The following is a 72,089-nucleotide window of genomic DNA, read 5'->3' as shown; positions in this document are numbered from 1 at the left end:
CAATCGTTCCATCAGCTCGATCATGTACAATACATGATCAGTGATAGAGGCACCATCCCGCATTTTGGCGTTGAAGATGGCACAACTAGTCTTGTGCCTCTCTACATCATCGGGTGTGCCAAAGGCATCCTCCAACACTTGAAGCATGTCCTTTGGCTGAGCCGTCTCGAATCTGCGACTGAACTCATCGCTCATGACAGCCAGCATGATACAGCGCACCATGGTCCGATCACTGAACCACTTCTGGTAAGTGTCTCTGACTGTTCCACGTGCATTGGCAGCTGGCTCCTCAGGTGCAGGATCCATTATCACATATAGGATCCATTCATGCTCCAGGACTATCTTCAACTTTCAGTACCAGCTACCGAAGTTGGGTCCCACCAACTTATCATTGTCTAACAATGATCGGAGCGATAGGGAAGTGGCCATATTTGCACAAAGAGAACCATAACCTAATTAGTAATTGATTCATTAAACCTAAAGATTTGGACTTTAATCAAAAGGTTTCTCCCACTATTTTATTCGAATTGGTAGCCTCTACCTCCAATTCGAGGAATTATCCTAATTCCTTAGGGGTACTAGAATCCACTTAGACTGCACACAAGCCCAACTTTGGTTGGCCAACCCATGTACATCTAAGGGTAGGTTCATAACCAATTGTTTCTCTAAATAATTTCTAGTAATTTTAATTTTGCCCCAGAAATCTAATCAGTAGGCTTTGGCCTCCACTGTAAGGATCCAGTTAGGTCCAACCATTAACATGATCATACTTGTGTATCTAACCAATGAATGATTAAGCCCAACTTTGGTTGGCTCACCTAACCACCATTAGAGAGACACTTCAAGTCGTCATATGATGAGTGATAATTCCATTAGTCAACAAGCACCAGGCCTTTGGGTCTGCAATGATTATTGAGTTAATGGACTCATTATCAAACACCTTAATGGGAGGCAATGACTCAGTTATCTCCATAACTTTGTCATTTTAAGAACCTAATAATTTTAGAAGATTTAAATAATATAGAGAATGAGGTCAGATGAACCAGCTTATCATGATCCTCCCACTGGCTTCACCAAGTCAGCTTAAAGGAGACCATTAAAAGGGCTGGTCTAGGAGCACCTGAATCAGTCACACTGATTTACTAGCTGACATGGGTCAGCTCGAATAGTCAAGTGATTCGATCAAAACATAATTTCACCAAGAGGCCAGGTAAGTTCGATCAGTGGGAGGGTCTGCCAAAGATTGCCTTAGACACCATCAGAAATGGTCAGGTAAGCGGGCTTCCAATTAAAAACCACCGGTCTGGTTTACCTTAGACACCAACTGGTTTAATTAATTTCGATTAGATCAACCTAACAATTCGTGCTAGACCGCTTAGCCAAGAATCAAGTCCATTTGGTTCTCGTTAAAGACATAGACTTGACCAACTACAACTATTATAATTGATCTAGAGAATCCTTGACCTAATCTAAGACAACAATTGATTAGATTTAGTCAATTTCTAATTAAGTCCATCTTTAATCTAACCATAGGTCTAACCCAATTAATGGACCTAATTCCACTAACCCATTAACCCAATGTGTTATGATTTGTGTCTTAGGTTCTTCAATTCACAATCCTAGAACCAAATCAAACAACATCTTAATTCTTAATTAAGTTTTGGGCTGAGGGTTGGGTTTGGCTTTTCAAAAAATAATTTTCATATTTATAAAATAATTTTACAATATGATTCTACCAACCATATTGCATGTTTGATTCATAATCAAGATACAAGTGAAATAAACATGAAACTACTTTAGATCTAATCTAAACAGGTTCATGTAATTGAAACAATTTCAACTTTAAAAATTTCTTTGCACAAAAATTATTAACAAAGAGATTTTACTTCAGATTTAAACATCTTTTAAATCTAATAAATCATAAATTTAATCTAGATCATATCTAACAAATTTATGATTAAAGATAGATCTACACAAACTAGGACAACCTTTGCACTGTAAGGGGTAAACCTTGCAGTAGGACAACCTTGCAGTTTGTGATTGATCTAAAATTTTAATTTCAGATTTAATAATCAGATTATAAATTAGATCTAATCTAAAAATAATCTAAGCATGTATAAATAATCATGTAATAAGAACCTAGGCTCTGATACCAATTGTAGGAACCAGATCTAGGGTTTCAGGGTTAGATCTTGAAACTTTTTCAAGATCATACAGCGGAAGACTAAAATAAATCAAAATTTATTTTCTAAATAGAGAATCCCTAGATCTAAGATCCTATTACATGATTATTACATAGATTAAATCAAAAATTAAAATATATAAATATAGCATGAACTACATGTTGATCATATCAACATGTTTTATACCACATCTAATGTATGTATTAAACAATAGATCAGATCTATTACCTTGCAAGTTAGACGCTCTAACCATCGTTGATCCGGGCTTAAGGATGATGTTGCAAGCCGCACACGCGTCCGGCCTCTAGGAGTCGTCCACACGAGCCCACGAATCTCGATCAGAAGTCTGCTTCAGGAAATCAGCACAGTATGCTAGTACTGCGCTGATCCTTCTTTGATGGTTGATCAGGTACCTCCTTCTTCTTGATTTGGACTCTTCCAAAGATGGAAAGTAGAAGGAGGAGTTTCAGATCTGAGACTCTCAGGAAACTCAAGATGGAGGAGGAAAGATATGAAAATAAAAACCCTAGAAGAAGACCCTCTTCTTCTTCACGTTTTTCTCTCTAGACACCCAAACTTGCATCTTTTATATCTCCATGACCCAAAGGTTTTCTCTCTGATTTTTGGATGACAAAAGGTCTCTCAAATATCTATCTCTCCTTAAAATTTACAAGAAACTCATCTTATATAAGAGATATGATAGAGTCCTTGTCTAGGTCAAAACCTAGTCAAGGCTTATCCAAACATGGCAAGTAAGGGCGCCCAACTCTTGAGCACCTCCTCATATTTTTGTGATGGATCACAGAAAAGGGTGCACAATGTAAACCCTAAAAGCCACAAAAATTAAAAAAAATTTGGATAAATTCGGTGCAAAATTGAAAGAGTTTTGGATTTCTAAAACTCTATCTCATAGAATTCGAAATCCAAACTTATTCCTTTTGATTTGATCCAAACACCTTCCATGTAAGAAAGAAGAGAGGAGACCTTTTTGAACGTGGGGAGATCTGGGAGAGGGCTTTTGTCACACAAAATAAGTGGAGATGGCGTTGAATAAGAGAGAGGGCGTGGAGAAGGTTATGTGGCGCAAGGTGGAATCCTAGTCCTACTAGGATTCTGTCTCATAACTTGTTTTAATTTGGTTTCCCAAACCAAATCAAATCAAAATTAGATCAACCCAATTAAAATAGGTCTTAACCTAATTAAGAACCTAATTTAATCAGATTAAATTAGATTTAAATCTGATTTAATTTTCTAATCAAATTAGAAATTAGATTGACCCAAGTCCTAGTTGAACTAGGACTAGTTTTTCCTTGCACTTGGCTTATCCAATAAACCAATTGGACTTGATCCAATCAAGCCCAAACCAAATCTAATTAAATCATATTTAATTAGACTTAATCTCAGCCCATTGCTTAATCAAATTAAGCCAATTAGCAATCAAATTGCTAATCGATCCTCCTGCAACACTTGCACTGGGTTAAATGTCAATCGTATTGATTATTTAACCCTATTATGATTCTTAATCGTTGATCAACCATCCGATCGGATCATGAACTCTAATGTGTGTGACCTCATAGGTCCGAACCTAAGCTGGTAGCATAGAAACAAATTTCTATACCAATCGAAGTGACCATCTAGCAATGGTACCCGACGTCCGGATAGGTCGAATGTGTAGAACAACATCCTTAGAACCCATGCGGATATAGTTTTCATATAATTCATCCCCTTGACCAAAATGATCATAGGACACCCCAGAGCTCAACTGTCAACTCTGATCAGGTTGTCCACATTGTATTTCAAAATATCAAATCCATCTGATGGATTACCCTGGCCAAGGTTTTGCTAAATTGAAATACAGCGACTCATTCTTCTCCAACTCTTGGAGTGGTCAATCCCATCTCGATCACACTCTGACTTCGCAAGTACTTGACTGTGCCCAGAAGCCTTCCGTCCCTGAATTAGAAATTCAGTTAGTCCGGTACCAAAGCACAGTGAGTTGCTTGCAAGTCACTGAGGTGATCTCAAGTCTAAGGGACACTTATACCTATATCCCATCAGAGACATTCTCGACAGCAGAATGCTCTGGAGTTGGTCACGTTCAATGACGATGTACCCTTACATCTCACCTGTATGCCATACCAGTGTCTCCACACTCCTTGGTTAAGAGGACAACCAACCCATATGGCCTACAGCGACCTATGCTTGATAGAAGCTGTCGTCCTTATTAACAGCCTATCATTTGGTCGTGAACAGTTTTAAGGACTAATCGATAAATCCTCTCTTTATCGAACTTAAATAGTCCTAAGGACTTCATCATAACAACGGAGTTCATTAGAAGATGAAAGCTTATGATGAAAATGCCAAATATATTTTATTTATTAACAAATCAATTACAATACTTGGTTGCTCAACCATCAACAGCTTGACGATTGGCTTTTTGGGACACATTTCCCAACAATATAATAATCATGTAATAGGATCTTAGATCTAGGAATTTTCTGATCTTAGAAAATAAATTTTGATTTATTTTAGTCTTCCGCTGTATGATCTTAAAAAAGTTTCAAGATCTAACCCTGAAACCCTAGATCTAGTTCCTACACTTTTTCAATGTGTAGCTTTTGTGACAAGTCTAGTATCCTTTTAGATCTATCCCTATAGACCATTATTTCAAGAATAAAGGATACCTCTCCTAGATCTTTCATGAAGAATTTTTTAGACAACCATCTTTTGACCATGGTCAACATAGGAATATCATTTCCAATGAGAAGAATATCATCCACGTACAATACGAGGAATATTATTGTACTCTCACTGATCCTTTTGTACATACAAAGTTTCTCTTCATTCTTGATGAAATCAAATGACTTGATCGCATTATCAAAATAAAGATTCCAACTTCGAGAAACTTGCTTTAATCCATATATGGATCTTTGCAGCTTGCAGACTATGTGATCACCATCACTAGATGTGAAACTCAAAGGCTGTTTCATATAGATACTTCCTTAAGATATCCATTCAGGAAAGTAGTTTTTACATCCATCTGTCAGATTTCATAATCATAATAAGTTGTAATAGCAAGCAGAGTATGAATGGATTTCAACATAGCTACGAATGAAAAGATTTCTTGATAGTCAATGCCCTCGTGCTGGTTATAATCTTTTGCCACAAGCTTAATTTTATAGGTCTCTATCTTACCATTGGCATCTATTTTTTTTTTGTAGATCCATTTACACCCAATAGATACTATACCCTCGAGTGGATCCACTAAGGTCTATATTTGGTTCGAATGCGAGTCAATTTCTGACTTCATTGCATCTAACTATTTTTTAAAATCGATGTCAGGCATTGCCTCATTAAAGGTATTAGGATCATCACCATGATTCATAACCTACCTCCCATAAGGATTATTTTCTTTATTTCTTCCATAAGCATACCTATGTACCTTTGAGGAGGTCGGGAGACCTTGTTAGATTCATGAGATGGTAGAAGAACATCAACTACTAGCTCATGAATAGCGGGTTCTTGAGGATCTATAGCTCTTTGCTCTTCAGAGACCTTCTCTTCGAGCTCAACTAACCTCCTACTACCACCATCCTAGATAAACTATTTTTTTAGAAATATGATGTTCCAACTCACAATCACATTGTGATCTTGTGAAAAGTAGTAGTATCTCATTGATTATTTTGGATATCCTATAAAATAAGCTATTATAGATAACCTAGACTCGACTTCTTACCGTTTCATATCTCATATGGTGTGGTAAGAACAGATTTTGATGGAACCCTATTCAACAGGTGAATTGCAATTAATAAAGCATGTCCTCAAAGATATAAGAATAAATCAGTGAAGCACATCATGGATCTGACCATATCTAATAGGGTCCTATTCTTCTTTTCAGATAACCCGTTGAGCTGAGGTGTTCTGCAAAGAGTCCATTGAGAGACTATACTGTTGTCCTTAAGATATCTTAAAAATTTCCAACTAAGATAATTACCTCCTTGATCAGATCGAAGAACCTTAATGAGCTTGCCTGTTTATTTTTCAAATTTATTTTTCAATTTTTTGAACTTTTCAAAGGCTTCAAAATTATATTTCATCAGATACACATATTCATACCTAGACAGATCATCGATAAAGATGATGAAGTAGCCGCAACCACCTCTGTCCTGCACATTAAATAGCCCACACATATCGGTGTGTACCAGAGCAAGTAACTCAATAGCCCTTTTCCCATATCCTACAAAAGGCAACTTGACTATTTTTTCTCGAAGTCAAGATTCACAAACTGGATACAACTCTGGATGAAGAAAGCCAAAGATTCCATCCTTTTTCAGTTTGTTTATCCTGTCCTCTTCAATATGGTGTAGTCTATGATGCCACAAGTACTTCTGGTTAATTTCATCTCTGGATCTCTTTTGACCTATGGCACTCACTATTTGCTCGTTCAAATTCACATTCGCATCAACATGCAAGTGATATAAACTGTCAATTAAAAGACCTCATGCAACTAATTTATTTCATAAATAAATGAAATAAAAATTTTTAGTGAAATTAAATTCAAAACCATCCTGTGCTAGCACAGACACAGAAATCAAATTATGACTAACTACAGGAATAAAATAACAATCTTTTAAATCTAATCTAAAACCCGATGGTAATCGAAAAAGATAAGTGCTAATAACTTCTGTAGTAATTTTTACTCCATTGCTGATCCAAAAGATCATGTCACCTTCCCTCAACCTCCTAATTTTTATTAGACCCTGCATTGAGGTACATATATGAGCACTCAAATCAGAGTCCAATACCCAACTATAAGTAGAAGAAATCGTAAAGTTAGATCCAATTATGAGCATACCTTCTAAAAGTTTATCACCCTTCTTAGTCTTTAGGCTCTGCAGGTAGAGTGGACAGTTCCTCCTCTAGTTGCCTCAGCATCATAGTGGAAACACTTTTCCTTTACTTCAGCCTTCTTTGGCTTGCTCTTTTTCATCTACTTAGCGGATTTGTTCTTCTTCCAGCTAGACTTTCTCTTGGAAGAAGTCCACTCCACAGCGAGAATAGTACCCTTTGAACTTTTCAAGGTTCCTTCCGTAGTGACTAATATGTTGACCAATTTGGGTATAGTGCAATCAAGTTTGTTCATATAAAAATTTATAATAAATTGACTATATGAATTTGTAAAGTATTGAATGATCAAATCCTTCTATAATTCCTTTTGCATATCAAGCTCGAGCTTCCCAAGCTCCTCAATGTCCTTGATTACTGTCATATGTGCTCATGAATTGACTGTCCTTCACACATCTTCAGATTGAAGAGTCTCTTGGATACTTTGAAGTGTACTGTACGGCTTTGCTCACCATACAACTTTTGTAGGTGAGTGATCATAGCCCTGACAGTGGGCATATGCTCATGCTGGCTCTGCAACTCATTTGACATGAATGCCAACATATAGCACTTGATCCGACTATCTTCATCCATCCACATTTTATAAGCAGTTCTTGGCTCGACAGTAGGATGGTTTGGTAATATTAGGGGTTTCTGGTCTAGTATATAACCTAGTTTTCAAAAGTTAGGATAATCTTGAGGTTTCTTAGCCAATCTTTATAGTTTTTTCTAGACAAATGATTGGATTTAAGGATGCGGGCTAGAGGGTTTAAGGCTGGCATTGTTTAACTGCAAGAGTAGAGATTCAAGTTAGACTTTTATACTTTAAAATTATATTTACTTCTAGGAACTTTAAGATGCAAACAATGACTCCTACTAATTTTTTGGATCCCTCCACTCTCCGAATGGAAAACAAAAATCCTAACGTGACAAATGGATTCCTAGTGGATGCTGTAGTCCCATCGATGCCATGTACATCACCTAACAGTTATTCGTAACATGCACACCGATGCGTGGATAACTTTTTGCTCAGATGCTTCTCTAAGCATATTGTAGCAACTTGATCTTTAAGTTACGTAGGCTCATCAAACAGTTATTGACCACACTCCTTAGTTAAGCCCGACCCGTTGTTTACAAGTAGGTGCAAAACCGTCATTGGGTCCCTCACTTAATAGTTATTGAGCCCAACCCCATCCTTCCCCGGGAGCAACTCTTTGCTAATAGAGTAGTTGCATGCTTTCGGTGCAACTAAACCACTGAACCAGCAGAGAACAATCAATACCAGTAAGACTGCACATCTACAATGGTGAAGATCTATGGGCTTAATATTTATAGGGAGGTTTAGGTTTAGGTCTCATGTAATCAATCATCATATGATTGATCTAATTGACATAGGCTAAACCAAACCACCAAGCAACCTCATTCAAAACTCAATCTTCCAAATTGATCAGATAAGTGGAGATTGGTGGGAGTCTCCTCGTTGCTTTTTTTAGACATCAATAAATTGACCAGTTAAGCAAACGAAACTAATTAAATAATCACCTTTCAATTACTTGCCTTAGACACCAATAAGTCAATTGGTCCAAATAGGTTAGCTCAAGCGAATCAAGCTCAAGCCATCGAGCCGAATTAGGTTTTTCAGTTAATTGATTCTACATATGGGATTTAATCAATTTGATCAATAATAATTATATAATCATATAAATTAATTGATCTATCCTTAATTAATACTTGACTCGATTTGATTAATTACTTAATCAAATTAAATCCATTGCGTTCAAATCAAAAATCTTAGATGCAATCTAAACATGACCTAATTTTTGATTTTTCATAACCAAAACACTTATGCACAAACACAAATTTTAGATTTCAAAACTAAATTTTAGATCGAAATTTTTTGTATAAAAGGTAAGTTTTAAATCATAAAACTAATTTTTAGATTTAACATACAAATATATATCTCATATACATATGTAAAATTCAAATCTAAACAAAATTTAAATCATAACATGATATCATATATCTTATTTATAAATCATAAATTATATTGAAAATAATTTTTTAACCTAAATATGTAATCATATATCTCATATATGAATCATGAATCAGGTCAAATTAAATTTTGAATTTATACGTGCATCTACATATTACATGATTATAAATTAGAAACCATTTTAGAATAAAATTCAGATCTATACATGCTTTCACATACTAACTATATATTCTAAAATTAAATATAAAATAAATTTTATATTCAAAATACTCATCTATACATCTCATATATCGAGAAAAAAATAGATTTTGAAATATTTTTCAAAATATATATGTCAATTTCATATACATGAAATTCATGGCTCTAATATCATTATTGGATTTTTCATGTCGAGGCATGCATGTATGTTTCAAATTTTTTTTTTCTAAATAATATAGTAGAATAAAAAATTAAAATATTTTTTAATCTATATCATGCATGCATAAAATATAAAGTACTAGAATCTACTTCATATGCTGAAATTGAACATATGCTGAAATTGAATATGTGATTGAATCACATACCTATTTCATAAATTTTTTCTTCAAATCTAGATTTGGAAGAGAATAGGTTCTCCCTTAGCCATATAAGCACCTGACCTCTATGGATATCTACTTAGGATCAGTCTGGAATAATCCTTTTTAGTATTGATTCTTTTTCTCTAAGAAAAATCAGCTTGCAAATTTGAATGAAGCTTGGATTGCGATCAACTCTTTGATCATTTACTTGATCTTCTTCTTCTCTTCTTCTCTTGCTTTTTGTTCCTTGACTATGAAGCAATCAAGAACTAGAAACCAGCAAACAAGAGGGATGCCCAAACACCTTTGGGCATGGAAGATGGATGCCCAAGGCTTGGGCATTGGATCTTCAAGGGAGAAGAGAAGGGAGAAGAAAGAGAGGGGGTGTGGGCTGCTCTATAGAGGCATGGGGCTACTGGTTCATTTTCTAGAGGCTTTAGAGAAGATCCTTTAAAATAGGCATAAGATTTGAATTCTATTCAAAATCAAACAACCACTTAATACAGCTCCTACTTATACTAAAAATTCTTATTCCTTTAGTTATTTGACTCTCTTTAAGAGATCCTTTAGGCACCAACTATTGGAGCCTTTACACCCATAAAACACACACCACATGGCACCCATGGGACACCCCATGCTGGTCCCACACATCCTCTAATAGGTGGGCATGTGCAGATTGATCAAATCAAGTGGCACACAATTAAAACTATTAAGGAAATTAATTAAGGACTTGAACCCTTAATTCATTTGATTCAAAATCCTAAGCACCCAACAAATAGAGCCCAATGAATATAATTCATTTAGGTTATTAGTAAAAAATCAAATTTAAATTAATCTTATCAAATAAAAAATTCAAACATAAAGAAGAAATTGAGTCCAATCATGTGCTAGCAAGATTACCTTGAACCCAATAGAATTTCTCTAAACCCAATTGAGACTTCATAAGCCCAATTGCTTATTCTAGGTCTAATTCTTTTGTTGTTTAACTCCATAAGTTCAATTCTATTTAGCAATGAGATATACAATGATCTCCATCATAATATCATTGAAATTTTTTTTAATGAGTCGGAATAATTTTACTCTAACTCATCAAGGATTGTCGATCTTGAGCAACCCTAATAAGCTTTCACTATCCATCAGTGACATCTAGTACGTGTGATTCAATTCTTCTATCATGAGTCTCAACTAGATGGCAGATCATTGATAAATTATCAAACCTCATCATCAGTCATATGATAGATTCAATCAGCTCAAATCCAATTGTGATCTTTATGAAAATTCTTTTTCATCAATCACATTGCTGTGGTCACAGACTCTCAAACTATGCCTCTCAAATTTTATAAGACTATTTTTCTTTATGAAGATTGATAGATTCTATTTTGATGCGCACCCTACTCCTACAGTGGATCAACTATCACCAACATCCACTACAAGGGCCCATTGAGACCATGTTTATGTGTTAGTCAAACTCCAGTAGTCTTACTGCGAGTGGTTATACCATCATAGATTAAAGGATCATTCACACAACTACAGCATCTAGACAATCACTGTCGATCGAGTAGAAATCTAAGTGATCTCTCGTATGGTCATACTCAGTACTAGTTGTTCTCTAACAACTACTACACTCATTGCTCAGTATCTCTATACTTTAGACTAAAGACTCATCTTTTCTAAAGGAAGCAATCTATGCACCGATCTATCTGGATCGATCACCATCCTATAATGATACTATGATCGGAAGCATTTAGAAATTATATACATATCTCTAATTCTCAATACTTTACGAATATGTATCGAAATGTTAATTCCATAGATGATTCAAGGACACATCACACTTGAATAAAAAATAAATTTATTTTTTTATTGATCAAATCAATGTATTAAGTACAAAATTATTTTTTAATTTTATTATAATGTATCAGTCATATTGGTTTTTAAGGCTTACATCTAACAATATGTCGATTTTCTACCTTCTCCTATGCACGCATGTCATAAAGGGATGCTTTTGGCATCCCTTTTGGAATTAGATTCATCCAAAACTTGCCATATGGCAAGTGCATTTGAATTTGATTCTAGATAACCAAATAAGAAGAGAGGAGGTGCCACCTTCTGCCCAAAGCAGAAGGACTCCTCTCGCATCCTTTCACATGATTTGCAGATTACCAAGCACGTGCCATGCAAAATTGAGCATCCCATGCCCATCCAGATAGTATTTTCACACTTTAAAAAGTCTGCCAAGGAAGTTTAAGAGCTGATCTTCATGCCTTAAGAGTCAAAGACCCAAAGTAGAAGGACTCCAGTCCTTTTGCATCCCAAAAAGTGGCAACGCATGTGCTCCCTTCATAAAACCGCACTAAGAGTCCCTCTACAACAAGGACTCTTGGTTTTTGGCATGGATAAAGGTTAAGGAAGCCCTCTTTGGGCTACCTCTAGGTGGCTCAACATAACCCAAATGCTCATCAAATTGGGTTAGCCAAATAGCAAGGATTGAGATTAAATCTGATCTCCCAAAGAGCTAGGATTAGCCACACGTGCTAGCATGCTTACCAGCTGCTCGATTGGATCCAAAATTTCAATCAACCATATCAAATAAATTTTTAATCAATTTTTTAATGTGTGTAACCCATTGGGTTCAACATCCAACCAGTAATAGATTTGGATGTAAGTTGATCTAACTTGATTAGACTCCTTCTAATTGATTAAGATTCAAATAATGCTAATCCGAGTTTAGCAATTAGAACCCTTTCTAATTGGAGATCGAATTAAATTTTTTAATTTGATCAAACTTATAAGTCAAGATTGATATCTAGCAACATATCATGACTATCCAGATAATATAAAATCTGATAAAAATATCAAATATATCCTTCAGTGGTAAGTTACTGTGCAATTCAATCCTTCGATCATCTCGCATCTCGAATATATTCATGAGCATGTAATCATGTCAAACTCAAACTCATATTTTTATTGATTCTCAATCAATCAATGATGACTCTAATGAAGTATTAGAAATTCTTTTTAATTTTTATACTGCTTTGGCCAAAGACTTTCTAAGTCATCTTGAGATGACAATGCACATGATGTCATCTCCATTTACTAGGAGTGATCGATTTTTTATTGATCAACTCACAACTTCCATACGCACTACACTATATCTAGAACATCTTGTACATGTCTTAATGCCATGCTTGAAAATGAGCTAAAATATAGGTTCATGTGCACAAGATTCTATGATGGTCTCAAGTTTAAGGATCATTTGCACAACTCCCACTTAGAGAACTACTTTTGACATGCAAATAAGGCTCCATAAGATATTCTCTATCGATGAGTTAATTCAGTGAACTCATTCTTTAATGAACACCCACATCTTTGTATTAGTATCTCACACAAGTGGCTTGCGAAATCAGCCACCCTCTCCATCAGGTACACATAGAATGTGTCAGTCTATCCGAATCATTGATCTCTGACTAAATATTTCTACAATCAAAAATATTTAGGATTAGGATTTTAGGTTTTATAGACATAAATTCTTCATGGCCCTAAAATCATTGTCAAAATCAATGGGGTTCATCATAATCTTATACACAATAAGATGCAGTTAGAATGATGATAGCCCATGACTTATGTTTGTTGGAGGACACTACAACATAGCTCCTTTAAGACGGGTGGCAAGCTAATTGTGATATTTGTAATTAAATTTGAATGAATTTGGATACTTGTCTTGTAAGAACACCAAGACTTAAATTGAAGAAATATGTGAGGATTATATGGGCATGAATTTAATCCCAGATTGACTATACACTGATTAGATCTTGGATACTTATATGGGACTAAAAAGCTCAAATGATACTTCTTGATGAGTTTTTTCGAGGGAGGTCTTAGCTTTTTGTAAGCACCATGACTCAACAATGCCTCATTTATAAATAATATCATTACATGAGTCGAAAATTTATAAAGAAAAGTCTCATTGCATTCACATGTGATTGACTTGTAAGGCACTCTTCTTTCATAGATAAATTTTTAGAAGTTTTTATGGATGACTTTTCGATGTTTGATACCACATCTGAAGACTATCTCCAGAATCTTTCGAAAGTACTCAAATATTATGGGAGACAAACCAAATATTGAGTTAGGAGAAAAGCTACTTTATGGTTTGGGAAGGAATTGTACTCAGACACATTATATCCGAGAAGGGAATCGAGGTAGACAAGGCCAAAGTTGAGATAATTTCAAAACTTCCACCTCCAACCTTGATTTGATAGGTACAATCTTTCTTAGGTCATACTGGATTTTATAGATACTTCATTAAAGACTAGCAAAATCTCAAGATCCTTGTGCAACTTGCTTGCCAAGGATAGTTCATTTCAATTTAATGAAGATTGTCTTGACGCATACTATACACTTCGAAATGCACTATCAATTGCACCAATAATTTGACCCCAAGATTGGTCCCTATCCTTTAAAATAATGTGTGACTCATCCGGTTTTGCTATAGAGGAAGTCTCGGAGCAAAGAATAAATAAGAAACCCCATGTAATCTATTACATAAGTAAGACTCTTTTTGATGCACAATTGAACTATACCACCACTGAGAAAGAGTTGCTTGCAGTTGTATTCACCCTAGACAAATTTCGATCATTCCTCTTAGGCTCAAAGGTCCTAGTCTATTCTAATCACGCAGCTTTAAGGCATCTACCATCCAAAAAGGATACCAAGCCTAGACTAATTAGATAGATCCTTCTCCTCCAAGAATTTGATCTAGAGATCCGAGATAAGAGGCGTTTAGAGAACATGGTAGCAGATCATATTTCTAGGATCCTGATTGAACATAAGAATGATACAATTAAGAATGGGTTCCCAATTGAACAACTCTTCACAATCTCTTTCAATAGTCCTCCTTGGTTTATTCACATCATTAATGATGAAAAACCGCAGGGGTTTCATGCATACATTTTAAAACTTTTTGCAGTGGAATAAATTCAGATTAAACATTTTAACCAATAATGTAAGCATATAATCTGATCATAAAATACCCTACATAAGGATCTATGGCATGTGTATATGTATGTAAAAATCTAAACTATAAAATCAGTATATCATGCATGAAAACTAGTTAACATAGTAGATCAAATCTACAATTATCAGGATTTTGAACCCTATACCTGAGCGCAGGTAGATGAACACCACAATTATAGATGAAGATCTGAAGGTCTTGTTGGTTGCTTATAGCCGCACAGGATGTCGGGCCTCTACAAATTGTTCACATGAATCTCTCGAATCGATCAGCCTTCTCAAGAATGCTAGTTTACGAAAAAGACTTTTGATGGCGGATCTGATCAGATCTCCTCCTTCAAACTTCTCGAACTCTTTCAAAGTTGAAGTCAAATCAAAGGAGGTTGTTAGATGATGGAGGAAAAATGGAGAAATAATTTCTTATAGATTTTCTACTCTCACAATCCCAATGCCTAGATCAAAATCACTCACTCAAGAGGAGATAGATCTCCTCTAAAGCACACGCCGAAGAGATGGCAACCCAGCCCTGACCTCACACCCCTAGACACCTGTTCGGCCCTCTAGTTTTTTGTTCTTTCTTATGGTGGAAAAGCAGATTTTTCATTGCACAAAACCATAACTCTTTTATGGTTGCCAAACAAGGGTGATTGGATGAGATAAGAGCCCATCTAGGTTTAAATTCAAACTTCTATTCAAATTCAAACTCTAACACCCCTTATCCCATCCAAAACCAAATCAAAGAGGGACCGAATAAGTGAGAATGGCATAGAAAAAACTTAGGAACACTTTCCTTTTGTCGCACAAATAAGATCCCTTCACAAGGGGCTGGCGGGTGGAATAGATAAGAATAGGATTAGGGTTTAGTTAGGATTTAAATTTAAATCCAATTTAAATTCAAACTAACTAATCTCCACCCGATCATAAGTGATTGACATTTTGGGGTGTTTGCTGGAGTGTTTATCATGAACAAATCAGGTTTGTGTGTGGAGAAAAGTCATGGAGAAAAAATATGGTGGTGCATGGGATTTGAAATTCAAACCTAGTTTGAATTTCAAGTTGGTTCTTCAATGTGATCCAAACCAAAACCCTTTTAGTTAGACCCAATTAAACCAAAGCAAACCTAATCTAATTAGATGTCTAATCAACTTGATTAAATTCTAATCTAATCAAGAATTAATCGAGCCCAAGTCCTGATCAGATCAGGACTCAATCCTCCTTAGCAATTAGGTCATCTCATAACTTAATTGGGTTTGACCTAATTGAATCCAATTCAATTAGACTTGATCCAGACTTTAATATTTAATCTAATTGAGCTAATCAGTGATCTAATTACTGACTAATCCTTCTAAATTTTACCAACACTTAGCGAATTATGTTATTGCAACTATTACATAAGGTTGATCATTAATCGCATTGATGATTTTATCCTCGAACGATTCTCAATCATCGATCTGCCAATTGATCAGAGAGAAACTTTTAGTATGTGTGACCTCATAAGTTTGAATTTAAGCTGATAGTATAGAAATAGATTTTTATACTAATCAAAATAACTATCTAGCAATAGTACCTGACGTTCGGATAGGCCGAATGTATACAAAGCAACACTCAGATCCTATTGGCATATGGTTACTGTATAATTCATCCTTTCGACCCTTGATGCTCAAGATGACTTCAAAGTTAATTGTCAACTCTTGATTAGTGCATCCTTATTATGTCTTAACCTAATTAATCTTGTGACTCCTCACAAGAACTATCCTAGACAAGATTTTGCTAAATTGAAACACATTGAGGCATACTCTCTAATGACTTGGAGCACTTAATCCCATCTTGACTCACACACTGACTTCATAAGTACTTAACCGTATCCAAAAAATTTCTATCATTAAATTAAAAATTTTGATAGTCCAATACCAAAGCACAATGAGTTGCTTTTAAGTTATCATGGTGATCTCAGGTTGAAAGGACACTCATATCCATTTTTCTTCGAAGTAACTCTTGATAGCAGAGTGCTCCAAAGTTGGTCATATTTCATGAGATGTACTCTTACATCTCACCTGCATGCCATACCAATGTCTCTACACTTCTTGATTAAGAGGACAGTCAATCTATATAGCACATAACGATCTACACTTGATATAGCTATCATCCTAGTATTAGCACATTTAAGAACTAAACAATAAATCCTCCTTTATCAATTAAAATATCCTAAGGACTTCATCACAACACAGGAGTTCAAGAAGAAGATGTACACAATATGATGAAAAAAAATAAATAATATTTATTAATTATAATTCTTATACAAATTACATACATGAGCACAACCGTCAACAGACTGACGATTAACTTTGGGACATAATTTTCAATAACTCTCACTTGAACCAAAGTCAATCGATACAGTATCGTATACTCATTTTTGATTTATGATCTTCGAACTCTTTGACATCGAGGTCTTTAGTAAATGGATCGGCCAGATTCTCCTTTCCATCGATCTTCTAAAGGTCAACATCATCTCGATCCACAATCTTCCAAACTAAGCGATAGCGGTGCAGAATATGCTTGGTGCGCTGAGGGGACTTCAATTATTTCACTTGAGTAATGGCTCCGGTGCTATCACAATACAATAAGATAGGGCCATCAAGAAAGGGTGCCACTTCGATCTCATCGATGAATTTCTGCAAATATACAGCTTTCTTCACAACATCGAATGCCATGATATATTTTGCCTCGCAAACAGAGTCAACTATAGTATGTCGCTTAAAAGTTTTCTAGTAAACTGCTCCATCATTTAGGATAAATATATATCTCGACATGCTCTTACTACCGACATGATTTGACTAAAAACTGTAGTTTGTAAACTATTGAAAATTATATCCTAAAATCAATCGTATGATGATTGAGTTCATCTTTGTATATGAGTCATTGATTAATGAATAAAAATTATTCTACCATCTTTTATCATAAAGTTACATCTTTCTTAAACTTTTATACTGTGATAAAGTTTTTAGAACTATGTTAGTGTACGATAAAGAGAAGATTTATCATATAGTTCTTAAACATATTTGCAACCAAATGATACATCATTACAGGATGACGATATTTATCGAGTGGAGGTTGTTGTGTGCCATATAGGTTAGTTATCCTCTTAACCAAGGAGTGTGATGATACTGGTATGGTATACAGATGAGATGTAGGAGTACATCATCACTGAACAAGTGACTCACCTGCCAAGCATTCTGCTGTCAAGAACTGCTAGCGAAGCACATGGGTATAAGTGTCCTTCAGACCTGAGATCACCATAGTGACTTGCAAGCAACTCACTGTACTTTGGTGTCGGACTATCTAGATTTTTAATACAATGACAGAAGACTATTGGGTACAGTCAAGTACTTACGAAGTCTGTGTGTGGATCAAGATGGGATGGACCCCCTTAGATTATTGGAGTTGATGTATCACTAGATTTTAATTTAGTAAAATCTTGATTAGGATAATCTATAAGATAGATTTGAAAGGTTGAAATATAATGTGGATGAAGAAATCTCAAATGACAGTTAAGCTGAAACCATCCTAGAGCATTTAGGGTCAAAAAAAAAATTATGTGGTAACCATGTGCATAGATTCTAAAATATTTCTTTACGATAATTCGATCTATCTGGACATGAAGAACCATTGCTAAATGGTATCTCGATTAATGTAAAAATTAGTTCCTGTACTACTGACTTAGTATTTGAACCTATGGAGTCACACACACAAGTCAGACACTATAGAAAAGTATTGGCCTATGTTTATGAGTCTAATTTAAAAGTACTTGACTTGATTGAATATATAAGCTAACTTGATTGAGAATTAAGTTATGGATCAAATGAAATTGAAGAGTTGACTCTGTCTCGCTAGCACTACACATGAGATTCAAGTTCAATCCCGATGATGAACAATTTTTTATCTATGATCCATGGAGCATATGAGAGATTAAATTTAAGTATTAATTAATTTTAGATTAGATCTAAATTAATTAGACTTATTTGAGTCTAAAATTTTAAGTTAAATTGAGTACAAAAGTTCTAAAGAGTTTGGGATTGACAGTCTTTCGAAATTATTTTGAACCAGCTTCGAATTAGATTCGAATCAAATCTATTTTGGATGAGATATTAAGAATCTCACTTATACTGAGATTTTCTTCTCTCTTGGACTGACTAGCACCTAGAATGGTGCTGGTTGTGGTTGTCCCATGTGGGTGTGGAAATAGGGGCAATGTGGATGCCATATGTGATGGCAATTATATCCCATGTAGGAGTCCTTCTTTCATGAGTATTGGACTGATTCAAAGTATGTTTAAGTTAGGAGTCCTATACTTATTGGATCATAGGATTTATTTATAAATAGAAAGGGTCTCTACCTATGGATGCATAGCAAAAAAAAAACACAAATTGAGAGAAGAGAGAAAGAGAGAGAGAGGTGTGAGAAGAGAGAAGCCCTTCCTTCTCCCTTGGCACCTCCCTTGTGGCCACCCCCTTTCTCCTAGGTATGGGACCCATCTTAAGGCATTTCCTTTACTAGTATGAGGCATCACACCAGCACCTCTCCTCTCTTGTTTGATTGGATTGTGAATGTGATTTGATCGGAGTTCATCCCGCTTTGCTACGTTGTCTAGTGTGTATGTAAAGTAGAGGGTCTGCACTTTCAGGCCTCCGCAAATGTTTATTTTAGATTTTTAGAGATTTGATCTCTAGTTCTACTGCTAATCAAGTAAAGATTTAATCTTTATTCATATAAATTAATAAAAAAAATTTAGATGCAACCTGGGCTATTTGAAGAAAAATAGTTTTCCTTCCCTTCAATTGGTATCAGAGCAGGTCTTTGATTCATGTATGCATAACTAAATTTTTTAAAATTATTTACATATTGTATGTAATTAAAATTTTATATTAGATATTAAATCTAATTTAAATCTATTTATATAAAATTTTTGATCTAATTTTGATTGGATTAGATGTGCCTAATCAATTATTGATTAAAGTTATTATAAGTTTATTATAATAGAATTTTACTGTTGCTAAATTTTTATTGGAATAATAATGTAATTAAAATTTATTTTAAATTTATCTTAATAAAATTTTAATATTATTATTTTCATTAAGAAGTGAGATTTATTTTAAATTTGAATTAGATCTATTTTGATTGATATTTAGATCTAAATCCTATCAAAATTCAGCACTACACGAAAATAGATTTTATCAAAACTTTATTCCTTATACATTCATGTTTGTATCTAATTAATTTTTTATATGATATCAAATCTAAAATTAATATTTTATATCAGTATAAGATGTTTCAAATCTGATATGATGTATATGATGCATCAAATCAAATTAGATTAAATGAAGAATATGATTGATAAGATCAAAGACATATTCATGACATAAAATTATTTTGTCAATAATTGTATGTTGATGTAATTACATATGAAATTAGATTTTAGATCTTAATAACCTAGTACTCAGATTGATGAGATCTCCAGACCATCCAATCATAAGAGATCAAAGAGATTAATCTCTCTTTTGCCTATTCGATGGATTCTCTTATGACGGTAAGGATGTCATTATGATCCGATTTTATGAAAAAAAAATGAATAAATTTTTATATATTATTTTGAATATAAATATATTTAGATTAGATCTAAAGTGATTTATAATTCATTACAATAAGATAAAATTTAGATATAAAATTATTTTAAATTTGAATAATATGTTACATAAGATGTAATCGGTATTGATCTAAAAGTTGTCATGATGCATGAAATGTATGTATGAAGTTTAGATCATACCTATGCATATTTAATTATTAAATATATTATAAAAATTTATTTTTATGAATTAAAACATATAGCATGCTTTACCTGAAATCCTGATAGAATAGTTCTACAAACTAAAACACACATTTTACTCATTTGATTTTGAATTAAGCCTTGAATGATCTAGATTTAAGAATTGAAGATCATTAAGACACCACATAAATCGATGGGCAAAGGATTAGCTTAAATCAGATCCTTCTAATGAGTTAGACCTAGGGTTAGAAATATATATAGATCAAGTAGAGAAATTGATTAAATCTAATCAAGTGTTGAATTAGATTAGATCAAAATTTCTCTAAATCAATCTTAATAGTTGAAGTTTGATCAAGTTCATGTGTTTAAACTTAATAAATAGACCATGATCATAGCTCCATAGTTGAGTCTGAATCTTTTGGTGGATCAAATCAAAACTAATTAACCAGTTGGTGTTTCAGGTAAGTTTGTCAGATTCGATCAAGTAGTTTTTAATTGGGAGCTATTCACTTAGATGCATCTATGGTGAGTTAAAGGCACATCCCTCTTACTGATCTCACTTATCTGACCAACATGCTAGATTATGTTTTGATTACATTACTAATCGATTCGTGCAGACCCATGCCATTAAGATTAATCAGTGTGACTGATTTAGGTGTCTTTAGACCAGTTTGTATCTAATCCTCTACATAACTTGGTGAAGTCAGTGGGAGGATTTACAGCTTGCAGGTCATCTTCTTTTCTTATTCTCAAGTCAATGAAATCAAATTTTTTAAATTATCAGGTCCATAAAATGATAGAGTTATGAGATAACTTGATCATAGCCTCTCATTAAGGTGTATGATAATAAGTCCAATATTCCAAATAAGCATTGAAGGTGCCACATGCTTGGTGTCTCGTATTGGAATTATTATTTATTATATGACTATCATGATGTACCTTCAGATCAATGCCCAGGTTGGTCGAGCCACACTCGAGCCTGGACATCCATTTGTTAATACACTTGATGTTGTCATGTTAATGGTTGGACATAAGCAGGATTTTCAGTGGAGGAACCACATGCCTGCTGAAGGCAAGCCTAGGGCAAAACCTAATTACTAGAAATTGTTTGGAGAAATAATTTGTTAAAAACTACCCATGCATGCACTAGGGTTGGTCGAGCTATACTTGGGCCTGAATGCAGTCTATGTGAATTCTAGTACCCGCTAAAGAATTAGTGTAATTCCTCAAGTTGAAAGTAGAGGCTACCAATTCGATAAAATAGTGGGAGAACTTTTAGACTAAAGTCCATGTCTTTAGGATTAAAAGTAATTCATATACTAATAAGTTTTTTTTTCTTTCAGTTATGGCCAACACTGTTGGGTTCCAGCCATGCAATGAAAAGTAATTTTTAAAATTTCAAAAATAAATAAATCAATAGCTTTATCAAATAAAACTATCAAGCCAAAATCCAAACCCTGGAATCACCTTGCCAAGATCAATAAAACAAAAATAAGCATGCAAAAGAGATAGAATTTTATACTTTCATCAAAATAAAAAAGTAGCACATTGATGCTTTCTATGAGACCCTAAGGTAGAAGTTCTCCAATGGTGATCCACACAGAAGTTGGCCAAAGTCCTTCCTAACCGGTGCATTATCGTAGCCTTGTCTTCTCAAGAACACTGCCGGCTTCAAAGTTATAGTACGATCGCACCAAAGCTCAGTTGCTTTCAATCTCACCATCAGAATCACACCAAGAAGAACTTTTTAGATGTCTCATAACTTAAAATTTAATTTTTGGCTCCAACACATAAAAAAACCAAACCCTAGGGCACTCTAGCAACCCTTGCTAAAAATCTCACCACCCTTCTTGGAACTTTTGCCACTCAATTTTTCCTTGCCTTTTTCTTAAATTTTTTTTAGACTTTTTTCTATGATTTTTACTTCCCTTCTCTCTAGTTTTAGTCCAAAATTATAGTAGGAAACCAAGTGGGGCATCTCATATAAATAGGGGACCAAGGGACGTCACATGGGATGAAGGGGCACCAACCTTTGGCGCTCTATTTTCTCACATGGTGAATAAATTAATTGTATGAAACTTTTGGTGCATTAATGCTTGTAGCAGAAGGACTCTTCCTCCTCTGCATGCCATAAAAGTTTCACATTGAATTGACGACAAATCAATGGATATCTGGTTTATCTTTTAAGGCAACACATTTAATTAAGAGCCTTCTTTAAGAAGGACTCTTCATTTCACATGCAGTATGGGGTGGACGGCATTTATATTTTTGCATAACTTCTAGTGGGTGTAGAGGAGTCCTTCTCCACTTGAAATTGATTCAAGTTGGATAAGGTTCCAATTTAAATTGACCCAATCCCATTAGATCAAAGGCAACTGGTTTAGGTTAGCTCAAACACTTTGAACCAAAATCAATTTAGGAACTTGAGTTAATACAATATGCTAGCATATCTAATTAACCTATAGAATTTATATTAAACTTTAATTAAATCAGAACAAGACTAAATCCTAAAATGTGTGACCCATTGAGTTTCAAATCTAACCAGCAATGGATCAAGACTTTCGACATAATCTTAATCCGATGAGATTAGGTCACCCGAAGAGTTCCAATCAACTTGGACTCTTCTAAATTGATTCTAAAATTAAACTCTTTTTATTCTGATAAATTTATAAATCAAGATTGATATCTAGCAACATATCATGATCATCCAAAAGATTAAAAATTTTAATGCAAAATTATCAAAATATCCTTCAGTGGCAAGTTTTTGTGTAATTCAATCCTTCAGTCAAACAACATCCCAGATGAGCTGTGGGCATCAAAATATGTCAAACCCAATCACTTATCTTTATGTATCTCGATCTGAAGGCAATGATTCAATTGATGATACTTTAAAATTTTTTTTCTAATTATCATCCTGCTTTGACGAAAGACTTCCGAATCATCATCTTATGAGATTATATAGGATGTTCGCTCTTCTTATTAAGAGTGACTGATCTCTTATTGATCACTCACAACCTTCATACACACTTCACCGTATCCAAAACACCCCACATAAGGATCAAAGAATCAAGTTAGGTAGTGAACCAAAACATGGATCCATGTACATAAGATACCATGATGACCTCAAGTCTAAAGATCACTTACACAACTTTCACTACAAAATCATCAGTTAACATATAAATAAGACTTCATCTGATATTCTCTCACAATTCAATTTAGTAAACTCATTCTCTAATCAGCACCCATATCCTTGTATTAGTGTCACCACACAAGTGGTAGTGAGATTAATCACCCTCATTTCTGAGCATACATAGGACATATCAGTCTTATCGGTATCATTGATCCCTAACTCAATGTACCAATGACTAAGAATATTTTAGATTAGAGCTATCAAGGATTTAGGTCTCACTAACATGATCTCATCACGGCTCTAAAATCATTGCTCAGACCTATGGGGTTCATTATAATCTTAAGAACAACAAGATGCAGCATATAATGAATCAAAAATATCCATTTATTAATAATATAAATATCAATTACATGAGTCTGAAAGATAAATTATAATAAACATCCTATTACATCCTATTGGGTATAAAATACCCCCCAGCCGAAGTTCGTGATGAGAGTGACCCTCTGGGGATCCAACTGACTTTCGACCTCCGGCAACATCTCTTCAAACCTCCCGGACGGCCGAGCCTCCGCCACACTCCCAAGTTTTGCCGACGGATAGGACCCCGCCAGCGTCGATCGGATTTTTCGCGACGTCCGGACTCCTACGGGAGCCGGACCTCGCCCACGACTTCACTTACAGGCTTCGCCTGGACTCCTACGGGAGCCGGACTCCACCGACGACTCCTGCTGCTGGTAAACTTCGTCCGGACTCCTACGGGAGCCGGACTTCGTCTCTGATTCTAATTGCAGGTAAACTTCATCCGGACTTCTACAGGAGCCGGACCTCGCCCACGACTTCATCTGCAGGCTCCACCCAGGCTCCTACGGGAGTCGGACTCTGCCCATGACTTCACCTGCAGACTCTGCACAGGCTCCTACGGGAGTCGGGCCTCGCCCACGACTTCACCTGCAGGCTCCGCCTGGACTCCTACGGGAGTCGGACTCCGCCGATGACTCCTGCTGTAGGTAAACTTCATCCGGACTCCTACGGGAGCCGAACTTCATCCCTGATTCTAATTGCAGGTAAACTTCATCTGGACTTCTATGGGAGCCGGACCTCGCCCACGACTTCATCTGCAGGCTCCGCCTGAGCTTTTACGGGAGCCGGACTCCGCCCACGACTTCACCTGCAGACTCCGCACAGGCTCCTACGGGAGCCGGACCTCGCCCACGACTTCATCTGCAAGCTTCGCCCGGGCTCCTACGGGAGCCGGACTCCGCCCACAACTTCACCTGCAGACTCCGCACAGGCTCCTACGGGAGCCGGGCCTTACCCACGACTTCACCTGCCGGACTCCGCCCGGACTCCTACGGGAGCCGGACTTCGCTGACGACTCCTGCTGCAAGTAAACTTCGTCCGGACTCCTACGGGAGCCGGACTTCATCCCTGATTCTAATTGCAGGTAAACTTCGTCCGGACTTCTACGGGAGCCGGACCTCGCCCACGACTTCATCTACAGGCTCCACCCGGGCTCCTACGGGAGCCGGACTCCGCCCACGACTTCACCTGCAGACTCCGCATAGGCTCCTATGGGAGCCAGACCTCGCCCATGACTTCATCTGCAGGCTCCGCTCGGGCTCCTACAGGAGCCGGACTCTGCCCATGACTTCACTTGCAGACTCCGCACGGGCTCCTACGGGAGCCGGGCCTCACCCACGACTTCACCTGCAGGCTCCGCCCGGACTCCTACGGGAGCCGGACTCCGCCGACAACTCCTGCTGCAGGTAAACTTCATCCGGACTCCTACGGGAGCCGGACTTCGTCCCTGATTCTAATTGCAGGTAAACTTCATCCAGGCTTCTACGGGAGCTGGACCTCGCTCACGACTTCACCTGCAGACTTCGTCCAGACTCCTACAAGAGCCAGACCTCGCCCACGACTTCACCTGCAGGCTCCGCCTGGACTCCTACGGGAGCCGGACTCTGCCGACGACTCCTGCTGCAGGTAAACTTCGTCCGGACTCCTATGGGAGCCAGACTTCATCCCTGATTCTAATTGCAGGTAAACTTAGTCCGAACTTCTACGGGAGCCGGACCTCATCCACGACTTCATCTGCAGGCTCCACCCTGGCTCCTACGGGAGCCGGACCCCGCCCATGACTTCACCTGCAGACTCCGCATAGGCTCCTACGGGAGCCGGGCCTCGCCCATGACTTCACCTGCAGGCTCCGCCCGGACTCCTACGGGAGCCGGACTCCACCGACGACTCCTGCTGCAGGTAAACTTCGTCCGGACTCCTACGGGAGCCGGACTTCGTCTCTGATTCTAATTGCAGGTAAACTTCATCCAGGCTTCTGCGGGAGCCGGACCTCGCCCTCGACTTCACCTGCAGACTTCGTCCGGACTCCTACGGGAGTCGGACTCCACCCACGACTTCACCTGCATACTTCGCACAGGCTCCTACGGGAGCCGGGCCTCGCCCACGACTTCACCTGCAGGCTCCACCCGGACTCCTACGGGAGCCGGACTCTGCCGACGACTCCTGCTGTAGGTAAACTCCGTCCGGACTCCTACGGGAGCCAGACTTCGTCCCTGATTCTAATTGCAGGTAAACTTCATCCGGACTCCTACAGGAGTCGGACCTCGCCCATGACTTCATCTGCAGGCTCCACCCGGGCTCCTACGGTAGCCGGACTCCACCAACGACTCCAGCTGCAGGTAAACTTCGTCCGGACTCCTACGAGAGTCGGACTTCATCCCCAACTCCAATTGCAGGTAGACTTCGCCCGAACTCCTGTGGGAGCCGAACTTCATCCCCGACTTCAACTGAAAGAAGACTCCATCCGGGCTCCTACGAGAACCAAACTCCAAGCTCCTCTCAGACGGGTAGCTAGCCATCTCTCTCCATCAGACACCCCAGTCGAACTCCAGTCGATAGGCCTGGACCTCCTGGCAAGCCACAGCAACAGCCACGACTCTGCTCCACCTCCTGCGATGGATTCCATGCGGCTCCATCACCCCCTGGTAGGCCGTAGCAACAGCCATGACTCTGCTCCACCTCCTGCGACGGATTCCACACGGCCCCATCACTCCCTGACAGGCTGTAATAATGGCCATGATCTTGCTCCACTTCCTGCGATGGATACCGCACGATTCTTCCATTCTCTGGCAAGTCACGACAACAGACGCCGCTCCGCTCCCCGTGGCGGACTCCATGTGGCACGCCCCGGTGATAGCCACGGGTCCACTCCACTACTCTCTGCAACAAACTTTCCCTGACTCTGGGTGGCCTACTGCCAGACGGTTATAGGCATCGCTATCAGTTTGTTGCCCCCTCCGCCTATAAAAGGGAGACCCCAGATACGTTATTCTCTAAGCTCTCATTTTTACCTAGAAACTCTACTAAAATTTCCGTTCGAGAACTCCATTCTTGTTGAGGCAGAGAGCTGACTTGAGCGTCGAAGGGTCTTGCCGGAGCAACCCCACCTCCGGTTTAGACTTCTTTTGCAGGTCCCGATGGTGACCACAACCCCCATAACTCCAGCTTCTCCGACGCAGGCGGATTTTTGCACCAACACATCCCATATGCGATTGGCTTGTAGGGCATTATTCTTTCGATCTCTCACTTGCACTAAAGTCAATCGCCCCTATACTTGATACCCATGCTAGCTATCAAGGTGGTGGTCAAACTGCTACATTGACAAGGTCTTAGTCAATGGGTCCGCTATATTGTTCTTGGTGTTAACTCGCTCCACGATCACATCGCATCTTTCGACTACCTCCTGAACGAGGTGGAACTGTCTAAGGATGTGCTTGGATTTATGGTGAGACCTTGGTTCTTTGGCTTGAGCAACTATCCCAGTATTATTACAATAAAGGAGCACTGGTTGTTCAAATTTTGAAACCACATCCAATTTTGTGATAAATTTTTTCATCCAGACGGCCACTTTAGCAGCCTCACTTATAGCAATATACTCAGTCTCAGTGATGAGTCAGCAATAGTTTGCTGTTTGAAATTTTTTCAACTTATTACACCACCATACAAGGTGAACACATACCCAGATATAGATTTGCTATTATCTAGATCAGATTGAAAACTAGAATCAGTATAACCTTTCAGTTTTAAATTAGATTCATCATATATTACAAAAATATCTCTAGTCTTTTTCAAGTACTTGAGTATGTTTTTCATAGCTTTCCAATGATTCTCTCCAAGATCATTCTAAAATCTGCTTACAATGCCCAAGGTATAAGCCACATTAGACCTGGTATACAACATAGCATACATTATCGATCCTATAGCTGAAGCATAAGGAATAGAACTCATTCTATTTCTCTCTTCAGATATTTTAGAAGACATCTTCTTAGAAAGTTGTATGCCATGACCTATGGGCAAGTAACCTCCTTTACTTCCCTCCATGTTGAACCTCTTCAACACACGATCAATGTATCTAGACTGGGACAAGCATAGCATCCTTTTCAATCTATTCCTATAGATCTTTATACCAAGTATATAGGACACTTCATCTAAGTCTTTCATGAAAAACTTTTGTGATAGCCAAGTCTTGACTGATTGCAACATCGGGATATCATTCCCAATAAGTATGTCATCCACATACAAGATCAAGAAGATAATAGCACTCCCACTATTTTTCTTGTACACACAAGGTTCATCCATATTTTTGATGAAGCCAAATGATTTGACTGTCTCATCAAAATGGATGTTTCAGCTCCTTGATGCTTGCTTTAATTTATAAATAGATCTATTCAGTTTGCATACCTGATTTGCTCTCCCACTTGAGATAAATCCCTCTGGCTGAGTCATATAGACTTCTTCCTCAAGATTTTTATCGAGGAAGGCAGCATTGACGTCCATTTGCCAGATCTCATAGTTATGGTATGCCGCAATAGCAAGCATTATCCAAATAGACTTGAGCATTGTTATTGGCAAAAAGGTTTCTTTATAATCAACACCTTATTTTTGTCTGAAACCTTTTACCACCAGCCTCGCCTTATAGGTTTCTATCTGGCCATCTGCTCCAATCTTTTTTTTGAAGACCCATTTACAGCTTATTGGGGTCACACCCTCAAGCGCGTCAACCAAAGTCCATACTTGATTGGCATATATGGAGTCAATTTTGGATTTTATGGCATTAAGCCACTTATCAGAGTCACTACTCATGACAGCTTCCGAATAGATCGTAGGTTCATCATTCTCAATGATGTGGGATGTGTTGTCATTCTCAATGATAAATCCATTTCTGAGTGGCACATTATGCACTCTACTCAACATTCGGAGAGGAGGTTTATGTAGTAGCTGTGCCTCAATAATGGGCACATCTGGTTGAGAACCATTTTCTGAATCCAGATGGATTGTAGGTTTTAAACTTCTTCAAGTTCAATAGACCTCCCACTACCTCCTTCTTGGATAAATTCTTTCTCCAAGAGTATGGCATGCCTACCAACAAATACCTTTTGTTGAGTAGGATTGTAGAAGTAGTATTCTATACTCTTCTGGGAATAAACTACAAACCTGTTTTTTTCTAATCTAGCATCCAGCTTATATCCATCAATATTTTTTCACATAAGCTAGACAACTCCAAATCTTAAGATGCTTAAGATTGGATCTTTTCTCTTTCCATATTTCATATAGAGTGCTAGAAATAGATTTTATAAGTATTTTATTTAAGATATACGCTGCAGCCTCGAGGGCATATTATCATGGCTCCTCAAATCGGGGATGGACCGAGCACAGATCAAGGTGCAAACTAGATTGGGTCGCTAGACAGGTTCGAGGTCTGACCGTACTCTCTTGAGATTTGGGCAACTTGGAGACCAAATCTGAGCCCTAGAGTCATCTAGAGAAATATGTACAACATCTAGGAGTACCCAAGAGCATGGGGTCATGGACACATGCTCCAAGATATGTATTGGTAAGAATACATGCTGGTTCATTATCAGGTGAGAAGCTACTGCAATGAGGCTGATTCAGTGTTACGGGCTTATCTCGAAGCATGGGCCTAATTTTGATAATTGGACTGTATGGAGATGCGTGCTACTGATGGAAGAATGTGGCATGAGTCTCAAGAAGATAAAAAATAAACTGTACATGTGTCCCCATAATAGAAATGCATCTCTCACGCATCTTCATAACAGAATGCGGTTTCAGATAGTTTCAGAGGTGCAGCTTTGATGAGTGTTCTAAGAACTACACAAAAGGTAGTTCAAAGTGAAAATAGTGTAATGTTGAAGAATTTTTCATTCCGAATCCAACGGATCAAGTTTCATTGTAATCCGAGTTCGTCTGGGGTATGAACTTGACAGTTCTAACTGATTGCGCAGAATCCTACAGGAGCGAGGATTTTGCAACTACCTGAAGTTTATCCTTATCTTGTATATGGATAGTTGAGTTCATGAGAGACTTGTAACTTGGGGTTGTTCCTCTTTAAAAAGACCCTCAAGGGTGGGGTTAGAGATCAGAGAGAGATCATTGAGGGATCATTTTGCATCTGTGAGAGATCGAGAGATCAGGAGAGCTTCTATTGTAATCAAGTGAGTGATTATTTAATAAAAGTTTTCTTCCCCATATTTCTTCTTCTTTGTGGTGTTTTTGGTGTGTGTTCCACTGCATAATCTTGTTGGGCATGGTCTAAGCCATAGAGACTAGATTCCTACGCTAGGTAGGTTGATCGGTTCTCTTCAGCCTTGTGAAGAGCAGAGCGAGCCGCACGTCTGTTGGGATTACCTCTGAGATCCTTTCATACATGTCACTTGATATCAGAGTGATACCAAAAATGAAGAAGACTACCTCTACATCAGCATCCATGGTGGGAATGGAGGATTCATCAACCTCGACCTTGGATCCCAATCCTGCCTCAGGAGGAGGCAAAGCAATGGGTGGAGCACATCCAATTGATGATTCCCTACAAGGGCTGTGGATTGCATCTCCGATTTTCTCCACCGACCATTGATTATAGAGATGTGAGGCCCAGATAGCTGAGATTGAAGGGCGAGTAGAGGACCTTGAGGGGAAGGATGCAATTCTTCGAGGTGAGATCGCTGCTTAGCTAAACCAGATTTCCTTTGATATGGAGCAGCGCTACAAGAAAGTGCTGCAGCGTAATGAGGAGTTGGAGGCCATGATGAAGGCTCTCTAAATTCTGGTGGTTGACCTTCTAAAGGAAAATGCCACCATAGGCGTGTCCTCTTCTACATCGACAATGGAGGTCACAAGTGAAGCTACACATCCCCTGCACAAGCTTGATGTTCCAAAGCCGTAGGAGTTCTATGGACGGCAGTCTACAAAAGAGGTGGATAACTTTTTTTTTGCCATGGAACAATACCTGCAAATTACCAGCATAAGGGGGGAAGCCATGAAGGTGAGCACGGCGGCCATGTTCTTGAGGGATGTGGCGATGCTTTGGTGGCAACGTCGGGCTGACGATGTGAAGCGAGGGGCTGTTCCAATCACCACTTGGGCATAGTTCCAAACTAAACTTCGGAAGCAATTCTTCCCCGAGTTCGCTAAGGATGATGCTCAAGCATGACTACGGTGACTCATGCAAAAGGGTGATGTGCATGAGTACGTGCGAGAGTTCAGCGAACTATTGTTGGAGGTACCAGACCTCAGCAACGAGGACTCTCTCTTCACCTTCCTTGATGGGCTCAAACCATAGGCTAAGATGGAGTTGCAGCGAAGGGGAGTCAAGAGTTTGAACGAGGTGATAGCTCAAGCAGAGGCTCCCATCGAGTTCAAGACTCAACCTATAGCTCCCAAAGCCTAAGCATAAAAAAAGGGCAAAGGTGGGGGAGCAAAATCAGGTTACAAAGGAGGTGGAAAAGGCTCGAATCTAGGCTCCTCAAGTAGAGGGGCTTCCCAAGCAAAGGGCAAAGGGGTGGTGTAAGGTACCAACACTATCTCATGCTACATCTGCAATGGATCTCACAAGGTGAAGGATTGTCCATTGAGGGGCAAGATGGCATCTATGACGGTGGAGGAGCAGCAAGAGACCGACCAAAATATGGGTTCACTCAGTCTTAATGCCCTGAAGGCCAAGGGGCCGTGAGGCTTACTTTAAGCACATGTCAGTATTGGTGGTCACACCTTCTAGGCACTCATTGATATGGCTGCCATTGACTTCTTCGTGGACTCAGCAATGGCGAAGAAGCTCAACCTGAAGATTGAACGTGATGAGCACACGTTCAAGGCGGTCAACTCCACAGAGGTAGCTATGAGCAGAACAATGAAAAATGTTGAGATCCAATTCGGTGCATGGATCGGATGGGTGACAATGGTAGTTGCCCATATCGACGACTACGAGGTGGTCATTGGTATGTCCTTGCTTACCCAGCTACAAGCCATGGTGAAAGCGGATTCATATGTGGTGGTAGTCCTGAATTCAAGCAGGCCTTGCGTGGTTCTAGGAAAGCGAGTTAGAGGGACTCCGCAGCGAGTCCTATCAGCGATGCAACTTGCTAAGGGGCTGAGAATGGGACTTCCAACATACATTACATCCCTTCAGGAGGAAGACCTATTGGAAGGAGAGGAGATTCCAGCACCCATCGAGGGTGTTCTCATAAAGTTTAGGGATGTGATGCCCTCCGAATTACCTAAGCAATTGCCGCCAAAGAGGGGAATTGATCATCAGATTGATTTGGTGCATGGAGCACGTCCACCAACTCAAGCACCATATAGGATGGCCCCACTTAAACTTCAAGAGCTGAGGAGGCAGCTAACAGAGTTGGTGGATAGCGGGTTCATCCGACCTTCAAAGAGTCCGTATGGAGTACCAGTAATCTTTCAGAAGAAGCATGATGGTTCATTGCGACTCTGCATTGACTACAGAGCCCTCAACAAACTCACAGTGAAGAACAAGTACCCCATTCCTCGAATTGATGATTTGATCGATCAACTTGGTAAGGCATGATGGTTTTCCAAGTTGGACCATCACAGTGGGTACTATCAGGTTCGTGTGACGGAGGAGGACATCGAAAAGATTGCATGTGTGAAGAGGTATGGGAGCTTCGAGTACCTTGTCATGCCTTTTGGCCTTACCAGTGCACCAGCAACCTTCTGTGCTTTGATGCAATGCATACTCCATGACTTTATCGACAAATTTATGGTAGTATACTTGGATGATATTATTATATACAGCCGGATATTGCACGAGCATGTGGCGCACTTGAGGCAAGTCTTCTCCACCTTACGGCAACACCAACTCTTCGTGAAGAGGGAGAAGTACGTGTTTGCACAGCAGATGGTGCCATTCCTTGGGCACATCATTGGGGATGGAAAGATCATGATGGATCCCTCAAAAATTTCAGCAATAGCCGAGTGGGAGGTACCTACACGTGTTACACACTTGCACTCTTTTCTTGGATTGGCAAATTACTACAAGAGATTCATCACTGGATATTTGAAGTTATGCACTCCATTGATAGATTTGTTGAAGAAGGATCGACCATGGTGGTGGTCGGATCAATGTCAGGAGGCGTTCAATCATCTCAAGCAGGCGGTCACAGAGGAGTCGATCCTTGTGCTGTCGAACTTCTCCATTCCTTTTCAAGTTCACACCGATGCATCGGATTTCACCATTGGAGGGGTGCTCATGCAGGAAGGGCATCCAGTGGCCTACGAGAATTAGAAATTGAATGACACCGAGCGTAGGTACGTAGGTATATGGTTCATGAGAAGGAGATGACAGCGGTGGTGCACTGCCTTCGAACCTAGAGCCATTACCTCCTCGGATCCAAGTTTGTGGTGCGTATGGACAATGTGGCCACAAGCTACCTCCAAATCCAGTCAAAGCTCACCCCCAAGCAGGTGAGATGGTAGCAGTTTCTCACTGAATTTGATTTCGATATTGAGTATAAGTCAGGCCGAGCTAATTCGGTCCTTGATGCCTTGAGTAGGAAGGCACAGTTGGCTGTGGTTTCTTCCACTTCCGAACCAGTAAGTGACCTAATGGAGAGGGTCAAGATCGAGATGGAGAAGGATCCATGGGCCACATCCATGGGTGAACTCATCAAGGATGGCAAGGTGCGCCTTTTCTAGACCGAAGGTGGGCTGATTTTGACACAGGGGCGGTGTGTCTATGTGCCTTTAGGTGAAGGGCTGAGGTGCGAGATGCTGCGAGAGTACCATGATTCTATGTTGGCGGGACACCAGGGGGTGCATCGGATGCAAGCTCTCATAGAACACAGCTACTATTGGCCGAAGATGCGGGATGACATCGAGGAGTATGTTCGCACTTGTCTAGTATGCCATCATGACAAGGTTGAACATTAGCGACCTGCGGGATTGTTGGAGCCATTGCCTACACCGAAGCGTCCATGGGAGAGCATCTCCATAGATTTCATCATCGGATTACCTCCAGTGGACACATGCTGGTAAGAATACCCATAGATCTAGAAGGAGTACCTAAGAGCATGGGGTCGTGGACACATGCTCCAAGACATGTATTGGTAAGACTACATGCTGGTTCATTATCAAGTGAGAAGCTACTACAACGAGGTTGATTCAGTGTTATGGGCTTATCACGAAGCATGGGCCTAATTTCGATGATTGGGCTAAATGGAGATGCGTGCCACTGATAGAGAAATATGGCATGAGTCCCAAGAAGATAAAAAACAAGCTGTACACATATCTCCATAATAGAAATGCATCTCCCACGCATCTCCATAACAGAATACGATTTCAGGCAGTTTCAGGTGTGCAGCTTTGAAGAGTATTCTGGGAACTACACAGAAGGTAGTTCAAAGTGAGGATAGTGCTATCTTGAAGGATTTTTCATTCTAAATCCAATGGATCAAGTTTCATTGTAATCTGAGTTCGTTTTGGGTATGAACTTGGTAGTTCTAATTGATTGCGCAAAATCCTACGGAAGCGAGGATTTCGTAACTACCTGGTGTTTATCCTTATCTAGTACATAGATAGTTGAGTTCATGAGGGACTTGTAACTTGGGGTTGTTCCTCTTTAAAAAGACCCTCAAGGGTGGGGTTAGAGATCAAAGAGAAATCATTGAGGGATCTTCTTGTGTCTTTGAGAGATCGCGAGACCGGGAGAGCTTCTATTGTAATTAAGTGAGTGATTATTTAATAAAAGTTCTCTTCCCCATATTTCAACTTCTTCATGGTGTTCATGGTGTCGTGTTTTGCTACATAATCTTGTTGGGCATGGCATAAGCCATAGAGACTAGATTCCCATGCTAGGTAGGCTGATCGGTTCTCTTCAGCCCTATGAAGAGCAGACCGAGCCATACGTCTGTTGGGATTAGCTCTGAGATCCTTTCATACGTGTCACTTGGTATCAGAGCGATACCAAAAATGAAGAAGACAACCTCTACATTAGCATCCATGGTGGGAATGGGGGATTCATTATTTTTGACCTTAGATCCCAATCCTGCCTCAGGAGGAGGCATAGCAATGGGTGGAGCACATCCAGTTGATGATTCCCTGCAAGGGCTGCAGATTGCATCTCCGAATTTCTCCGCAGACCATCGATTACAGAGATGTGAACCCAGATAACTGAGTTTGAAGGGCGAGTGGAGGACCTTGAGGGGAAGGACACAATCCTTCGAGGTGAGATCGCTGCTAAGCTGAACCAGATTTTCTTTGATATGGAGCAGCACTACAAGGAAGTGCTGCAGTGTAATGAGGAGTTGGAGGCCATGATGAAGGCTCTCTAAATTCTGATGGTTGACCTTCTAAAGGAAAATACCACCATGGGCGTGTCCTCTTCTACATCGACAATGGAGGTCACAAGTGAAGCTACACATCCCCTGCACAAGCTTGATGTTCCAAAGCCGTAGGAGTTCTGTGGACGGCAGTCTGCGAAAGAGGTGGATAACTTCCTTTTTGCCATGGAACAATACCTGCAAATTACCGGCATAAGGGGGGAAGCCATGAAGGTGAGCACGGCGGCCATGTTCTTGAGGGATGTGGCGATGCTTTGGTGGCGACGTCGGGCTGACGATGTGAAGCGAGGGGCTGTTCCAATCACCACTTGGGCACAGTTCCAAACTAAACTTTGGAAGCAATTCTTCCTTGAGTTCGCTAAGGACGATGCTCAAGCATGACTACGGTGACTCATGCAAAAGGGTGATGTGCGTGACTATATGCGAGAGTTCAGCAAACTATTGTTGGAGGTACCAGACCTCAGCAACGAGGACTCTCTCTTCACCTTCCTTGATGGGCTCAAACCATGGGCTAAGATGGAGTTGCAGCGAAGGGGAGTCAAGAGTTTGAACGAGGCGATAGCTCAAGCAGAGGCTCCCATCAAGTTCAAGACTCAACCTATAGCTCCCAAAGCCTAAGCATAAAAAAAGGGCAAAGGTGGGGGAGCGAAATTAGGTTACAAAGGAGGTGGAAAAGGCTCGAATCCAAGCTCCTCAAGTAGAGGGGCTTCCCAAGCAAAGGACAAAGGGGTGGTGCAAGGTACCAACACTATCTCATGCTACATCTGCAATGGACCTCACAAGGTGAAGGATTGTCCATTGAGGGGCAAGATGGCATCTATGACGGTGGAGGAGCAGCAAGAGACCGACCAAAGGATGGGTTCACTCAGTCTCAATGCCCTGAAGGCCAAGGGGCCGCGAGGCTTACTTTAAGCACATGTCAGTATTGGTGGTCACACCTTCTAGGCACTCATTGACACGACTGCCACCGACTTCTTCGTGGACTCAGCAATGGCGAAGAAGCTCAACCTGAAGATTGAACATGATGAGCACACGTTCAAGGCGGTCAACTCTACAGAGGTAGCTATGAGCGAAACAGTAAAAAATATTGAGATCCAATTTGGTGCATAGATCAGACGGGTGACAATGGTAGTTGCCCATATCGACGACTACGAGGTGGTCATGGGAATATCCTTGCTTACCCTGCTACAAGCCATGGTAAAGGTGGATTCAGATGTGGTGGTGGTCCTGAATTCAAGCGGGCCTTGCATGGTTCAAAGGAAGCGAGTTAGAGGGACTCCACAGCGAGTCCTATCGACGATGCAACTTGCTAAGGGGCTGAGAAGGGGACTTCCAACATACATTGCATCCCTTCAGGAGGAAGACCTATTGGAAGGAGAGGAAATTCCAGCACCCATCGAGGGTGTTCTCGTTGAGTTCGGGGATGTGATGCCCCCTGAATTACCCAAGCAATTACCACCAAAGAGGGGAATTGATCATCGGATTGATTTGGTGCATGGAGCACATCCACCAGCTCAAGCACCATTTAGGATGGCCCCAACTGAACTCCAAGAGCTGAGGAGGTAGCTAACAGAGTTGGTGGATAGTGGGTTCATCTGACCTTCGAAGAGTCTGTATGGAGCACCAGTAATCTTTTAGAAGAAGCGCGATGGTTTGTTGAGACTCTGCATTGACTATAGGGCCCTCAACAAACTCACAGTGAAGAACAAATATCCCATTCCTCGAATTAATGATTTGTTCGATCAACTTGGTAAGGCACAGTGTTTTTCCAAGTTGGACCTTCGTAATGGGTACTATCAGGTTTGCATGGTGAAAAAGGATATCGAGAAGACTGCATGTGTGATGAGGTATGGGAGCTTCGAGTACCTTGTCATGCCTTTTGGCCTCACCATTGCACCAGCAACCTTCTGTGCTTTGATGCAACGTGTACTCCATGACTTCATCGACAAATTTGCAGTAGAATACTAGGATAATATTATTGTATATAGCCGGACATTGCACGAGCATGTGGCACACTTGAGGCAAGTCTTCTCCACCTTACGGCAACCCCAACTCTTCGTGAAGAGGGAGAAGTGCATGTTTGCATAGCAGAAGGTGCCGTTCCTTGGGCACATCATTGGAGATGGAAAGCTCATGATGGATCCCTCAAAAATTTCAACCATAGCTGAGTGGGAGGTACCTACACATGTTACACACTTGCACTCTTTTCTTGGATTGGCAAATTACTACAGGAGATTCATCACTGGATATTCAAAGTTATTTGCCCCCTTCACAGATTTGTCGAAGAAGGATCAACCATAGCGGTGGTCGGATCAATGTCAGGAGGCATTCGATCATCTCAAGCAGGCGGTCACAGAGGAAACGATCCTTGTGCTGTCAAACTTCTCCATTTCTTTTGAAGTTCATACCGATGCATCAGATTTCGCCATTGGAGGGGTGCTCATGCAGGAAGGGCATCCAGTGGCCTATGAGAATTAGAAATTGAACAACACCGAGCATAGGTATACGGTTCATGAGAAGGAGATGACAGCGATTGTGCACTGCCTTCGAACCTGGAGCCATTACCTCCTCGGATCCAAGTTTGTGGTGCGCATGGACAACATAGCCACAAGCTACTTCCAAATCCAGCCAAAGCTCACCCCCAAGCAGGTGAGATGGCAGCAGTTTCTCGCTGAATTTGATTTCGACATTGAGTATAAGTCAGGCTGAACCAATTCGATCCTTGATCCCTTGAGTAGGAAGGCACAGTTGATGGTTTCTTCCACTTCCAGACTAGTAAGTGACCTAATGGAGAGGGTCAAGATCGAGATGGAGAAGGATCCATGGGCCACATCCATGGGTGAACTCATCAAGGATGGCAAGGTGCATCATTTCTAGACCGAAGGTGGGCTGATTTTGACACAAGGGCGGTGTGTCTATGTGCCTTTAGGTGAAGGGCTGAGGTGCGAGGTGCTGCGAGAGCACCATGATTCTATATTGGCGGGACACCAGGGTGTGCATCGGACCCAAGCTCTCATAGAACACAGCTACTATTGGCCGAAGATGCGAGATGACATCAAGGAGTATGTTCGCACTTGTCTAGTATGCCAACATGACAAGGTTGAACATTAGTGATTTGCAGGATTTTTGGAGCCATTGCCTACACCGAAGCATCCATGGGAGAGCATCTCCATAGATTTCATCATCGGATTACCTCCGGTGGATGGGTACAGTTTCATCATGATAGTGGTGGATCGCTTTTCTAAGTAAGGAGTCTTCATTCCAGCACCTACTACTTGCCATACGGAGGATGTGACATGGTTGTTCTTCACATATGTGGCAAAATATTGGGGGATACTGTGGAGTATCATTTCTGATCGTGATGCTCTCTTCACGGGAAGATTCTGGATCGAGTTATTTCAGATACTCGGAATGGAGCTAAAGATGTCCACCGCCTTCCACCCTCAGACTGATGGCCAAACAGAGCAAACAAATGCATTATTGGAGATGTAATTGAGGCATTATATGAGTGCCAACTAGCGGGATTGGGTGCGACTCTTGGACCAAGCCCAATTTAGCTACAACTTGCAGCGATCGGAGTCAACCGAAAAGTCACCATTTGAGGTGATAACAGGGCAGCAACCAGACACTCCAGGAAGTATCGCAACAGACTACATGGGACGTAGTCCAACCGCCTACAGGTTCATGAGAGATATGAAGGAGGATACAGATGTGGTTCAGGTCTCCTTGTCGAAGGTGACCAAATGGTTGAAGAAGTGGGCTGACATAAAGCAGCGTGCAGTTGAATTTCAAGTTGGTGATCGGGTATTGGTGTAGCTTTACCATCACATGAAATTGAAGTCGGGCTACCACAAAGCACTCGTGAGGAGGTATGAAGGTCCTTTCATCATCACACATCGAATTGGAGAGACAGCATACCGATTGTCGCTGCCTTCCAAGTTGAAAGTGCACCCGGTGTTCCATGTGTCCCTATTGAAGCCATTCAAGGAGGACACAACCGACCCTTCTCGGGCTCAAAGCGAACGAGCTCCAGTGGCTGTATGAGTTCATTACACTAAGAAGGTTTTTGAAATCAAGACGGATAAGAAGAAAGATATTCGAGTGCAATACTTAGTCTGATGGAGAGGACTATCGGACTCAGAAGCAAGCTGGGAGTATGGTGACAAGCTATGGCAGTTCGAGGACATCATCAACAAATACCACCGAGCCTTGTTAGGGATGACTTCGGCTTAGGTGGGGGAGGGTGTCATGGCTCCTCAAATCATGGATGGACAGGATCAAGGTGCAAACCAGATCGGGTTGTTGGACGGGTTCGAGGTCAGACCATGCTCTCTTGAGATTTGGGTAACTTGGAGACCAAATCTGAGCCCTAGAATCATCTAAGAAAATATGTACAAGATCTAGAAGGAGTACCCAAGAGCATGGGGTTGTGGACACATGCTCCAAGACATGCATTGGTAAGAATACATGCTGGTTCATTATCAGGTGAGAAGCTGCTGCAATGAGGCTGATTCAGTGTTACGGGCTTATCTCGAAGCATGGGCCTAATTCTGATGATTGAGCTGCATAGAGATGTGTACCACTGATGGAGGAATGTGGCATGAGTCCAAGAAGATAAGAAACAAGCTATACATGTGTCTCTGTAACAAAAATGCATCTCCCACGCATCTCCATAACAGAATGCGGTTTCAGGGGTGCAGCTTTGATGAGTATTTTGGAAACTATACATAAGGAAGTTTGAAGTAGAGATAGTGCTATCTTGAAGTAATTTTCATTCCAAATCCAATGGATCAAGTTTCATTGTAATCCAAGTTCGTTTGGGGCATAAACCTGGCAGTTCTAACTGATTGCGCAGAATCCTACGGGAGCGAGGATTTTGCAACTACCTAGAGTTTATCCTTACATGGATAGTTAAGTTCGTGAGGGACTTGTAACTTGGGATTATTTCTCTTTAAAAAGACCCTCAAGGGTGGGGTTAGAGATCAGAGAGAGATCATTGAGGGATCTTCTTGTATCTGTGAGAGATCGAGAGATCGGGAGAGCTTCTATTGTAATCAAGTGAGTGATTATCTAATAAAAGTTCTCTTCACGATATTTTTTCTTCTTCATAGTTTTCCTGGTGTCATGTTCCACTGCATAATCATGTTGGGCATGGTCTAAGCCATAGAGACTAGATTCCCACTCTAGGTAGGATGATCGATTCTCTTCAACCCTGTGAAGAGCAGATTGAGCCGCACATCTATTGGGATTAGCTCTGAGATCCTTTCATATGTGTCACTATCCTTAGAAAGATATCGAAAGATCCATGAAACACATCATAGCCCACACTATATCTAATAAGATATGATTACTTATTTCTATAATTTCATTTAATTGTGGAGTATAAGAAGGTGTCCGTTGAGATAGTATTCTATTTTATTTTGAATAATCGAGAAACTCACTAGATAAGTGTTCTCCTCCTTGATCAGATCGAAGAGTTTTGATACTTTTACCAGTTTGTTTCTCAATCATTTTTTGATACTCTTTAAATTTGTCAAAGGCTTGAAATTTGTATTTCATTAAATACATATATCCAAACCTAGATCTATCATCAGAAATGTGATGAAATAAAAGTATTCACCTCTAGCTTGAGTCGACATTGGACCACATACATCAGTATGTACAAGGTCCAAAATGTCACTCACCTTTTCTTTATGTCTAGTAAATGAAGTCTTGGTCACTTTTCTCATGAGACAAGATTCATAAGTTCCATATGATTCATAATCATAAGGATCAAAAAAATCATCTTTGAATAACTTGTTAATTTTTGACTCATTTACATGGCCAAGTTAGTAGTGCCGAGGTATGTGACATTCACATCCTCTCTCTTTCTTTTCTTCATATTTTCAACATGAAGCACATTATCATTAAGTAAAAGAAACATAAGACCACATTATCAATAAAAGCACTTCCATAATATTCATTAGAAAAGTAAATAGAATAATCATTTTTCTTTGTAATTATTTCAAAATCTTGTTCCAATAACAATAGTACAGAAATAATATTTTTAACAATATCAGGAATATAATAATAGGTCTTCAGTTCTAAAATTTTGCTCCAAGGCAACTTCAAAATCTTGGTTTCTTCGGCTTTGACCTGAATGGACTCTCCACTAGTACCGAACAGCTCGAAGTCACCTTTATTCAAACTCTTTATTTCTTGTAGACCCTGCAATGATTTGCAAAGGTGTGAACCACAGGCGGTATCCAATATCCAAGAATTTGACATTAAAGTACTTAATGATAAATCAGTTTGTATCATATACAAATTTTTAGCAATATTTGTCAGTTTCATGGTTGCAAGATAATCCTTGCAATTTCTCTTCCAGTGGTTCTTTTTGCCACAGTGATAGCAAGTATCTTTGGTGGAGACCTTCTTTGCCTTCTTTTTAGAGATGCCAGCCTTAGGGATCATCTATTTTTTAAAACCCTTCTTTGCCTTTTTCTTGCCGATCTTATCAACAAGAAGAAATGGAGCCTTTTCACCCTTGAAATGGCTCTCTACTATTTTCAGCATGTTCAACAATTCTGGGAGGCTAATGTTCAGTTTGTTCATATGATAATTTATGACAAAATGAGAAAAAGAATCAAGGAGAGACTGCAGGATCAAATCCTGGCTTAGTTCATCATCTATAGCAAAATCCAACTGTCCTAGATGAATGATCAAATCAATCATCTTTGGGACATGTGTTTGCACAGAGGTGCCTTCAGTCATGCGGATACAAAACAATTACTTTGATATCTCATATCGAGCAATTCGACTTTGTTCCCCATATAATTCCTTAAGATTAAGGAGAATAGAGGGAACATCCATGTCCTCATGCTGCCTCTGAAGCTCGTTGCTAATGGAGGCAAGCATGATACATTTGACAGTCACACTATCATCTTTCCACATCTTATATGTGGCCCTTTCCTCTTCAGAAGTATCTTCCCCAAGAGAATTTGGTGCAGGTGTATCCAAAATACAGGAGACTTTCTCCTGAGTGAGAATAATTCTCAGGTTCCTTAACCAGCCGACACAGTTAGGTCCAGTCAACTTATTTGCATCTAGGATACCTCTAAGTGAAAGTAAAGATGCCATATATGTAGTTAGTCTACAACAATAAGAACACAACATAAGTGGACAATAAATGATGACATGCACAACTAGACTAGGATTTTATCTAATTATGTCTCCCACTATTTTATCAAACTTCATACCCCTCAAATATGAAAATCGAGAAACATACTAATATCTCTTAGTGGGGTTGAGATCCCTATTCCTCACAAATACTTTGTGAATAGCACAATAAGTATTCATAAGTTCAAGAGTAGGTAACTCTTTACCAATTGTACAATTACAATTCTCAACATTTTTTCTCTGACCTCTAGAACACATATAGCCTTGTGGATAGCACAACAAACTATAGTGTTCCAGTTAAGTTGACCCTTCAATCCCATATGGTCATACTTAAACAATGCTGTCCTTGTGAATAATACAACAAAGCAACACTATTCAAATATGCCATAAACGTCAATATGCACTTGATCAATATCATGTCAATTTCTATAGTAAGCTTTGTGGATAGCACAACAAATTCATTAAGATTTTGACATACTCTATCGATCAAGTTTGAAGGAAGACCCTTGTAATATCTACATCACTAATCAATCTAAGTCAGAAATTCAACAAGACCAAATTGGCCAGGTAAATAGGTGGGAGGCACCCCGTAGCTTTTCTTAGACACCAATAAAGTTGGCCAGACCAGTATATGGACCTAATTAGAAAATCACCTTTTACACTTTTCTCAACACCAATTGATTTTAAAAATCTGACTTTTGACTTAAAAGTGAATCCTGACATTACAACTTAATATAATTTTTAAGAGAAATTTTGAACTGGTCTCGGCACATCCTAATTATGACTACATAAAATTTACACTACAAATTATACAATTAGACATGCTTTTACTATTTATAATAGCAATTATATTATCATGCCAAAAGTCAAACAAGGGTGCAATTGGAGTTATAACAAATGACAAGCATATCAAAGAAATATAGCAAATCCTAATCACATTAAGCATGCATAACACCCTTAACAATGCATCAATTTAAACATCATACTACCATGATAATATAAATTTCAAAATTATCATAAATTTATAATTTAATAACAAAAATTTAATACCATGGTATATATAAAGTCAAAAATAATTTTTTGAGTTTAAAAGATTGATGCTAAAAAATCAATACAAAATTATGGCAGGATATGCACAAGAACGATTCTATTCTATAATTTTACACTTATTTGATCGAATCAGATAAGGATGGCTCTAATACCATTTGTTGGGTATAAAATACCCCCCCAGCCGAAGTTTGTGACAGGAGTGACCCTTCGGGGATCCACAACTTCCGACCTCCGACAACGTCTCTCCAAACCTTCCAGGCGGCCGAGCCTCTGCAACACCCCCAAGTTTTGTCGACGGACAGGACCCCGCCAGCATCGATCGGATTCTTCGTGATGTCCGGACTCCTATGGGAGCCGGACCTCATCCCCAACTCTGACTGCAGGAAGACTTCATCCAGGCTCCTACAGGAGCCGGACCTCGTCCCCAACTCTGGCTGCAGGAAGACTTCATCCGGACTCCTACGGGAGCCAGACTTCGCCCCCGATGCTAATTGCAGGTGGACTCCATCGAGACTCCTACGGGAGCTGGGCTTCATCCCCGACTTCGACTGATGGTAAACTTCATCTGGACTCCTACGGGAGCCGGACTTCGCCCCTGACTTTAATTGCAGGTGGACTTCGTCCAGACTCCTACGGGAGCCGGACCTTATCCCCAACTCCGGCTGCAGGAAGACTTCATCCGGACTCCTACGGGAGTCGGACTTCGCCCCCGATGCCAATTGCAGGTGGACTCCGCCCGGACTCCTACGGGAGCCGGGCTTCATCCCCGACTTTGACTGATGGTAAACTTCATCCGGACTCCTACGGGAGCCGGACTTCGCCCCTGATTAATTACAGGTGGACTTCGCCCAGACTCCTACGGGAGTCGGACCTCATCCCCAACTCCGGCTATAGGAAGACTTCATCCGGACTCCTACGGGAGCCGGACTTCGCCCCCGACGCCAATTGCAGGTGGACTCCACCCGGACTCCTACGGGAGCCGGGCTTCATCCCCGACTTCGATGATGGTAAACTTCATCCGGACTCCTATAGGAGCCGGACTTCGCCCCTGACTTAATTGTAGGTGGACTTCGCCCAGACTCCTACGGGAGTCGGACCTCGTCCCCAACTCCGGCTGCAGGAAGACTTCATCCGGACTCCTACGGGAGCCAGACTTCACCCCCGACGCTAATTGCAGGTGGACTCCGCTCGAACTCCTACGAGAGCCGGGCTTCATCCCCGACTTCGACTGATGGTAAATTTCATCCGGACTCCTACGGAAGCCAGACTTCGCCCCTGACTTTAATTGCAGGTGGACTTCGCCCAGACTCCTACGGGAGCCGGACCTCGTCCATAACTTCGGCTGCAGGAAGACTTCATCCGGACTCTTACGGGAGCCGGGCTCCATCCCCGACCTCAATTGCAGGCAGACTCCGCCTAGACTCCTACGGGAGCTAGATCTCGTCTCCAACTCCAGCTGCGGGAAGACTCCGTCTGGACTCCATGGGAGCCGGACCTCACCCCCGACTTTGGCTGAAGGAAGACTCCATCCAGACTCCGAGCTCCTCTCAGACGGGTGGCTAGCCACCTCTCTCCGCCAGACACTCCAACCGAACTTCGACCGACAGGCCTGGACCCCCTGGCAGGCCGCAGCAACAGCCACGACTCTGCTCCACCTCCTGCAACAGACTCCGCGTGGCTCCATCACTCCCTGGCAGGCCGCAATAACGGCCACGGCACTGCTCCACTTCCTGTGACGGATTCCATGCGGCTCCATCACTCCCTAGCAGGCCACAATAATGGCCACGATCCTGCTCCACTTCCTATGACGGATACCGCACGATTCTTCCACCCTCTGGCAAGTCGCGACAACGGACGCCGCTCCACTCCCCGCGGTAGACTCCACGTGGCACGTCCCAGTGATAGCCACGGGTCCACTCCACTACTCTTCGCAACAAACTCCTCCTGACCATGGGTAGCCCACTGCCAGATGGTTACAAACATCGCTATCAGTCTGTTGCTCCCTCTGCCTATAAAAGGGGGACCCCAGATACGTTATTCTCTAAGCTCAAAATTCTATCCCAAAATTTTATTAAAATTTTCGTCCGAGCACTCCATTCTTGTTGAGGTAGAGAACTGACTTGAGCATTGGAGGGTCTTGCTGGAGCAACCCCACCTCCGATTTAGACTTCTTTTGCTGGTCCCAACGGCGACCGCGACTCCGTCGACTCCAGCTTCTCCGACGCTGGTGGATTTTTGCACCAACAGGATTGGCGCTAGAAGAAGGACTGTGTCTTCGTAGTACCCTTGTTCTTAAGGAGCGCTTAACGAGACCGCCTCTGGTCATCTTCTCCGACATCCACTCCTCCTTCCCCCACTTGATCTTCGCCCGATGCCTCCCCGCAAAGCATCCACATGACGATCCACGGCCTCCGCGGCCAGATCTTGGGCTCCAGCCTCACCTCTAGTCTCCCAGCCTCTACCCCCTCCTCCGGCAATGGTGGTTGGCATGGAGCAATTCGATCTATTGGTGCAGCAAGTCAGAGACCTCACTGAAGCTGTGCAGGCCATGCAACAGCAGCAGCAGCCGCAGGCATCAGTGCGACCGGAAAGAGCATCGCCAGAACTGCAAAATCTGGTGGTGGGATGGGCCACTTGGGCCAGCCGCCCAGTCTTTCTCGAAAAGATGAATCCAAGGGTGGAAAGCCCCAGTCAGACCACGATTCCACCCCCGAAAGATCTCTACCTCCATCCTGCCAGAAGACCCTCGAGACCCGTAGTCGAGAGGATTTCCTGGATCGGAGGCTTCAGGAGATGAACCGGCGGATCGAGGAACTCCGCCATGCTCCCCTCGCTTACGGTGAGGACATTTGTACTGACCCTCCCTTTTCTCAAATGGTCATGCAGGAACCGATCCCGCCAAACTTCAAACTTCCTCAATTCGAAAGCTACGACGGGACTTCAAACCCGGTTGACCACCTGGAGGCCTTCTGGACAATGATGCTGTTTCATGGTGCGTCTGACGCCATTCTATGCTGAGCCTTCCCATCTACTTTGAAGGGAGCGGCGAGAAATTGGTACTCGATGCTGAAGCCGGGTACCATCTTTTCCTTTGATCAGATGAGCCATCAATTTGTGGCTCATTTTGTCAGTAGCCGGCACCCCCGGAAGGGTTTGGAGTCCCTCATCAATATCAAGCAGAGGGAGGGAGAGTCCATTCGGGCCTACATTAATCATTTTAACATCACCGCGTTGGAGGTCCGAAACTTGGACCAATCGGTAGCAATGGCCGCCTTGAAAGGCGGCCTTCAGAAGAATGACCTTTTATTCTCCCTGAAAAAGAAGTACCCCAGGGATTTTGCTGACCTGTTAGCTCGGGTCGAAGGGTACGCCCGGGTGGAAGAAGCCTTCAAAATGAAGGATGAGTAGACCGCGAGAGAGCGGCAGGTGAGAGACTCGAGTAAGCCCGCAGTCAAAAAAGGCCCGAGAGAAGCTCGGCCACGTTCTCGAACTCCTCCCGAGCACAAGCGCGCCCAGACTCCTCCTCGAGCACGCAGGCAGGGGAGCCCGGATCGTCGGGCTCGGTGGGGCTCTCCCCCAGGAAGGTTCCGCAACTATGCCCCCCTCAACGCATCGAAAACCCAGGTGCTGATGGAGGTCAGAGAGCAGCTCCCAAGGCCAGAGAGGATGCACACGCATCCCGAGAAGTACAATCCCAACAAGTTCTGCCTCTACCATCGTGACCACGGCCATGATACAGAGGAGTGCATTCAGTTTCGAGACGAGATCGAGGAGCTCATCAGACGAGGTCGGCTCGACAGGTTCATTCGGTGCCTGCCTAAGGATAGAGAAGATCGGCCACGGGTCCTACCGCAGCCTGAGCCGTCGAGGAGGGAAGAGCAGTCCGGAGATCGACCTCCAATCGGGATCATCAACTCCATCACCGGAGGACCTCAAGGAGGAGCAGACCTTCCACGACCATGGGACTCGAAAAGCTTGTAAATGTATTACTAACGACTTTGCTTTGAATCAAAATTCCTTTCGACTTTGCATGTCTTTCCCTTTTGGCATGGACTTGTTACGATTGGAGATGACCCCTTCAAACAATCAAAATAAGGTCATGTTAGGAATAGGAGGAGAACCTCGTCCTAACATGAGCAAAATGAAAGTCCGATTATTTTAAGATCGGATCGGGGGAGAGGCCCATATAACGGTCCTTAAGTGCCCCCATGGTCATGTTAGGAACAGGAGGAGAACCTCATCCTAACATGAGCAAAATGAAAGTCCGATTATTTTGAGATCAGATCGGGGGAGAGGCCCATATAACGGCCCTTAAGTGCCCCCATGGTCATGTTAGGAACAGGAGGAGAACCTCATCCTAACATGAGCAAAATGAAAGTCTGATTATTTTAAGATCGGATCGGGGGAGAGGCCCATATAATGGCCCTTAAGTGCCCCCATGGCCATGTTAGGAACAGAAGGAGAACCTCATCCTGACATGAGCAAAGTCAAAGGTCTGGTTCTTTTAGATCAGATGGGGGGAGAGGCCCTACAACACCCTAATGTACCCCCACAGCCATGTTAGGAACAGGAGGAGAACCTCGTCCTAACATGAGCAAAGTCAAAGGTCCGATTCTTTTAGACCGGATGGAGGGAGAGGCCTTATAATGCCCTAATGTGCCCCCACAGCCATATTAGGAACAGGAGGAGAACCTCATCCTAACATGAGCAAAGTCAAAGGCCCGATTCTTTTAGATCGGATGGGGGGAGAGGTCCTACAACGCCCTAATGTGCCCCCATAGTCATGTAAAGAATAGGAGGAGAACCTCATCCTGACATGAGCAAAGTCGAAGGCCCAGTTCTTTTAGACCGGATGGGGGGAGAGGCCCTTGCAATGACCCTTATGTGCCCCCACAGCCCCGTTGGCAACAGGAGGAGAACCTCGTCCTAACTTGAGCCGAGATCGACTACGTCAAGAATAGAAGGAGAACCTCATCCTGACGATGACAAAAACCCGGCTACCCAACAAAATTGGATAAAGAGAAAAGTCCCCTCAATGGCACCTCTACACTTCTACGCGACCCCACAAAAAGCAAGGGGAGGACCCTCACTTGGAAAAGAGGAGAAAAATTAAAAAGGAAAGCGACAAATTACATCGACAATAGATGAAAAACAAATCACACCAAAGACCTAGGGAACCTCGTCTCAACAAAGATGGAAAGTTCCTACCAAACATCCCCGGCCTCTAAGAAGGCTCTCGACACAGGTCAAGAAAATAATGACCCCCTCGAGGTAATGCGGAGTTCGGACCTCCGAGCTCGAGCCTACGGTCATGGACAACAAGAAAAGCAAGTCAGCGTGACGACGACTGGGCACCTCCAAATGACGTCGACGTCGAACAAGTCAAAAGACAAAAGAAGTTCGGCGGACGACAATTTAATACAATACGTAGACGAGAGGGGCGAGGACAGGGATGACTTGAAGGACACCTAGGGCCAAGGAAGACGCCAAGGAGGGTCAGGGCTCTCGAAGAACAGGCGGACACCGATAGAACTCTCAGGTGGAATAGGGCCCCTAAAGGTGGAAGGACGGGTTTAAATAGACCCTGGGATCCGGCGCCATAATGATCATGAATCTCCCCAGGCCGACCCGCGCTCGACACGTGTCCCACTCACCACGGCAGGCGGCTAAAAGTGGCTGACAGCTGACGGAGCTATTACTGCACCGTACCTGGGCCAACGTACCGATGGAAATTCTGAAAGGTCCCTTTGAATCGCCCCGATTCGAAAAGACTCCAGCACGCGCGCATTTAATGCCAAAATATCTGGAGGTGATCGTGCACGGGATTCAAGGAGACAACTTCGACTGTGAAAATTTCTCTGTACTTCCTTCATTCGAAATTCAAACTTGAAAGTAGGGAGACTGGTGTTGGGTATAAAATACCTCCCCAGCCGAAGTTCGTGACAGGAGTGACCCTCCGGGGATCCAACCAACTTCCGACCTCCGACAATGTCTCTCCAAACCTCCCAGGCGGCCGAGCCTCCGCAACACCCCCAAGTTTTGCCGACGGACAGGACCCCACCAGCGTCGACCGGATTCTTCACGACGTCCGGACTCCTACGGGAGCCAGACCTTGTCCCCAACTTCGGATGCAGGAAGACTTCATCCGGGCTCCTACGGGAGCCGGACCTCGTCCCCAAATCTGGCTGCAGGAAGACTTCATCCGGACTCCTACGGGAGCTGGACTTCGCCCCCGACGCCAATTGCAGGTGGACTCCGCCCAGACTCCTACAGGAGCCGGGCTTCATCCCCGACTTTGACTGATGGAAAACTTCATCCGGACTCCTACGGGAGCCGGACTTCGCCCCTGACTTTAATTGCAGGTGGACTTCGCCCAGACTCCTACGGGAGCCGGACCTCGTCCCCAACTCCAACTGTAGGAAGACTTCATCTAGACTCCTACGGGAGTCGGGCTCCGTCCCCAACCTCAATTGCAGGCAGACTCCGCCCGGACTCCTATGGGAGCCGAGCTTCATCCCCGACTTCGACTGATGGTAAACTTCATCTGGACTCCTACGGGAGCCGAACTTCGCCCCTGACTTTAATTGCAGGTGGACTTCGCCCAGACTCCTACGGGAGCCGGACCTCGTCCCCAACTCTGGCTGCAGGAAGACTTCATCCGGACTCCTACAAGAGCCGGACTTCGCCCCCGACGCCAATTGCAGGTGGACTCCGCCCGGACTCCTACGGGAGCCGGGCTTCATCCCCGACTTTGACTGATGGTAAACTTCATCCGGACTCCTACGGAAGCTGGACTTCGCCCCTGACTTTAATTGCAGGTGGACTTCGCCCAGACTCCTACGGGAGCCGGACCTCGTCCCCAACTCCGACTGCAGGAAGACTTCATCTGGACTCCTACGGGAGCCAGACTTCGCCCCCGACGCCAATTGCAGGTGGACTCCATCAGGACTCTTACGGGAGCCGGGCTTCATCCCCGACTTCGACTGATGGTAAACTTCATCCAGACTCCTATGGGAGCCGGACTTCGCCCCTAACTTTAATTGCGGTGGACTTCGCCCAGACTCCTACGGGAGCCGGACCTCGTCCCCAACTCCGGCTGCAGGAAGACTTCATCCAGACTCCTATGGGAGCTGGACTCCATCCCCGACCTCAATTGCAGGCAGACTCCGCCCGGACTCCTACGGGGGCCAGATCTCGTCTCCGGCTCCAGCTGCGGGAAGACTTCGTCCGGACTCCCATGGGAGCCGGACCTCACCCCTGACTTTGACTGAAGGAAGACTCCATCCGGACTCCTATGAGAGCCAGACTCCGAGCTCCTCTCAGACGGATGGCTAGCCACCTCTCTCCGTCAGACACTCCAGCCGAACTTCGACCGACAGGCATGGACCCCCTGGTAGGCCGCAGCAACAGCCATGACTCTACTCCATCTCCTGGAACAGACTCCGCGTGGCTCCATCACTCCCTGGCAGGCCGCAGTAACGGCCACGGCACTGCTCCACTTCCTATGATAGATTCCGTGCGGCTCCATCACTCCCTGGCAGGCCACAATAATGGCCACAATCCTGCTCCACTTCCTGCGATGGATACCACGCGATTCTTCCACCCTCTGGCAAGTCGCGACAACGGATGCCGCTCCACTCCCTGCGGCAGACTCCACGTGGCACGTCCCGGTGATAGCCATGGGTCCACTCCACTACTCTTCGCAACAAACTCCTCCTGACCATGGGCAGCCCACTGCCAGATGGTTACAAACATCACTAAAATCTGTTGCTCCATCTGCCTATAAAAGGGGGACCCCAGATACGTTATTCTCTAAGCTCAAAATTCTATCCCAAAACTCTGCTAAAATTTTTGTTCGAGCACTCCATTTTTGTTGAGGTAGAGAACTGACTTGAGCATCAGAGGGTCTTGCCGGAGCAACCCTACCTCCGGTTTGGACTTCTTTTGCAGGTCCCGACGGCGACTGCGACTCCCCTGACTCCAGCTTCTCCGACGCCGGTGAATTTTTGCACCAACACCACTGTTGGATTTTGACCATGTAGCAAAAAGTGATTTTTAAAAATTTTAAAAATATACAAATCAATAGCTTTATCAAATAAAACTATCGAACCAGAATCCAAACCCTAGAATTACCTTGCCGATATCGATAAAACAAAAACAAGCATACAAAAGAGATAGAATTTTATACTTTTACTAAAATAAAAAAGTGATACATTGGTGTTCTCCATGAGACCCCAAGGTAGAAGTTCTCCAACGGTGATCTACATAGAAGTTAGCCAAGGTCCTTCCCAATAGGTACGCTGCCACAGCCTTATCTTCTCAAGAACACTGCCGGCTTCGAACTTATGATACAATCACACCAAAGCCCAGTTACTTTCAATCTCACCATCAGAATGATACCAAGAAGGTACTCTTCAGATGTCTCACAACCTAAGATTTGATTTTTGACTCCAACACATGAAAATATCAAATCCTAGGGTACACTAGCAACCCTTACTAAAAATCTCACCATCCTTCTTGCAACTTTTGCCACTCAATTTTCTCTTGTCTTTTTCTGAGATTTTTTTTAGATTTTTTTTTATAATTTCCACATCCCTTCTTTCTAGTTTCAGCCCAAAATCATAGTAGAAAACCAAGTGGGGCATCCCATATAAATAGGGGACCAAAGGAAGTCACATGAGATGAAGGGGTGCCAACCTTTGATGCTCTATCTTCTCACATGGTGAATAAATTCATTGTGTGGAATTTTTGGTGCATCAAATACTTGTAGCAGAAGGACTCTTCCTCCTCTACATGCCATAAAAGTTTCACATTAAATTGATGACAAATCAATGGATATCTGGTTTATCTTTTAACACAACATGTTTAATTAAGAGCCTTCTTTAAGAAGGACTCTTCATTTCACAAGCAGATAAGGGGTCGGTGGCATTTATATTTTTATATAACTTTTGGTGGGCACAGAAGAGTCCTTCTTCACTTGAAACTAGTTTAAGTTAGATAATATTTCAATTTAAATTGATCCAATCCCATTGGATCAAAGGAGTTGGTCTAGGCTAGCTCAAACACTTTGAACCAAACCTATTTAGGAACTTGGGCTAATACAATGTGCTAGTATATCTAATTAACCTATAAAATTTATATTAAACTCTAATTAAATTAGACCAAGACCCAATCTCAAAGTATGTGACCCATTGGGTTTCAAATATAGCCCGCAGTGGACTAAGACTTTCGACGTAATCCTAATCCGATGAGATTATGTCATCCGAAGAGTCCAAATCAACTTGAACTCTTTCAAATTGATTTTAGAATTAAACTCTTTTAATTTTGATAAATCTACAAGTTAATATTGACATCTAGCAATGTGTCATGGCTATCCAAAAGATTTAAAATAGAAGATTACCAAAATACCCTTCAGTGGCAAGTTCTCGTATAATTCAATCTTTCAATCAAACAATATCTCAGATGAGCTGTGGACATGGAAATATGTTAAACCCAATCACTTATCTTTATGTATCTCGATCTGAAGGTGATGATTCAGTTGATGATATATTAAATTTTTTTTTTTAATTATCATCCTGCTTTAGCTAAAGACTTCTGAATCATTATCCTATGAGATCACATAGGATATTCGCTCCTCTTATTAGGAGTGATTGATCCCTTATTGATCACTCATAACCTCTATGCACACTTCACTATATCTAGAACACCCCACACAAGAATTAAAGAATCAAGTTAGGTAGTGAACTAAAACATGGATCCTTGTACACAAGGTATCATGGTGACCTCAGGTCTAAAGATCACTTACACAACTTTCACTAGAGAATCATCAGTTGACATATAAATAAAACTTCATTTGATATTCTCTCGTAGGTCAATACAGTGAACTCATTCTCTAATGAGCACCTATATCCTTGTATTAGTGCCACCACACAAGTGGTTGTGAGATCAACCACCCTTATTTCTAAGCATACATAGGACATGCCAGTCTTATCGGTATTATTGATCTCCAACTCAATGTACCAATGACTAAGAATATTTTAGATTAGAACTATCAACGATTTAGGTCTCACTGGACGTGATCTCATCATAGCCCTAAAATTATTGTCTAGACCTATGGAATTTATTATAATCTTAAGAACAACAAGATGCATCATATAATGAATCAAAAATATCTATTTCTTAATAATATAAATATCAATTATATGAGTCTGAAAGATAAATTACAATAAATACTTTATCGCATCCCATATGCGATTGGCTTATAGGGTATTATTCTTTCAAATACACTATCCCTCCGTACGCTATTGGACAGCGATAAGCTCACCAGACCCAACTTCGATAGCTGATATTGAAAGTTGAAGATCGTCTTGGAGTATGAGAGAATTCTGTACGTCCTTACGGACGAGGCACTTGAAGAACCTGCAGCCAATGCTCTTCGTGACGTGAGAGATACTTACATGAAGTGGCTCAATAACCACACGACTGTATGTTGTATGATGAGGGCAGCTATGAACAATGAGCTTGGCTGCAAGTTCGAAGATACGCAGCTTGAGAAGATCATTCAATTGTTGAATGAGTCCTTCGGCACCCTAGAAGATCTTAAGAGATACAAAACCTCCTGTGTAGTGTTCAATGTCCGTATGCGAGAGGGGTCTTCAGTCACCGATCATGTACTATACATGATTGAGTAGATTGAATGCCTTAGCAAATTTGGCTTTCCCTTGCACGAACAGTTAGGCAAAAATGCTATCCTGAATTCATGATCGAAATCCTACCTATCCTTTCTCAGTCATTATAGAATGATGAATCCTACAGTGAACTACCATGGTTTGTTAGAGTTACTGCAGACTTTTGAGAAGGATCACCAGCTCCAAAAGAACCCAGCAAATTTAGTGGAAGGTTCATCTGCAAGTCATCGATCCTTTAAGAGAGGAAAGAAAAAAAAGGTACAGAAATCCTGTGCCACCAATCCTGAACAGAGCAAACCATTAAAAATTGACAAGAGCTAAGCAGAATGCTTCTTTTGTAAGAAGCTGGGTTATGGGAAGAGGAACTGTCCTGCTTATATAGCCACCCTTGACGCAAACAAGCCTAAAAATAAGAGAAAGAAGTAAGTGGTTGCTTCACAAGATACTTATATGATAACTCCTTATAATTTCTCCATTTGTGATACTACTACCTAGGTATTGGATACCAAAAGTTCGATTAATATATGCAATTTGTTGCAGGGACTATGGGTAACTAGAAAGTTTCGTGAGGACAAGCGGTTCCTTAACATTGGAGATGGAAATCTTGTTTCAGTTCTGACCATGAAAATTTTGCAGCTTGTCTTCGAGTCCAGTAGTGTCATGTTAGATGATTGTCATTATTGTCCCTCCTTTTTGATGAATGTCATCTCTGTAGGCCTTTCGACCAAACTGGGTCACAAGTTTATAATAACAGATGATTTTTATGATAGCATTATGAATGATACTGCAATTATGCGTGGATAATTAAAATATGGTATATACATAATATCATGACCTATTTATAATATACACAGCCAGTAAGCATCCTAAATTAGATAATGTTAGTGAATCCTACCTTTGGCATTGTAGGCTTGGTCATGTGAATAAGAATAGAATTGATAGTTTGATCAAGGAACGTGTCCTTGAGATAGATGATTGTGAATCATTACCTACCTATGAATCCTATTTATTTGGTAAGATGACTAAGTCACTTTTTAAGAAAAAAGATGAAAGAGTGAGCGATATCCTAGGTCTAATATATGCTGATGTATGCGGACCTATGAATATAAGTACCAGAAGAGGATACTACTACTTTATTATGTTTACATATGACCTATCTGTTGGGTTCTGGTGATGCAGTGGAATATAGATTTCAAAATATTTTTAACATGCATACAATAATGAAAACAAAGTTTAACATTTAAAATACAACCATCGAAACTCAAAAACCCTAAGAACCCCTTGACGATTACAATCAAATCACAAAATCAAGCATATGAGGAGAAGATTAGAAGTCATATACCACCATAAAGACTACAAACTAGTGATTTTGAGATCTTCATGAGACTCCAAAGTAAAAAAACTCCAACGGTGATCCACATAGGATTGATCAGAGCCCTTCCCAACTTGTTATGGTGCTGCAGCATTCTTCACACATGCGCTACCAACCATCCTTCGCAAGTGCGGGTTGCACCATTGCTTGTATGCCTTCATGACCTCCACTAGAACCACTCTAGGAACCCTTTCCCAAAGTTTTACACCACACAAAAATAAGTCAGATGTTCAACACTTGAACAACCTGATTTTTTGACAAGCATTACATGCTTTCCAATTTTTTTCTCCCTTTCTTTCCATTTTCTCTCCCTCTTTTCTTACATTTTTTCCAAACTTTTTTTGGTCTTTTTCTCTCTCATTCTCATGCCAAAACACCCAAAATATAGGATGTGGAATAAGATGTAGCACCCCCTTTTTTATAGGTTACAAAGGGGTGCCATCTAATTCCATGGGATGCCAATTTTTGGCATCCCAACTTCTCCACATGGTGAAATAAATCACCACCATCATAAGTAGCATGGAGAAGTCAAGGAGCAAAAGGACTCTTCCTTCTGATGTCCCATAAAAATTAGCATGTAAGAATTATGAGGTAATTAGGGAGATGAAACAATATTTGGCGCAACAATATCCCAAGTGACGTCCCATTACTTCCCATAAAGATAAAATTCTTTATATAGAAGTTTTGGGTGTAGAAGAGCCTTCAAGCAAAAGGACTCCTCTACTTCTATGCTAGTAATTTTCCAGAAGCCATCATATGGCTGGTGGAGGGAAGAAAACATGTGGAAATAAAAGAGAATTAAGAGTCCCAAGTGAAGTGGACTCTTCCACTTCAATGCCCATAATAAAGGAGGTGTCCCAAAATTATTTGGCATGGAGTCCCTTCCAAGAGAAGGACTCCACCTCATCTCCCACATCCACAGTATCCCAAGGCATCATCACATGGCACACAAAATTAAGGGATAAGTGGAACATGTAATAAAATTAAGAGGAGTATGTGAGAAGGACTCTTCCTTCTCATCACAATTTATTTTGGGTGTGACACTAAAATTATGCGTGGCTCTTGGCATGGAGGAGGTTGGTTTCATGTGAAACTCTTCCACAAAATCAGATAAAATTAATTAATAAATTAATTGGTTCAAACCTAATCACATTAGGTCAAGACAACAAGACTAGGTTAACACAAATACCTTTGCACTGAACCCAATTGGGAACTTGGGTTGATTCATGTGCTAGCAATTTAATTAACCCATTGAATTTACAATAAATTCAAATTGATTGGATCAAAACAAAATTTTTATTGTGTGTGACCCATTGGGTTCTAAATCTAGCCAGCAGTGGACCCAAACTCTCGGCAAAATCTTAATCCGATTGGATTAGGTCAACTCAAGAGTCCCAATCAACTAGGACTCTTCCTAATTGATTCTAGAATTAAATTTTTTTAATTCTGTCGAGTCCACAAGTTAAGATTGATATTAAGCAATATGTCATGACTATCTGAAAGATTTAAAATTTGATAAAAATATCAAAATTATCCTTCTGTGGTGAGTTACCGTGCAATTCAATCTTTCGATCACATAACATCCCAAAAAGGCTATGGGTATGAAAATATGTCAAACCCAAATACCTAACCATATGTATCTCGATCAGATGATGATGACTCGATTGATGAATCAGTAGAAACTATTTCTATTGTTTATCCCTGCTCTAGCCAGAGACTTCTGGAGTCCCCATCCTATGAGATCACATAGGATGTTCTCTCCTCTTACAAGGAGTGATCAATTTCTTGTTGACTATTCACAACCTCTATGCATACTTTGCCATACCCAGAATATCCCACACATATCTCAAAGTAGTGTGTTAGGGAATAAATCAAAGTAAAGATCCATGCACATAAGGTATCATGGTGATCTCAGGTCAAAGGATCATATGCACCACTCCCACTAAAGAACCATGTGTTGACAAACTGTAAGGCTCTATCAGATATTTTTTTTTATAGATCTTTCAATGAACTCATTCTCTAATGAATACCTACATCCTTATATTAGTATCACCACATAAGTGGTTGTGAGATCAACCACCCTCTCCATCGAGCATACATAGGATGTACCAGTCTTATCAGAGTCATCAATCCTCGACTCGATGATCCAACAACTAAAAATATTTTAGATTGAGGCTATCATAATTTTAGATCTCACTGGCATGATCTCATCATGGCCCTAAAATCATTGTCCTAATCTATGAGGTTTATCATAATCATATAAAAATGATGCAACAAATGATAAAATATAATACCTCATATAAATAAAATAACTCATGTCATGCAAATGAGCAAGAAGATAATAAAGAAAAGTCCCATCGATCCCTATGTGATTGGCATTTTGGGCACTATTCTTTCAATATCAAGGTATGGGTATGTCTATCTTATGAAACATAAGTCAGAATCATTTGAAATATTCAAACGATTCTATGCTCAAGTAGAGAAATATACTGAGAAGAGTATAAAGATCTTTTAGTCAGACCGAGGAGGTGAATACCTTGCCAGTGACTTCCTGACATATCTGGAAGAGAATAGGATTCTCTCAAAGTAGACCCCTCCTGGAACACCACAACATAATGGGGTATCTGAAAGGAAGAATCAAACCTTGTTAGATATGGTCTAATCCATGATGGACTTTGTGAGTCTGTCAATGTCCTTTCGGGGATATACTCTAGAAATTATCTGCTACATTTTAAATAAGGTATCGAGTAAGTCTGTTGATAAAATTCTATATGAGATATAGATTGGGTGTAAGCCGGTGCTCTCATACATTAGGGTCTGGAGGTGTCTAGCTTATGTCAAATATTTAAAGACAGATAAGCTTAGACCTAAGTTCGATAGATGCTTGTTCGTAGGGTATCCAAAAAAAACTAAAGGGTACTACTTCTATCTCGCTGCAGAACAAAAGGTGTTTGTCAACAGTCAGGCAGTCTTTCTGAAAAAGGAGTTCTTTAGTGAAAAAATTAATGCCTGTAAAATTGAACTTGATGAAGTTCATAAGGTGGAAGAACCGACACACACAGAATTGAATTTGATTAGAGAATTGAATTCGGAGCCAATAGAGGCACCATTAAGGAGATCCAGTAGAATACCACATTAAACAAATAGATACTATGATTTCTTAATCCAAGACGGTGATCCCATTGAACTTGATGAAAATGATGAGGATCCGATCACCTATAAGGAGGCCATACAAAGATCTGACTCTCAGAAATGGCTTGAGGCCATGAAGTCCGAGATGGAGTCCATGGAGATCAATAGTGTATGGATACTAATTGATCCACCCGAAGGGATAAAATTCATAGGGTGTAAATAGATTTTCAAAAGAAAAAGAGGAGTGGACGGGAAGGTAAAGACCTATAAAGCCTGTAACGTTGCCAAGAGTTTCGTCAATGTTATGGTATAGACTATGACGAGATATTCTCTCCTGTGGTAATGCTTAAGTCCATCTAGATTATGCTTGCTATGACTGCACACTTAGATTATGAGATCTAGCAAATGGATGTCAAAATTTCTTTCCTTAATGGGAAGCTGGAAGAAGAGGTGTATATGATACAACCTGAAGGATTCACATCCACAGATGAGTCAAAATTGTGTAAGCTGAATAGGTCTATTTATGGACTTAAGCAAGCGTCTAGGAGTTGGAATATGTATTTTGATAAAGTGATCAAAATATATGACTTTGTTAGGAATGGAGAAGAGCCTTGTGTCTACAAGTGGGCTAATAATTATGTTGTCATCTTTCTTGTGCTATATGTGGATGACATACTATTTCTAGAAAATGACATCCCGACTTTGCAAAGTGTGAAGCTGTGATTATCATCACAGTTCTCCATGAAAGATCCTATATCTTAGGGATGAAGATCTTTAGGGATAGATCTAAAGGTTGCTTGAATTGTCCCAATCCACATAAATTGATACCTTGTTGAAGTGGTTCAATATGGATAATTTCAAAAAAAGTTATCTTCCGATAGGCCATAGAATTACTCTTTTTAAGAAGGATTGTCTAACAACACTTGAGGAGAGAGAGTATATCAGTAGAATACCATATGCTTCGGTAGTGGGATCTATCATATATTCTATGATGTGTACGAGGCCGAATGTGACCTATTTACTAGGGGTAGTGAGTAGGTACTAGTCTAATCTGGATGAGAAGCATATGAAGATTGCGAAAGCAATTCTTAAGTATTTGAGAAATACTAAAAATCAATGGCTTATCTATGGAGACACTAATCTGAAACTTGTAGGATATACTGATTTTAGTTTTCAGTCAGATTGTGATGACAGCAGAAGCATGTCGGACTACGTATTTACCTTAAATAGATTAGCTATTTGCTGGAAGAGTTTCAAGCAATATATTGTGGTCGATTCTGTATGCGAAGCGGAATACAATGCTGTAACATATTCTATGCTACTATCACCTAGTGCGAGAGATTATAAACCGAGGTGATGTCGAGCTTTAGAAGATTAATGGAAAGGAGAACCAAGCCGACCCCTTCACTAAAGCTCTCGGGATCAAAGAATTCAATGAGTTCAAATGGAAGATGGGTATCAGATACTGCCTCGATTGGCTTTAGTCCAAGTGAGAGTTGTTGGAAATTATGTCCTAAAATCAATCGTATGATGATTGAGTTCATCTTTGTATATGAATTATTAAGTAATAAATAAAAATTATTCTGGTATTTTTCATCATAAAGTTACATCTTCCTTGAACTCTTGGTATGTGATGAAGTCTTAGAACTATGTTAGTGTACGATAAAGAAAAGATCTATCATATAGTTCTTAAACATATTTGCGATCAAATGATATGTCATTACAGGATGATGACATTTATCGAGTGAAGGTCGTTGTGTGCCATATGGGTTGGTTGTCCTTTTAACTAAAGAGTGTGGTGATATTAGTATGGCATACAGGTGAGATGTAGTAGTACATCGTCATTAAACAAGTATCACCTGCTGAGCATTCTGCTATCAACAACTGCTCGCAAAGTACATGGATATAAGTATCCTTCAGACCTGAGATCACCATAGTAACTTACAAGCAACTCACAATACTTTAGTGTCAGACTATCTGGATTTTTAATACAGTGACGGAAGGCTACTGGATACAGTCAAGTACTTACGAAGTCTGTGTGTGGATCAAGATGAAATTGACCCCTTCAGATTATTGGAGTTGGTGTATCATTATATTTCAATTTAGTAAAACCTTCGTCAGGATAATCCATGAGATAGATTTGAAAGGTTGAAATATAATATGAATGAAGCAATCTCGGTTGACAGTTAACCTGAGACCATCCTAAAGCATTCAGGGTTAAAAAAATGAATTATGCGGAAACTATGTGCATAGATTCTAGAATATTTATTTGCAATAATTTGATCTATCTAGATGTCGGAAACTATTGCTAGATGGTATCTCGATTAGTGCAAAAATTAGTTTCTAAGCTATTGGCTTAGTATTTGAACCTATGGAGTCACACACACAAGTCAGACACTATAGAAAAGTATTGGCCTATGTTTATGAGTCCAATTTAAAAGTACTTGACTTGATTGAACATATAAGCTAACTTGATTGAACATATAAGTTATGGGTCAAAAAGATTGAGGTGTTGACTATGTCTAGCTAGCACTACACATAAGGTTTAGGTTCGATCCTAGAGATGAATAGTTTCAGATCTATGATCCATGGAGCACATGAGAGATCAGATTTAAGTGCTAATTAATTTTAGATTACATCTGAATTAATTAAGCTTAATTAGGTCTAAAATTCTAAGTTAGACTTGGTACAAAAATTCTAAAGAGTTTAGGATTGACAGTCTTTCAAAATTATTTCGAACCAACATCGAATTGGATTCGAGTCAGATCCATTTTGGATGAAATATTAGGAATCTCACTTGCACTAAGATTCTTCTCTCTCTTGGGCCAACCAGCACCTGGAATGGTGCTGGTTGTGGGCGTCCCATGTGGGTGTGGCAATAGGTACAATGTGGATGCGAAATGTGATGGTAATTGTATCTCATATAGGAGTCTTTCTTTCATAAGTATTAAACTAATTTAAAGCATATTTGAGTTAAAAGTCCTATACTTATTGGCTTATGGGATTCATCTATAAATAGAGAGGGTCTCTATCTATCAATGCATAGCAAAAAAAAAAATCAGATTGAGAGAAGAGAGAGAGAGAGAGAGGTGTGAGAAGAGAGAAGCCCTTCTCCCTTGGCATCTCCCTTGTGGCCGCCCCCTTTCTCCTTGGCATGGGACCCATCTTGGGCATTTCCTTTGCTAGTGTGAGGTGTCACACCAGCACCTCTCCTCCCTCATTTGATTGGATTGCGAGGTGATTTGATCAGAGTTTATCCCAGTACCTCTCTTCCTTCATTTGATTAGGTTGCAAAGGTGATTTGATCGGAGTTCATCTCGATTTTCTACATTGTCTGACATATATGCAAAGTAAAAGATCTACACTTTCAGACCTCTATGAAGGTTTGTTTCAGATTTTTAGAGATTTGATCTTTGGTTTCACTACTAATCAGATAAGGATTTGATCCTTATTCATGTAGATTAATAAAAAAAATTTAGATGTAACTTGGGCTATCTGAAGAAAAATTATTTTTCTTCCCTTCATAAATCTCATAAGTTTTAAGTCGAATTCTCTATAAATGAGCCACTGATCCTTAGTATTTCTTAAATACTTAAGGATGGTCTTTACGACCTTTCAGTGATTCTCATCCAGATCAGATCGATATCTGCTCAATACCCCTAATGAGTATGCCACGTTCGATCTCGTACATGTCATGACGTACATAATAGATTCTACTACCAAAGCATATGGAATTCTACTCATACGCTCTCTCTCTTAAGAAGTTATCGGACAATCTCTTTTCGAAAAAAAATTTTATGACCGATCGAAAGATAGACTTTGTTAAAATTCTCCATACTGAACCGCTTCAACATGATATTAATATACATGGACTGGGATAATCGAAGCAACCTCTTAGATCTATCTCTATAGATCTTCATTCCTAGGATATAAGATGCTTCTCCCAAGTCCTTCATAGAGAACTAAAACAACAGCTAAACTTTTATTCCCTGTAATACAGAGATATCATTTTTGATTAAGAGAATGTCATCCACATACAAAATAAAAAATACTATCATAGAATTATTAATCCATTTGTATGTGCAGGGTTCTTCTTTATTGTTAATGAAGCTATACATTCTGAGTACCTTATCAAAATGCATGTTCCAACTCAGAGATATCTGCTTCAATTTATAAATGGATCTCTGAAGCTTGCACACCTTAGACTCATCTGTGGATATGAAACTTTTAAGTTGTATCATATACACATCTTCTTTCAGCTCTCTATTTAGGAAAGCTATCCAGGTGTGCCGCTATTGCAAGCATGATCTGAATGAACTTGAGAATTGTCATAAGAGAAAATATCTCATCATAGTAAATACCATAATACTGATGATAATCTTTGACAACTAGGTGGGCTTTATAGGTGTCCACCTTCCCATCTGTGCCCCTCTTTCTTTTGAAGATCCACCTATACTCTATGGATTTTACCGCTTCAAGTAGGTCAACCAATATCCATATATCATTGATCTTCATGGATTTCATTTCAGACTTCATGGCTTCTAGCCACTTATCGAAGTCATACCTCTATATTGCATTCATGCAAGTGATCGGATCCTCATTATTCTCATTGAATTTAATAGGACACTATCCCGAATCAAGAAACCATATCTATCTGATTGACATGATACTCTCTACCGGATCTCCTCAAAGATGCTTCTACAATGGGTTCTAGATTTGATCTAATCAAATCTGACTCTGTGGGTTTACTAGATTGTATGGGTTCTTCTATTAATCAAACTTCATTAAGTTCAATCTTGGTGGCATTCATTCCTTCCCCAAGGAACTTCTTTTTCAAAAAGACTTCTTATTGCTGACAAGCACTTTTTATTCATCAATAAAGTAGAAGTAATACCCCTTAGTTTCTTTCAGATATTCTATAAATAGCACTTGTCAGACATAGGTCCAAGCATATCTATTTTCAAATGCTTGACATAAGCCAAATACTCCCAAACCCTAAGTGAAAGAGTATTGGCTTATGTCTTATCAACATCTCATGTGGTATTTTGCTTATAAACTTTCTTGAAATTTTATTAAGTAAATAATAAGCCGACTTGAGTGCATATCCCCAAAAAGAGATCGGTAGACATGCAAAGCCCATCATGGACTGAACCACGTCTAACATGATTCGATTCCTCCTTTCTAACACACCATTATGTTGTGGTGTTCTAAGAGGGGTCCATTAAGAGAGAATCTCATTCTCCTCTAAATATATCAAAAGCTCACTGGAGAGGTATTCACCTCCTCAGTCAGACTGAAGAGTTTTAATACTCTTTTTATTTTATTTCTTTACCTCATTATGGAACTGTTTAAATATTTTAAATGATTCAAACTTATGTATCATTAAGTAGACATACCCATATCTTGATAGATCATCTATAAACATAATGAAGTAATAATATCCACTTCTAGCACTTGTGTTCAAAGGTCCACATACATCAGTGTGTACTAAACCTAAAAAAACTTCACTGGCTCGTTTATCTTTTCCAATAAAAGATGACTTGATCAATTTTTCAAAGAGAGGACTCACAGATTAGAAGTGATTCACAATCATCGATGTCGAGGATTCCCTCTTGAGTCAATCTATTTATTCTATTCTTGTTAATATGACCTAGCCTACAGTATCAAAGATAGACGTACCCATATCTTGATAGATCATCTATAAACGTAATGAAGTAATAATATCCACTTCTAGCACTTGTGTTCAAAGGTCCACATACATCAATGTGTACTAGACCTAAAACTTCACTGGCTCATTTATCTTTTTCAATAAAAGATGACTTGATCAATTTTTCAAAGAGACAGGACTCACAGATTAGAAGTGATTCACAATCACCGATGTCGAGGATTCCCTCTTGAGTCAATCTATTTATTATATTCTTGTTAATATGACTTAGCCTACAGTACCAAAGATAGATATCAGAGACATCATCAACTCTAGAGCCTTTGCTAGACATGTACAGTATACTAACAAGCTATAATAATACAAAAATTTCATTGTTCAGTTGTCAATTCAACACAGTAACACCATTCATAATGATATTACAAAAAAAAAAAATTATTAAAATCTCATAATCATTCATGGTCAAAAAGCCTATAGAAATAATATTCAATAAAAATGAAAGACAAAAGTGACATTCACTAAAAACAATTATATTAAACTTGAATACAAGCTTGACAATCCCTAGCACTAGAACTAAAACTGGTCTTCCATCTCCAACATCAAGGAATCTCTTGTCTTTTTCAAATCTCTTACTGACCTGTAGACCCAGCAACAAATTGTATATATTAAAAGGCTTCCGATATCTAATACCTATGTAGTAAAATCACAAATAGAGAAATTATAAGGTGTTATCATATAATTATCTTATCCAGCAATAGCTTGCTTCTTTCTTGGCCTGTTCAGATATAGGGAGGCAATGTACTGAAGATAGTTCCTCTTTCAGTATCCTTGCTTCTTATAGTAGAAGCATTCTATCTGACTCTGATTGGACTTGGGTTTCTTAGTCTGACTGGGTGCAGATGCCCCAGCATACTGCTGCATCTTCTTTTTTTTTTGTTGTTCTTCTTCCCTTTCTTAAAGGGTCGATGCCCAAAAGAAGATCCTCCCACTATATTCACCGACTCTTTGTGGGGCTAGTAATCTTTCTCAAAATTTTGTAGTAACCCCAGCAATCCATAGTAATTGACTACAGGCTTTGTTCTATAATGAGTAACGAATGGGAGGTAGGATTCAGGCAAAGAGTTCAAAATTGTATCTTTTCCAAGCTATTCATGCAAGGAAAACCTCAGCTTGCTCAGGTGTTCAATCAAATCGATCATATATAGTACATGATCAGTGATTGACGCCCCTTCTCTCCTTTGAGCGTTGAAGATAGCACAACTTATTTTGTGCCTCTTAATATCGTCGGAAGTGCCAAAAGACTCATTCAACATTTGAAGTATGTCTGTGGCTGAGCATTCTAAAACCTACGGTTGAACTAATCATTCATAGCTGCCAATATAATACAACGCACCATGATTCGATCGTTGAGCCATTTCTGATAAGTATCTCAGATCATACTACGAGCATTTAGAGCTGGCTCCTTAAGTGCCGGATCTATCAGCACATACAAAATCCATTCATACTCTAGAACTATTTTTAGTTTTCGATACTAGCTATCGAAATTGGGTCCCGTCAATTTATCACTATCTAATAGCGATCGGAGTGACAAAGATATGGCCATAACTGCATAAAAAAAAATTAAAAACCAAATTAGTATATAAATTGATTAAGTCTAAAGATATGGACTTAGTCTAAAGGTTCTTCCACTATTTTATATGAATTGATAGCCTCTTACACTAATTTCTTAGCGGATACTAGAATCTTCACAGGCTGCACATGGACCCGAGTATGGCTCGACCAACCCCTACGCACCCAAAAGTAGGTTCTTAACCAATTATTTTACCAAACAACTTCTAGTAATTAATTTTGCTCAAGACTCCTCTTCAGCAAGTGTGTAGTGCCCCCACTGAAAGTCCTGGTTAGGTCCAACTATTAATATGTCAGATTCAATGCATCTGACAAATAAAGATTAGGCCTGAGTGTGGCTTAGCCAACCTGATCACCATTAGAAAGACACATCTGAATCAATATATTATGAATAATAATTCTGACAGCTAGATGAGCATCAGGCGTGTGGCATCTTCAATGATCATCTAAACTGTTGGACCCATTATCATCCAACTTAATGAAAGGCTATGGTCTAGTTATCACCATAACTATTTTATTTTTAGAGATCTAATAATTTTAAAAGATTTAGTTAGATATATTAATAGAAGAGACTAACCGACTAATTATAATCTTCTCACTGACTTCACCAAGTCAGATCAAAAAAGACTAGAGACAAGCCGGTCCAGAAATACTTAAATTAGTCACACTGATTTACCTATGTGAAATGGGTTAGCTCGAGTCTACAAGCAACCTAATTGAACACAAATCAACCACATTAATCAGATAAGTGAGATCGGTGGGTGGGATATGCCATTAACTTACATAGATTGCAATCTAGACGAGTAGCTTTTAATTAAATACCATCGGTTAAGACTGACAAACTTACCTAAGACACCAATTGATTTATCTATTTTAATTCAGTTTGCCTAAAGACTCAAGCTCGACCATTGAGCCATGATCGAGGTCCATCTTGGTTTAATCAAAGACATAGACTTTGATGAACTATAACTATTGAGAATTGATCAAGAGAAGAATTGACCCAATCAGAATTAATCATTAATTAGATTTGATCAATTACTTAACATAATCCATTATCTATGTGATTTCTAATCCTAGGTTTAACCCAGTTAAATAGATCTGACTCGAGCTAATCCATAAACCCATGATTTATGAAAATAGCTTTAGATCTTTGATTTTCAAATTTAGATCACTTAATTTTTAATTAAGTTTGGGGTGGACATGGGTTGGGGTTCGGTATTTGAAAATAGTGTCAAATTTTGCAAAACACTTTATAAGTTATCATGCAATCAACTGTAAATTAATTTCAGATCTAACACATAATATATCAGATCTAAAATAAATTTTAAAGCTCCTTTCACTATTCATCTTCATGGGTAATAATTGTAGTGGACCCCTACACGCTATAGGAGAACCCTATCGAAGGGAGAAGAGGGCCATGAAACCCTACTTTCTCCTATGATCGGACAGCCATGGCCATCTATCCAATCTGACTACTATACTATTCAGAATTAAGACTAATTATTTAGATCTAATCTAAATAATTAAAATTTAGATTTTAAAGTTACATGCATAATATACATGTCATAAGAAATACGGCTCTGATACCACTGATAGAAAACCGCAGGGATTTCATGCATGCATTTTAAAATATTTTATAGCAGAACAAATTTAGATTAAATATTTTAATTTGTAATACAAGCATATGATCTGATCATAAAATATTCTACATAAGGATCTATGGCATGTATATATGCATGTAAAAATTTGAACTATAAAATCAACATATCATGCATGAAAACTAGTTAACACAGTATATCAAATCCACAATTATCAGGGTTCCGAACCCTATACCTGAGCATGAATAGATGAATAGGACAACTGTAGATGAAGATTTGAAGGTCTCACTAATTGCTCACAGCCGCATAGGATGTTCGGCCTCTACCGATCATCCACATAAAGTCCTCCGATCGATCAGCCTTCCCAAAAATGCTAGTTCACAAAGAAGACTTCTGATGGTAGATCTGATCGGATCTCCTTCTTCAAACTTCTCAAACTCTCCCAAAGTTGAAGTTAGATCAGAGGAGGTTGCTGGATGGTAGAGGAAAAATGGAGAAATAATTTCTTACAGGTTTTCTACTCCTACAATCCTAGTGCCTAAATCAAAATAACTCAACCAAGAGGAGATAGATCTCCTCTGAAAAACACACCAAAGAGATGGAAACCCACCCCAAGCCTCATGCCCCTGGACACCTGTTCAGCCCTCTAGTTTTCTACTCTTTCTTATGGTGGAAAAGCAGATTTTTCTTTGCACAAAACCATGACTCCTTTATGGTTGCTGAACAAGGGTGATTGGATGAGATAAGAGCCCATCTAGGTTTAAATTCAAACTTCTATTCAAATCCAAACTCTAACGCCCCTTATCCCATCCAAAACCAAATCAAAGAGGGGCCGAATAAGGGAGAATGACATGGAAAAAACTTGAGAACACTTCCCTTTTGTCACACAAATAAGATTCCTTCACAATGGGCCGCTGGGTGGAATAGATAAGAAGAGGATTAGGGTTTAGTTAGGATTTAAATTTAAATCCAATTTAAATTCAAACTAACTAATCTCCAGCCTATCATAAGTGGTTGACATTTTGGGGTGTTTACAAGAGTATTTCTCATGCACAAATCAGATTTGTGCATGGAGAAAAGTCATGGAGAAAATATTTGGTGGCGCATGGGATTTGAAATTCAAACCTAGTTTGAATTTCAAGTTGGTTCTTCAATTTGATCCAAACCAACCCTTTTGGTTAGATCCAATTAAACCAAAGCGAACCTAATTCAATTAGGCTCCTAATCAACTTGATTAAATCTTAATCCAATCAAAAATTAATCTAGCCTAAGTCTTGATCAAATCAAGACTCAATCCTTCTTAGTGATTAGGTTATCTCATAACCTAATCAGGTTTGACCTAATTGAATCCAATTCAATTAGACTTGATCTAGACTTTAATGCTCAATCCAATTTAGCTAATCAATGATCTAATTACTAACTAATCCTCCTATATTTCATCAATACATAGCAAATTATATTATTGCAACTATTGCACAGGGTTGATCATCCATCGCATTAACGATTTTACCATCGAATGATTCTCAATCATCGATCTGCCAATTGATCTAAGAGGAACTTCTAATGTGTATGATCCTATAGGATTGAACCAAGTGGATAATACAAGAATATATTACTCTACTAATTGAAGTGACCATCTAGCAATGGTACCCGACATCCAAATAGGCTGAATGTATGCAAAGCAATACTCAGAATCTATTGACATATGATTATCGTATAATTCATCCCTTTGCCCTTGATGCTTATGATGACTTTAGAGTTAACTGTCAACTCTTGATCAGTGCATCCTTATTGTATCTCAACCTATTAATCCTGTGACTCCTCACTAGGACTACCCTGGTCATAATTTTGCTAAATTAAAATATATTGAGACATACTCTCCATTGACTTGGAGTGGTCAATCCCATCTTGATTCACACACTGACTTCACAAGTACTTAATCATGCTCAGAAACCTTTCATCCCTAAATTAAAAATTTAAATAGTTCGACATTAAAGCATTGTGAGTTGCTTGTAAGTCACTGTAGTGATCTTAAGTCGGCGGGATACTTATACCCATATCCCTTCGGAGTAACTATTGATAGTAAAGTACTCTGAAGTTGGTCACGTTCAGTGAGATGTACTCCTACAAAGAACTTACGTGCCATACTAGTGTCTCCACACTCCTTGGTTAAGAGGACAGCCAACCTATATGGCATACAACGATCTACACTTAATATAGCTATCATCCTAGTAATAACATATCGTTTGGTCGCAAATATATTTAAAAACTAAATGATAAATTTTCTTTTATCAATTAAAATAGTCCAAATGACTTCATCACAACATAGAAGTTCAAGAAGAAGATGTACACAATGTGATGAAAAAGCCAAATAATATTTGTTAATTACAATTCATATACAAATTACATACAAGAGTATAACCATCAATAGGCTGATGATTGGCTTGGGGACATAATTTTCAATAGTTAACTACTTGGCTGTTTGGCAAGTCCTATCTCATTGGTCCCAATAAGAGAAAAATCAATTTTTCCCCCAAATCAAGTATTATTTCTGGGAGAAATCCGAGTTGTTCAAATATTATCTTGATCAGGTGATCCGATGTTGTATCTCCGAGAGTGAATTCTAAAGCATACTCACTTTTTGTCACTCTTTTGCTTGTGAGGCATACTTCAGTAGAAGGAGAACTGTAGTGGAAGGGTTGTAGAGTGGGTTGTACTAGCCAATACTATTTAAAGATGCACACGATTTTGGTCGTAACTGCCAAAAATGTCAATAGACAGATATGTAGGATCTGGTGTGATGCTCCCAAGGCTCAGAGGATCAAGAAAAAGGCTAAGGTTCAAGACCCATGAGGTGTTTATGGGGGTTCTAAAGCTAGTTTGGGCCCTAGAGTGAAAGGCTGTCAACTATCACAGTCTTAAGGTCCAGAGAATTTGGGCCTTGAGGGACTAACTTGTTATATTGAGCTAGGTTTGAATCTAAGAGAGGTGAGATTGGGTTAAGTCATGGATATATTTGGGCTTGGATGAGTGCAATCTTACATTGGGTTAGCCATGGGAGATTTTGGATCAAGTCACATTAACTATGTATATAAGTACACATTGTATTATATTTTGATTAAGCCAATCAAGAATAGATCATCTTCTCCCTAACTTTCTCTCTCCTCATCTCTCTCTCTCTCTCCTTCCTCTGGATGCCTCCCAATATCAAGAAACCTAGGGTTTTTTGCCGCCACCTCCAAATAAGGAAAGAACCTTGGAGGCGCTAAGGTTTCTAGTGACCCCAAGTCCTAGCCGCCAAGAGCTTTTCTTCCCTCTTCTTCTTGGACATCCAAAGGGAGTTCCATGCCCCTTTACTCACTAGTCTGAAGCCTTGGCTGGTGGTGTTTCAGATCTAGAAGAGAAGAATAAAGATCTCTAAGGCTCTTTCAAAGGTACAACATCAAACTATACAAGTGCTAATTTCTTGTAGGCTATTTTTTTGTTTGGTGTTTGGTTGGCCACCAAAGTCCTCCACAATCCCTTGTTGCAGGTTTTAAGATCATCACAATAGAAGGAAAGATCCCAACATCTGGTATCAGAGACTTATTGCATGATTTGGTGGAGGAAAGATCGAGATCTCACCTGGATCTTGATAAGGTGCAAAATAGATTTATTGAAACAGATTTTTTGTTTGTGTGCTAGTTGTCGGTTTGTTTTTCTATTTGGTATGGCATCTAGTAACCTAATGATGGATTTTAAGAAATATGACGGTAAGGGGAACTTCACCCTATGATAGCAAAGGATAGAGGACTTGCTGGTTCAGTAGAGGATCTATAAAATCTTGATAAGGGAAATACTCGAGAAGATTAGCCTTGAAGGTTGGGAGGAATTTGAAGAGATAGCCTTTAGTATTATTAGGATGTGCTTGGCTGATCTTGCCAGAGATTTGTACAGAGACCATGGTGAAGGGCCTCTGGAACAAGTTAGAGAATACATATATAGATAAGAATATGACAAACAAGTTGTGGTTGAAAAACCAATTGTATAGCTTGAGGATGCATGAAGGAGGAGACCTTATTTTACACATATTCAGAGATTCAATTAAGTTTGCTTAAAGGTGATGAGTTTTGATGTAAAAATCGATGAGGAGGATAGGGCTCTATTATTGTTGTGTTCACTTCCAGCATCATATGATGGTCTCATAACAACCTTGGTGTATAGGAAGAAAACCCTGAACTTTGAAGAGGTTGTTAGTGTTCTCTGATTGAATGAATAAAGAGAGAAGATAAGCTAGCAAGGCTCAAATTTAGAGGTGCTTGCTATGAATGAGAGGCATGATAGACCCAAAGAGAGGGTCAGAGGAAAGTTCAAAGGGAGATCAAAGTCTCAAATCCAGATGAAGACTACAAAGTGCTATAAGTGCCATGAAGTTGGGCACTTTAAGAGAAACTGCCCACTTCTGAAGAATCAGAAGGAAAAAGGTGCTTTGAAGTGTGGTTCAACCAACATGAGAGTAAATTCATCTAAGGATGGTGAGGATGATCTATTGGTGGTTTCAG

This window comes from Elaeis guineensis, chromosome 10 (assembly GCF_000442705.2).
Source record: "Elaeis guineensis isolate ETL-2024a chromosome 10, EG11, whole genome shotgun sequence".
In the NCBI taxonomy this organism is placed as follows: domain Eukaryota; kingdom Viridiplantae; phylum Streptophyta; class Magnoliopsida; order Arecales; family Arecaceae; genus Elaeis; species Elaeis guineensis.
This window is presented reverse-complemented; position numbering follows the sequence as displayed.